This window comes from Bos indicus, chromosome 3, assembly GCF_029378745.1.
Source record: "Bos indicus isolate NIAB-ARS_2022 breed Sahiwal x Tharparkar chromosome 3, NIAB-ARS_B.indTharparkar_mat_pri_1.0, whole genome shotgun sequence".
Lineage (NCBI taxonomy): Eukaryota > Metazoa > Chordata > Mammalia > Artiodactyla > Bovidae > Bos > Bos indicus.
This window is the reverse complement of record NC_091762.1, coordinates 22,840,247-22,912,335: the sequence shown is the minus strand read 5'-3', so window position 1 is coordinate 22,912,335 and position 72,089 is coordinate 22,840,247. Positions and strand designations below refer to the sequence as shown.

At 39.5% G+C, this 72,089-nt stretch overlaps 3 protein-coding genes across 6 annotated transcripts in view; all 3 read right to left on the bottom strand.

Annotated features, from left to right (window-relative positions):
• The window catches only part of PRKAB2 (protein kinase AMP-activated non-catalytic subunit beta 2), a 16,193-nt gene extending 7,874 nt beyond the window's left edge, over window positions 1–8,319 (bottom strand). Inside the window, exons 1-5 of the mRNA XM_019956692.2 lie at window positions 8,174–8,319; window positions 7,728–7,910; window positions 3,713–3,879; window positions 2,788–2,881; window positions 2,452–2,572 (exon numbers count right to left, since the gene is read on the bottom strand). Of these exons, the coding sequence (XP_019812251.2) occupies window positions 2,452–2,572; window positions 2,788–2,881; window positions 3,713–3,879; window positions 7,728–7,883 (538 nt within the window). The 5' untranslated portion in view covers window positions 7,884–7,910; window positions 8,174–8,319. The remainder of the gene's footprint in view (window positions 1–2,451; window positions 2,573–2,787; window positions 2,882–3,712; window positions 3,880–7,727; window positions 7,911–8,173) is intronic.
• Window positions 8,320–27,974: 19,655 nt separating this feature from the next.
• On the bottom strand, window positions 27,975–71,186 carry FMO5 (flavin containing dimethylaniline monoxygenase 5). 4 transcript variants are annotated; one of them, XM_070785801.1, is made up of 9 exons: window positions 71,094–71,186; window positions 70,443–70,617; window positions 53,700–53,888; window positions 50,797–50,959; window positions 48,697–48,839; window positions 43,681–43,880; window positions 40,002–40,354; window positions 33,696–33,768; window positions 27,975–30,210 (listed from the first exon to the last, which is right to left on the bottom strand). In XM_070785801.1, exons 2-9 carry the CDS (start codon window positions 70,575–70,577, stop codon window positions 29,865–29,867), a joined length of 1,602 nt encoding a protein of 533 aa, XP_070641902.1. In that variant the 5' UTR covers window positions 70,578–70,617; window positions 71,094–71,186; the 3' UTR covers window positions 27,975–29,864. The 4 variants fall into 4 exon arrangements, with proteins under 4 accessions (XP_070641902.1, XP_019812246.2, XP_070641903.1 ...); XM_019956687.2 differs by lacking the exon at window positions 71,094–71,186 and adding an exon at window positions 70,720–71,086; XM_070785802.1 differs by lacking the exon at window positions 71,094–71,186 and adding an exon at window positions 70,720–71,086 and having other exon boundaries at window positions 70,443–70,613.
• On the bottom strand, window positions 57,125–58,479 carry LOC109560108 (histone H2A type 2-A-like). The gene has a single exon (XM_019962107.2). The coding sequence runs from the start codon at window positions 58,210–58,212 to the stop codon at window positions 57,820–57,822; it is 393 nt and encodes a 130-aa protein (XP_019817666.1). The 5' UTR covers window positions 58,213–58,479; the 3' UTR covers window positions 57,125–57,819.
• Window positions 71,187–72,089: the final 903 nt, after the last annotated feature.

Sequence of the window (72,089 nt, the reverse complement as noted above, 5' to 3'; positions counted from 1 at the left end):
CACATCACACTCATTAATGTGGCTATAATAAAAAAAGACAGACAATAATAATTATTGGCGATGATGTGGAGAAACGAGAACCTTTGTACTATTCCCATTGCTGGCTGGAATGCAAAATGGTGCAGCCACTCTGGAAAACAGTCCATCAGTTCCTCCAGAAGTTAAGCACAAAGTTACCGTAGGACCCGCAATTATACTCCTGGGCACATACATACCCAAGAGAAATGAAAACAGATGTCCACAAAAGAACTTGAACATAAATGTTTATAACATCATCATTTGTAACATACAAAAAGTGGAAACAGTCCAAGTGTCATCAGCTAAATGAATGGATCAACAAAATGGTATACCCATACAATGGAATTTAATTCAGTTGTAAGGAATGAAGTACTTAACATATTAAAACATGGATGAGCCCTCAAAACATTATGCCAAGTTAAAGAAGCCACACGAAAAAGACCACAAAGTTTATAATCCCATTTATATGAAATGTCCAAAATAGGAAAATCCATAGAGACACAAAATAATTTAGGGATGCCAGAGGTGGAGAGAAGCAAGGAATGGGAAGTAACTGCTAATGGGAATGGAGTTTCTTTTGGGGGTGATTAAAATGGTCTGGAATTAGATAGTGATAATGGTCGCACAACTCAGTGAATACACTAAAAATTATCTAATTATACTCCTTAAAAGAGTGAATTTTATGGCATGTGAAATTAAATCTTTAAAAAATGGGAAAAGTATATACAGATAAGAACAGAAACACAAAAATGAGGAGAACTATAAGTTTTTGCTTAATATTTTTTACAGTTCCTAGTAAGAAGGATTTTTAAACCAATTCAACATAAGGACTCAGAATTCAATTATATGTGGGGCAAAAGAAGAGTAGCAAAAATACTGTTATATTAAACAATATCTTAAAAACATATAGAACTTGACACTTTTCAAAGTACTCTGTTATTTTGTCATGTGAACTACAAAATTACTCTTGGCAAGTACACAGAACAGTATTTTTTCCCTTTTCATTAAAAAAAAAAAAAAAGGTAAAGTTATTTAGCTAAAGTCACATACATAGCAAGATGGTCACTGAGTGCAGATTAAAACTCAAGATTCCTAATAAAATGTATTCTAAACCTTACCTCAGACGATCAGGAAATTGGGTGAAAGAAGGAAAGGAAGAATATCAAAAGTATGCTAGTCTTCTCTCTATATAATTATGATTATATGTCTATTATTCACTGGTTGCTTTGTTAGAATCATATAATGCAAAAATTTAGCCATAGTGGCCTTGACATTTAATTTGGTATTTTTTAATCTCTCTTTAATCTCTATCCCACCAGTTAAGAACAATGTCCAGCCTTACTTTCTGACCTTATATAATGAAAACAATATCTGTAATTTTTCTAAGCAGACAATATTATACTATTGATTATTCTCTTAGAAATTATTCTGCATAAGCTACCCTTGTGTCCTGAGATTCTAATATGTCTCACTTAGGCACTGTGTCTCCTCAGCTAAGAATCACTGAGAGCTTAAACCTTTGATTTTACTGATAAGAAACTTTGAAAACTAAAAATGCTGAAGGACTTACGCATAATGGGAAAGCTAGTTAGTAGCAGAGGCAGGTTTTGAACTCAAAAGGGAGAAGTCTGTTTACTGGGAACACAGTTCTTTAGACACTCACAGTCTTTACTGTAAAGTAACAAAACTGGTAACTGTGAATGTGGACGGCAAATCACTTTTCTGGTGTTATAGCCAATGTAAGTAGAGATGAAGGCCTTGGAAAAAGTACTGGGAGAAACAAAAGGATATAGGTCTATTCCTCTATCGAGGATTTTTTCTTTAACCCAAAACTTAAAAATTTCAGTTAACATACACACAAAAGAAATTTGAGGTTTTTATAACTCTTTTTTCCCCAAAGACTGCCATATGTGTAGGGCCTATTAAATATACAACTGCCAACTAAGCTATCAATCTGGCACGATTAAGTTGAGGCAGCTAAACAAGACAAAGGAGACATAAGTAGCTCCTGCTAGTTGATACTATCAAAAGTCAATGAAAAAACTGAAAAATTATTAGAAATAGCTTTTTAAACTATAGATCACAGCACATTCGTTGTTTCTAAAAAGAAGAATAAAGCAGAAAATAAAGTGCTTTACATGTAATAAAGGCAAACATTATACTGCAAGACATGTTACTGGTTTGTGTGATGTGTGTTGGGTTACAATGTAAATTTAATGTAGATCAAATATATTTACTTTCACTTACTGTGAAATCAAATACATTACACAGATTTCATTCTCAGAGAATATGACCTAAATGTTTATAGGAGAAACATACATACAATTAGGAAGATACCTAAATCGAAAATGAAAAAAACAAAAACCACTCTTGGGAAGAAACATGCATTATAAGAAAGGAAAGATCAAGAAAGAGCAAATACTACAAAATTACCTCGACAAGATGTCTCTGAGCTTTCCATTGAATCTAGCTTTAAAGCATCAAACACCTCAAAATCAGATTTCTTGACATGGATCAAATTGTTAATTGTGCCAAGCTGACTGGTAACCACAGGCTGAAACAGTGAATGGAAAAAAAAAAAATTCATGAATCCCCATTTCAAATACATCTCATCCATTCAACTCTCCTCTTTTTAGAAGGGATTATACTTGGCACCACCATCTTTTATCAACAGGGAAATCCAACAGCAATGATATTTGACACCCAGTGGAATAATAGCTAAAAGGAGACTATGAAGCCAGTGGTTACCCTCAGAGGTCAAGGTCTTACCTCTGATGGATCATGAACCCACTGTCCATCCACAAAAAACTTGTACTGGTGCTCTCCCTCAGGGAGGTCCAGGATGGCAACAAAGTCATTATGGCTACAGAAGAAAACAGAAAGTTAAACAGGCTAAATTCTTATTAGAAGACAGAAGATAAATGTAAAAGCCATGAGGCAATCACAGTATCATACCAGTGATCTCCCATATTCCTAAGTGATTGCACCCCCTGGAGTAAAAATTAATAATTTATAAACCCATTCTCCTTTTCTATATCCCCTTGAGCATGTATTTGCTATCCCTCCTAATAACTTTAATTTTTAACTAATATCTGGAAAAGAACAATAAAGATATTAATCCCCCAGAATGTTTCACCTTAGTACAACTATTTTGCTTCAGCAGAACAGATCCCTCAGGAGTGTAAAAAAGATAGTGAGTAGGTTCAGGATAAGAAGTGCCTCAAGGTACTCTTTCCACATTTTGGTGAGCATTTTCTAGAAAATTACCTACATACAAAGGGCCATAGTCAGTTACATAACTCACTGTTGCTCTGCAAGCAACAAATAACATTACTACCTAGAACTTTACAACGTGTTTTGTTTTAGTGCAGAAGTCAGGGCAGCTGGACTCAGGCAGTTACGGGAGACTTCCCACAAGCATAGAAAGGACTTCTATTAACACAATGCTAAAGAACATACCTACAAAACTGTTGTAAGTCCCTCTAAGGCAATGACATTGTAAGTGGTAAAACATCTCTGACTCACTATAAGGTTAAAAAAAAAGTCACAGATACAGTTACTGGTCACAAAAAATGTTCTAGAGAAAGTCCCTAGCAGGTGGAGAGGAGTAGTCCAGCCAAGTCTCTCTCCTGAGAAAGGAAATTGGGTCTCTACTCCTGGACCCAGCAGACTCAACCAAGACACTTGTCTTCACCTCTTAATCAGTGGAATCTTGGTGCTCCAATTGTTGAAGGACCCAGAGATGAAGACCTCCTTGCCTCCTTCAGACCAGCGGATAACAGTGGGCCGGGCCTGCTGTGTGGGCTTTACGGAGTCCTCCAAATCCTGCTGCCATGATACAAACTCTTTGTCCCCAGGGAGCTGTAAGAAGGATTAGGTCATCCCTAAATTGTGACCCTGGAATTCTGAAAAGGTCACTCTCCTCCTTAGGGCAGAGAGGGGTGCTACATTTCTGATAAGGATTAATAAGTCTTGAAATTAGCAACTACATCAAACTTTGAACAAAACTATAGAAAAGAAACTCATCTAGGACCCAAATGGTCAAATGGCTTATGCTCAAAGTCTGCCCAAATCATAGCTTAATTTCTGAGTCTGCATGAATCACTCATCCTTTCAGAGCCTTAGGATTTCCCTTAAAATACAAACGAACAAAAAATCTTACTTCCTGTTACCAGATTAACTCATAGGCAGACAATCATGATATGCTTATCTCTTAGGAGAAAAAATATGATAATAAAGCACGGTTCTACAAAAAATAATTAAGTTAGTCATCTATTTTTTTTCTTTTGCTGTGCCATGCAGCATGCAGGATCTTAGTTCCCCAACCAAGGATTCAAACCCTCACCCCTGCAGCAGAAGCACAGAGTTTTAATCACTGGACCACCAAGGAAGTCCTAAGCCATGTATTTTTCATATGTAAATATAAGCATCTCAATTATCAATTATCAGTTGTAATAGAAATTAGAGATACTAAAATTCTTAAATAATTCATAATTTCCTCTTTAGTTAACAGGTTATAAAAGGACATTAAATATATAAAAATCAGATCACTGGTTTCCTAAATTTTGAGAAATAGTTATGAAATCTTACTTATTCATCTATGCCAGGCTTATACTAGTAATTTTCAGGAGTAGGGATGAAAATTGTGGAGCTACAAGAAGCATCAGATCAAAAACACAGTTTCCTTTAAAAAAGTGGTTCCAATATCAAATGAGGTATGTAGGGTTGCAGAAAAAAACTGACTCCTTAAGTCAAGTTTCTTTTCATTACTATCTTTTAGAACAGAAACTGGCAAACTATGGCCAGTGAGCCAGATGCTTTTACAAATAACGTTTTACTGGAAAATAGCCACACTCATTCACTTACTCATTTTCTATAGCTGCTTTCATGCTGCAATGGCAGAACTGAATATCAGTGACAGAGACTGTATGGTCTGCCACAAAGTCTAAAATATTTACTATATGGCCCTTTACAGAAAAAGTTTGTTGATCCACACTTTAGAGTGGCTTAAATGACTTTGGTAATAAGTCTTCATGGTAACAAGCCAAAATATTATTAATACCAAATAAAATAATGTGGGATTAAAAAAAAGACTAGTTTATTCACTTGCGCTTTACTTTCAAAATGGCTGAGGCAGTCTACCTTCCATACTGTCTCTGAATATTCCTCAAAACTACAGTATGAGACGTTAGTGGCAACATAATCCTTAGTAAACAAAGAGAACTGAAGGAACTTTCACATTATATAAGAAAATGACTTAAGAGAAAAACTTGATCTCCATTTTCTCAAAGCAATGAACTCATTTGACAGTCTGGATTAGAATTACAGAAATTTTTACATTCCTAACAATTACATATGCCTCAGATTCTGATTCAGATATAGGACCTGGGAATCTATTTTTAAGCTTCCCAGACAATAATACTAAAATTTAATGTTGAAAATAAATAAAGAAATCTCATCATTAGAGATACATCCTAAAATACTTATAGATAAAGTAATATTTGATATGATGGGCTGGGATTTGCTTAAAAATAATTGGTGGGGGTAGAGTGGATTGGGGTATAGACAATATGAATTCATTCATGATTTGATCATTGTTTAAACTGGATGACAGTTATATAGGATTCATTACACTGCTCTCCTGACTTTGAAACATGGAAAATGTTTCAGATTTTCCATGAAATGTTTAAATAAATCCCAGGTAAGTCTAATGTGCAAATAGGACTGAAAACCATTGAACTAGTTCACTGAAGAACGGTGGCATTTGAAGCAATATAGGCCCTTCTGCCACTGTTTCTATCATTTACTTGTATGCTTTATTATTTTAGAATTTGAAAGCTATAAACTATTAATATGCCTAGCTTTGGAAGAAAGCCCTTCCACATATGATATGATATTTCTGTGGTAGGCATCAGTGCAGCTGACAAGCAGGAAGATTGTTTACTCCAAGTTAAATAGTCAGCAAAATCATCAGGAAAAGAGGCAAAACAACTAGAATTACAATTGAAAACTGTTTAAGTGAAACGCTGAGGAAAGAAACAGAATAGACTGAGCAACTGTAAAATCTTAGATTTGGAAATGACCTTGGGAATTATTTGAACCAATCTTATTTCACAAATGGCAAGACTGAGGTAAGGGAAAAAATGATCCAAAATAGGCTCCATTTCAGACAGAGCAACCTGGCTTTTATTCAGGACACCGATTACTGCAGTCACAGTTTGAAAAGTACACAGTACTTAAATCCTGAGTCATCAGTGTAGGAAATGGATAAAAATACAATCACCTTGAGAAAGCTTTGAAGAAGTAAATTCAGATGGCTGGGGAGACAGCCCGAGTGTTGAGGAAGAAGTCCTGAAGTGGAAGAAGCAAGAAAGGAACAGAGAAGAAACCCCAAGAAATCACCTTCACTTCTCTTTGTGATTATGTTTTCAATTGGGATCCAAGAAAATAAACAGAATCCACATTTCATGTATTACCAACCCAGCAAAATTACTCTCTATTTACCCTGGTGGCTCAGACGGTAAAGCATCTGCCTGCAATTCAGGAGACCCAGGTTCAATCCCTCAATAGGGAAGATCCCCTGGAAAGGGAATGGCAACCCACTTCAGTATTCTTGCCTGGAGAATCCCATGGACATGGGGTTGCAAAGAGTCGGAGACGACTGAATGACTAACACACACACACATTTACAAGAGTAAATAAAATAAAACCTCAGATGTGTGGCAAGGGATGAGTGATAACATCAAACACACCCCAGTCTCCTCAATCCCTCCATTTTTCTACTTCATCCCAGTCAGACTACCAGGTGGAATTACTGTATTTAATGCAGACAGTTCTAAAAGTGATTCGAAACATTCGGATGTAATTTTATTGCTGTCAGCTCCATCTATCCTTTCTGTAGAGTGAACACAAGTTGCCACTTTCCTGAAAGTCCTAGACTGACAGCCAGGTCTTCAGGGAAACTGCGGGTTGTCCCTTTTCAGCTTGGTAATATCAAGTACTACCGGGAAGTGAAGAAATCCTAAACTTATTTGCTCTCCCACTTAAGAAGTAGCTGGATATGAAAAAAAGCACCTCAGCTACAACTATGAAGTTTGAGATGAAAACTAAGCAGTCAACCAAATAATGTCCTTTACTGATCTCCAAGACTAGGAAAAAGTATTCATATAAGCAAGGGGTTGTTGCTCACAGTCATGCCAAAGGGAAAGAGGATCTGAAGTGCTGATCTCTTAGAAGGGCAAAAATGAGACTAATACAAAGAAGTAGAAGTGTTCAGGGAAAAGTAAGTCACTTATCTACCTTAGGGCAAATGTGAGAAACTGCCGCCTATGGTCAGCAACTCAGGTAACCTACAGTCTGAAGTTTTTCACAACCTACAAATTCATCAATACTCTAGAAGAGGCACCCTTGCCGGTCAGGAGAATCAAGGGTGGAGGTTGGGGGCGGGGGAGGGGGGGGGGCGGTTGGCCTCATCCTAAAAATGTGGCAAACAGAGGAGTCCAGTAACAAGAACTCCGCCTCTATCCTATTTTGAGGCAGCACCGCAAAAAGAATTACCACTCAGTATCTCCGTCCCCAGAAAAAAACCTTTAATTCTAAAAGCCTTAATTCGGGTCAGCGTGGTAAGAAAAAAACAAAAGAGGAAGGAGGAGGCCTGACACCCAGCCTGCTGCAGGACCACCACCAACTGGGGGCGTGGGGACGCTCACCTTGGAGTCCGGCAGGCTGAAGACGCTGGGGTCGTCGGTGCTCCCCACCATGATCTTATGTTCCTTACCCGGAGCATGGCCGCCGGCGCCCTCGGCGCGCGCAGCCTTGGCGCCGTGGCGCTCCCCGGCCACTCGATCGCTGGTGGTGTTTCCCATGGCTGTGCAGCTCGAGTCGGGGGCCACCTGCCGTAAGGAACAGCATGGGGCAAGGGACACCCCGGCAGTCTTGTCAGGGGAGCCCCCGGCCCCGCCCCTGCGTCTGGGGACCCGGGCTAGGGAATCCCCGCCCCAGGGAAGCCGTGCCTGGGGGACCTCTTCCTCTCTGGCCTCCAAGAACACCCGGAACCCCCAAACCCTCCAGAGGCCGGCTGCTCAAGAAACCCCCTTTCGGGAACTCCCCCGCATCCCCCGCGCTCACGGTCCAGGGGCACCCCCAACCCAATCACCTCCCGCGATGCTCTCCCTCCTCCCGGGACCAATGGTGCGATGGCTGTTCTGCGGATAAAGCCACCAATAAAGTTATCGAAATTGAAACCTCGCCCGGGGCTAGCGAGCCTGGTTTCCTCCTAAAATGGCTACAAGATCAGTGGCGTGGGGCCCGCCCCGCGCGCGTTCCCTGCGGCCGTGCCGCTACGGCGCCCGGGGCCAGCCGGCCTCTCTAGCCGCCGCCGGCTCGGTGGTGGGCCGCCACGCGCTGCCTCCAGCGCCAGGCGGGGGCGCCCGTGCCACAGTCAGCGAAGTGCGGGGCCAGGACCGCTTCCCTGGCAAGCCAGCGCCCGAATCTTAGGTTTAGTTCAGTTCAGTTCAGTCGCTCGGTCGTGTCCGACTCTTTGCGACCCCATGGACTTCAGCACGCCAGGCCTCCCTGTCCATCACCAACTCCCGGAGTTTACTCAAACTCATGTCCATTGAGCCGGTGATGCCATCCAACCGTCTCATCCTCTGTCGTCCCCTTCTCCTCTCGCCTTCAATCTTTCCCAGCATCAGGGTCTTTTCAAATGAGTCAGCTCTTCCCTTCCCATCAGGTGGCCAAAGTATTGAAGTTTCAGCTTCAACATCAGTCCTTCCAATGAACACCCAGGACTGATCTCCTTTAGAATGAACTGGTTGGATCTCCTTGCAGTCCAAGGGACTCTCAAAAGTCTTCTCCAACGCCACAGTTCAAAAGCATCAATTCTTCTTCTCTTTATAGTCCAACTCTCACATCCATATATGACTACTGGAAAAACCATAGCCTTGACTAGACGGACCTTTGTTGGCAAAGTAATGTCTCTGCTTTGTAATGTGCTGTCTAGGTTGGTCATAACTTTTCTTCCAAGGAGTAAGCGTCTTTTAATTTCATGGCTGTAGTCAACATGCAGTGATTTTGGCACCCCCCCAAAATAAAGTCTGCCACTGTTTCCACTGTTTCTCCATCTATTTGCCATGAACTGATAGGACCAGATGCCATGATCTTTGTTTTCTGAATGTTGAGCTTTAAGCCAACTTTTTCACTCTCCTCTTTCACTTTCATCAAGAGGTTGGTTGAGCCCAAAGACCTGCCATGCGGAAGGGATGGTTCCCAAAATATACCTGGGGTCCCTTCCTGGGCTCTGGTGCACCGTACCGGGAGGAGCTGCGTTGATTTCTTCTCGGCCTCCTCACCTGGCCTCAGGTTTGCCAAATGTTTTCATTTTGTAGCATCTTTTCGTCAAGCTTGCCAGAGAGGTGAGTTCCTGTAAGGAATAAGAACACGGACTTGCAATTGAAAGCTAAGGAAATAATGGTAATTGCTGGGGGTTAAAACTAGATGTTATGGGGAGTACTTAGCAGTCAGAGTGGGGCCCCAGGGAAGAGGGAATATTTAGACAAATCTTGACAGATTGTAAAAATTAGAAGGAGAAAGCTATTCTAGGCTAAGAAAGAGTATTTGCCGTGAGCAACCTCAAAAGAAAGAAAATACAAGTAAGAAAGCAACAGAAACATCAGAAGGAACACTTAAGGCACAAAAGGGCAATGACAGCCCTTAGGTTGGGATAAATTCAGCTTTCTACTGATAATTAATGGGATATCTGTGCTATTTACTAATTCTTACTCTGTATTATGATTATATGCATGTCTAATGACCTACTAGAAACCCTTGTCGCTCAGCGTGTGTTACAGTGACCAGCAGCATTGCCATCATCTGGGAGCTTGTTAGAAATGCTGAATCAGAGGCCCCATCTGTTCTCTCTCTGTGTATGGATGTTTAGCCCTGTCCAACTCTTTGCAACCCCATGGACTGTAGTCCACCAGGCTCCTCTGTCCATGGGATTTTCCAGGCAAGAATACTGGAATGGGTGGCCATTTCCTTCTCCAGGGGATCTTCCTGACCCAGGAATCGAACCCACCTCTGCCGTCTCAAAAGCAGATTCTGCATTTTAACAAGATCCCCCAAGGGAATGTGAATACACCTAAAGGATAAGAACCACTGCACTGACAATAGGCAGAGAGAAAAACTAGGTTTGATTCTTTTTCATATTCTTGCATGCACCTGTACAGAGTAAACTTTTAATAAAAATTTGCAGAATGAAGGGTACATGAATTCTGCTTACTACATTTATAACAGGATAATTCCACCTGGTGGCTCAGTGGTAAAGAATCCACCTGCCAGTGCAGGAAAAGCAGGAGACTCAGGTTGGACCCCTGGGCTGGGAAGATCCCCCTGGAGGAGGAAATGGCAACCTACTCCAATATTCTTGTCTGGAAAATCTCATGGACAGAGGAGCCTGGTGGGCTATAGTTCATAGGGTTGCAAAGAGTCAGATATAACTCAGCAACCATGCAGAAATTCCACTTAGTCTTAAATACAGACAGTCATGGGGGACCCCAAGTCACACAAGGCCACCCTTTCTGAATGAGCAGAAATGTTGAAAAGTTCAACCTTTTAATTGAAAAGTTCCTTTTTATATTAAGTTGAATACCCATCCACTTAAGTCCAACAAATCCACTGCTTCCACTTATGTTTTTACTCTGCCCCTAAGAAATTCAGTTATTCTGTGGCTCCTCACCAAAGACAGTTTGCAGGAAGAAAAAGTTACATATTTTACTTCAACCTTTTGCTTACCCCTTCAAAATCTTTACAGTCTAGTTACCTGCTACTTGGATAACCTTATACCACCCCCACTTCCCCCTCCCCACCTCCCTTTTATTCTGAGTTTCTTTTAATCTTTCTATAGGACTCTGAAGTAAGGGCCTTGAAGGACAAATATATTAAATCTTAATTTATTTACTATTCAGATTTCTAACCCAGGGTGGTTTCTGCACGCCAAATAATTTGTCCCTTGTCTGTATTTCTTTATAAGCATCAGATCACCATAGGTGAGACAAATCTGGTTTGGAGGAGTATCCATGCCACCGTTCTGCTCTAATAGCATTTATGAATCAGTAGTTAATAATAAAAGTCAACTTTGCATATTGCATATTTTAGGCATAGGGCAAAAGTAATGTCACACTGTACGAAGGATTAACTTCTTATCCCCAGTCTCATGTCTATTTGTTTTTTCCTTCTACTCAGGAATGACTAGGTAAAGAAACATGACCTCTCAACTAATACTAGTATAATTTTATCTCTTTAGACTTAATACTGTTGCCCCAGTGTCCTATCTTTCCTTCTAGAGGGAAGGAAAAGAAGGTGGTAATAGGCAAAATAATTAATGGAGGTTCTCTTGATATTGCTGTATCTCAGATGTCATTGCCACTGTTCTCCTCAGATAAGCCATTCTGCCTAATAAACTAAGGAGAATAAAGGAGAGCTTGGGAGACTTCATAGCACAGTATGCTTTTATGTGTGCTGCTAAAGGTATCCTGCTTCCTCTGAGAAGTGAGGATGGGGAGAAAATCTGTTGATCTTATGGAACTGGATGACAGGTTAGATTCTGCATCTGGAGCTTTACTGTCTCCACTCCCCAGGTTGCATCCCCATTTATGATCAGGAATGAGTATGACATCTCATCTTGGTCATTTCCATTTCCAAAACAATTTGATCTTTTTCTATAAAGTTAAACATACACCTAACATGCAATTTAGTAATACCACTCCTAGGTATTTATTCAAATGAAATAAAGACAGGTTCACACAAAACCCTGTATATAAATATTTATTTGTACAATATGTGGCTTTATTCACACTCACCCCAAAATGGAAACAACGCAAGTGTCTTTCACTTGGTAAATCCATAAGCAAAATGTGGTATAGCCATAAATGGAATGTGCTCAGTCATGTCTGACTCTTTGCAACTCCATGGACTGTAGCCCATCAGGCTCCTCTGTCCATGGAATTTTCCAGGCAAGAATACTGGAGTGGGTTGCCATTTTCTTCTCCAGGGGATCTTCCTGACCTAGGGATCAAACTCGGTAGTGAAAGAGATTAAATTCTTGATACACACATCATGGATAAACTTCAAATGCATTATGGGAAGTGAAAGAAGCCAGAGTCTATTTACATGACAGTCTGGAAAAAGCAAGACTTAGGGTTGGAAAACAGATCAGTACTTTCTAGGAGCTGAAGGTGGGAAGAGGGGTTTACAAATGTGACTGAGGAACTTTGAGTTATAGAATAAGTTTATATTATAGAATACTACTGTATCTTGAATGTAATGTATCTGCCGAAATTTACAGAACTATACTATAAAGGGTGATTTATTATATGAATATTATGCCACAATAAAAATAAAAACAATTTAAGTCTATTTAAAATCAGCTTTAGGAAGAGAAAAGATACAAATTTATACATAAAAGAGACTACTCAACCACTGTGGAAACTATTTTTAGAAATAAATAACATCAATATTAATGTTTTGCAATTTTATTGAGGTATAACTATATTATATATATATAAGTATGCAGTGTAATGATTTGATCTATGTATGCACTGTGAAATGATTCTCACAATAAAGGTAATTCATACCTATCACTTCACACTTTTGTGTGTTTGTGTGGGAAAATGCTTAAGATTTACTCTCAACAAATTTCAAGTATACAACACAGTATTATTAACTTTAGTCATCATGCTGTTCTTATTCATCTTATAACTGAAAGCTTATACCTTTTGACCAACATCTTCCCATTTCCTCTACCTCCCAACCCCTGGCAACCATCATTCTGCCCTCTATTTCTCTGAGTTTAACTTTTTTTTTAGATTCCAGGTATAAGTGAGTCAATACAGTATTTTGGTTCTCTGACTGATTTATTTCACTTCGTATAATGCCCTCAAGTTCTGTCTATGATGTTGGACATGGCAGGATTTTCTTCTTTCTCATAGCTAAGTAGTATTCCATTGTGTGTATGTATGCTACATCTTCTTTAGCCATTCATCTTTAGACAGACACTTAGGTTGTCTCCATGCCTTGGCTATTGGGAATAATACTGCAGTGAACATGGGAGTGCAAATATATTTTCAAGATCCTGATTTCATTTCCTTTGGATATATACATGTAAGAAGGATTACTGGATCATATGGTAGTTCTGTTTTTAAATTTTTGAGGAATCGTCATACTGTTTTCCATAGCGGCTGTCTCAATTTACATTCCCACCAACAGCATACAAGTATTCCCTTTCCTGTGTCCTTGCCAACACTTAGTCTTTTTTTGATAATAGCCATTCTAACAGATGAGCTGATGATATTTCATTGTAGTTTTGATTTACATTTCCCTGATGATTATCAGTGTTGAGTGCCTTTTCATGTTATCTGTTGGCCTTTTGTATACTTTCTTTGGAGAAATGCCTATTCAGGTCTATTCAGGTGATGTCATGATTTATAATAGGAAACATGTATTTGATCTTTGTCTCTATTTCTGGCATAACTCTCAAAATCCTTGGCATTTTCTAAGTGATGAGAACATTAAAGGTGTCTCTTGTTAGGTTAATGATGTGACTTTTGGACTGAACCTAAGGATGGGGCTGGTTGCCAGGAAAACCAAACACTATTTAGAGGGTTGAACTTTAAGTCCCATACCCCTGACCTCTGGGGAAGGGGGAGGAGCTGGAGGTTGAGACAGTGGCCAGTGGCCAGTGCTTTAGTCAGTCATAATTATGTACTGAGGCTTTCATAAAAACCTCAAAAGGACAGGGATGTGGAGAGCTTCCAGACTGGTGAATACATGGACATTCACAGAGAGTGGCTTACTTGGAGAGGGCCTGGAAACAGTCCTTTCACCATACCTTGCCTTATGCATCTCTTCCTTCTGGTTCCTGAGTAATATACTTTTATAATAAACCAATAATCTAGACAGTAAATGGGTTTCCAGAGTTCTCTGAGGTACTCTAGAAAATTAATAAAACCTGAGGAGGAAGTCTGGGAACCTGATCCATAGCCCATCTCTCAGGAGCTCAGATGACAGGCTGGACTTGTGGTTGGTGTCCGAAGTGCATGTTTTTATAGTGGGGTAGGATAGTCTTGTAGGACTGAGCCCTTAACTTGTGAGATCTGACACCATCTTCAGATAGATAAGATAGGTATTCGGTTTCATTCTTTTGCACGTGGATATTCAGTTTTCCCAATCTCTTACTAAAGAGACTCTCCCCATTTTGCATTCTTGGTGCCTTCCTCAAAGATTTCTTGACTGTATAGATGTGTGTTTATTTCTGTGCTATCTATCCTCTTCCATTAGTCTATGTGTCTTTTTTTTATGCCAGTACCATACCGTTTTGGCTATTATTATTTAAAATCAGAAAGTGTAATACCTCCAGTTTGTTCCTCTTTCTCAAGATTCCTTTGGCTATTGAGTCTTTGTGGCTTCTTATTTTTGTTTTATTCATTTTGGCCACACTGCACAGTTTGCTGGATCTTAGTTCCCTGACCAACGACTTAACCTGGGCCCATGGCAGTGAGAGCACTGAGTCTAACCACTGGACCACCAGGGGATTCATCCCTTTATTTTATTTGTAATAATTTTATACGGGCTGAGAAGCAGTTCATATATTCTGTCTACCAGCAGGAAGAAGGACCAAATTCAAGGGTCCAGAATTTTCCCCACATATTATCATAATTCTTTCAGGCTTCAAAGGATTTCCATATGAATTCTGTCGTGTGATCCTCGAAACCACTTGTGAGGGTAGGTGGAACATCTAGATGATCATTGTACAAAAGAGGTTCAGGTTAACTACTTGGCCAGTTATTTCCTGAAATGATACTTATAGTCTGTTATTTTAACAAACCTTTATAAGGGGCTTAGTACTTGCTGGTATTAGCTAAAGGCCCTTGCTCTGGACCTACTCACAATCTTGAAATCTCCATAGAAACCACTATGACCCCAAATAGATATGATTCCTAATCTGACCCTTATAAACCCATAAATGTCTCTAATGACACATATGACTTAAATGTTCACTGAAAATGTCCTCCAAATATAATATAGACTTATATTATTGGAAGAATTAGTATCTTAATTAGCATCTTAATTAAAATGCATTGATTTAGCACCTAGCATTTACACAGCATCCGAAGAAGACAATGGCACCCTACTCCAGTACTCTTGCCTGGAAAATCCCATGCATGGAGGAGCCTGGTAGGCTGCAGTCCATGGGGTCATGAAGAGTCAGACACGACTGAGTGACTTCACTTTCACTTTTCACTTTCATGCATTGGAGAAGGAAATGGCAATCCACTCCAGTGTTCTTGCCTGGAGAATGCCAGGGACGGGGGAACCCAGTGGGCTGTCGTCTATGGGGTCACACAGAGTTGGACATGACTGAAGTGACTTAGCAGCAGCAGCATATACACAGCATCACCACATAAGTATTGATTTGGTGCAAGTAGACTGCTAACTGTAATTTGTTTGACTAGGGGAAGTATCTTTATCTTTCTAGTTATAAATTTTCTCCTACATAAAGTAAGAGGATTAGGCATGGGATCACTAAATCCTAGATTAGACTTGAAGACATTAGTGATAGCTTAGGTGGTTGGAGAAGGAAATGGCAACCCAATCCAGTACTCTTACCTGGAAAATCCCATGGACAGAGGAGCGTGGTAGGCTATAGTCTATGGGGTCGCAAAGAGTCAGACACGACTGAGTGACTCCACTTTCACTTATGGTGGTTGGTGTCGGGTTTGTGGCCTCTGAAGGAGAAGATTTCACTCTGGGACCAAAGACACAGTCTCAGCTTTGTGCAGCAGAGATTTTGTTAAAGTGAAAGGATAGGGAAAGCTTCCAGCATAAGGAACTGGAAGGAAGGTAGAAGAGTATCCACTTTGCTAGTATGAGCTGAGCATTATATACTTTTCAATTGGCTGCTGAGAATAGATAAAAAGAATACTTCAAGTCTGTAAAAGTTTTACCAGACCCTTCTCCCACAACATACTTCTTGACACAACATCAGCAAAAGATTAGCCAGGAGTAACATGTTCCAAGCAACATGTCTCTGGGCTTCAGTAGTGCCAGTCTTGAGAAAGAACAAAATCCCAGTCAAGATATATTGTTATAATTACAGTTATAATTATATTATAATTATGTTATAATTAACTCAAAGCCTGAGAAAAGCATTCCCATGAGTAAGATATATCATTGTAATATGCAAAGAAATAGAGGAAAACAACAAAATGGAAAAGACTAGAGATCTCTTCAAGAAAATTAGAGATACCAAGGGAACATTTCATGCAAAGATGGGCTCAGTAAAGAACAGAAATGGTATGGACCTAACAGAAGCAGAAGATATTAAGAAGAGGTGGCAAGAATACACAGAAGAACTGTACAAAAAAAGATCTTCACGACCAAGATAATCACGATGGTGTGATCACTCACCTAGAGCCAGACATCCTGGAATGTGAAGTCAAGTGGGCCTTAGAAAAGAGCACTACGAACAAAGCTAGTGGAGGTGATGGAATTCCAGTGGAGCTATTTCAAATCCTGAAAGATGATGCTGTGAAAGTGCTGCACTCAATATGCCAGCACATTTGGAAAACTCAGCAGTGGCCACAGGACTGGAAAAGGTCAGTTTTCATTCCAGTCCCAAAGAAAGGCAATGCCAAAGAATGCTCAAACTACCGCACAATTGCACTCATCTCACATGCTAGTAAAGTAATGCTCAAAATTCTCCAAGCCAGGCTTCAGCAATATGTGAACCGTGAACTTCCTGATGTTCAAGCTGGTTTTAGAAAAGGCAGAGGAACCAAAGATCAAATTGTCAAAATCCGCTGGATCATGGAAAAAGCAAGAGAGTTCCAGAAAAACATCTATTTCTGCTTTATTAACTATGCCAAAGCCTTTGACTGTGTGGATCACAATAAACTGTGGAAAATTCTGAAAGAGATGGGAATACCAGACCACCTGACCTGCCTCTTGAGAAACCTGTATGCAGGGCAGGAAGCAACAGTTAGAACTGGACATGGAACAACAGACTGGTTCCAAATAGGAAAAGGAGTACGTCAAGGCTGTATATTGTCACCCTGCTTATTTAACTTATATGCAGAGTACATTATGAGAAATGCGGGGCTGGAAGAAGCACAAGCTGGAATCAAGATTGCTGGGAGAAATATAAATAACCTCAGATATGCAGATGACACCACCCTTATGGCAGAAAGTGAAGAGGAACTAAAAAGCCTCTTGTGAAAGTGAAAATGGAGAGTGAAAAAGTTGGCTTAAAGCTCAACATTCAGAAAACGAAGATCATGGCATCCGATCCCATCACTTCATGGGAAATAGATGGGGAAACAGTGGAAACTGTGTCAGACTTTATTTTGGGGGCTCCAAAATCACTGCAGATGGTGACTGCAGTCATGAAATTAAAAGACGCTTACTCCTTTGAAGGAAAGTTATGACCAACCTACATAGTATATTCAAAAGCAGAGACATTACTTTCCCAACAAAGGTCCGTCTAGTCAAGGCTATGGTTTTTCCAGTAGTCATGTATGGATGTGAGAGTTGGACTGTGAAGAAAGCTGAACACCGAAGAATTGATGCTTTTGAACTGTGGTGTTGGAGAAGACTCTTGAGAGTCCCTTGGACTGCAAGGAGATCCAACCAGTCCATTCTAAAGGAGATCAGCCCTGGGATTTCTTTGGAAGGAATGATGCTAAAGCTGAAACTCCAATACTTTGGCTACCTCATGCAAAGAGTTGACACATTGGAAAAGACTCTGATGCTGGGAGGGATTGTGGGCAGGAGGAGAAGGGGATGACAGAGGATGAGATGGCTGGATGGCATCACTGACTCAATGGACGTGAGTTTGAGTGAACTCCAGGAGATGGTGATGGACAGGGAGGCCTGGCGTGCTGCGATTCATGGGGTTGCAAAGAGTCAGACACGACTGAGCGACTGAACTGAAGTGAACTGAACTAAGGGAAACATGTCCTACGAGACTAAGGCAAAAGAATATCTGAAAGAATGCTTGCCTCCTCCTCAAGGGGCCTTGGACTCCCTATCAATCTGCATAAGCTTTACCTCTCTCATTAGTATGAAGTCATATTTAGCTTAGTGTAGAAATAGATGGATAAGTACAGAAATAATTGTGTATTCATGAGTTAGTATACACATATTTCCAAGCTCTGTCCTCTGAAGGGCCTGGAAGCCATGATACCCCAGTAGCAATGAGCACACTTAGCACCAAGTTTTTATTTCTAATACCATTCTCTAGTGAGAGTAACCAGGACTCCGAGCAAAACGGCTGCTCCTAAAACTGGGACAGGGAATGTACAAGATGAGTTTGGAGCATCTTGTAGTGCCAGAAAGTGAAGAAGTGCTTTAAAAAAACTAATGACGGTATGTCAGAGGCACCAGTGCAACAGCTCCAAATGGCTTAAAGCTGGAATACTTTGAGCAATGGAATAAATAATGTAGAATTGGATTATAACCCATGTTATGAAATAAATACCCATGAATCCATACTGATATAAATAATTGAATAAACAAATACATGGGAGAGGATTCTTCCCATATAGCAGAATTATAAAAAATTTATGTAGATACTTTGCCCTCAAGGACATGGATCATAACTCTTCAACCCTTAAGTATGGGCAGAGCCTAGTAACTTCCTTCCAAAGAATACAATTTGGAAAAAAAGAAAAAAGAATAACTTTACAGTGGAGAAACTTAACAAACACAAGCTCAGCAAGTTAACATCATTAGTGGTAAGTGATTAGTAGTACCCCTGGTATGATGTGATGAGAATAGCACTTCACCTCTGTAGTTTTCCTCCTGACAATGCAAAACCCTAGCCTAATCATGAGGGGAAAATATCAGACAATCACTAATTAAGGGATAGTCTACAAAATACTTAACTAGTACTCCTCAAAACTGTCAAGTCATCAAAAACAAGGAAAGTGTAAGAGACTGTCACAGTCTAAAGCAGACTAATAATAAAGGGCATGTGATCCCACTTAGAAAGTGGGATCCTGCAATAGAAAAACAACATTAGGTATAAAGTAAATAAATCAGAAATAAAATATGGAACTTAGGTCTTTCAAATTGTCAAGGTCCTGAAAGACAACAAAACATTGAAGAATTGACAAAGATTAGAGGAGATTAAGGATACATAACTACTAAATGTAATATAGGATCCTGGAACAAAAAAGGGAAATTAGTGGGAAAAGTGGTGACCGTTGAATAAGTGGTTTAGTTAACAATGTTATATGAATGTTAATTTTCTTGTTCCTTTGTTGGTATGTAAAGTCTTGCCTTTAGGGAATTTGGGCAAAAGTTATGTAAGAAATCTTTGTTTTAGTTTTTCAACTTTTATGAAACAATGAAATCCGCCCCCCCCAAAAAACATAAAAAATTACTAAAGCAATCCAAATAGTAAAACACAGGCATCCAGTACCATGATCTTTCGTAAGAAGACTCTTCAAATGAGAGAATTTGCCCCCAAGGAAATCGAGAAAAAGAATGCTCTGAAGAAAGCTTTAAAATAAGTTTATTTATAATCCACAAGGAAGGGAAGATGCTAGTTTGAATATACCCTGACTCCACACCACTCCCATCCTAACCTACTTTCATCTATTGGTTCTGGCAGATAGTGGAGACCTCAGGATCAGTTTGAAGCCCGACAGAAAGAGCAGGTACAGGTCTTCCTCATTATCTGGCTAAACCAGTGGTTCTTCAACTTTACCATTCATCAGGAGGACTTACTAAAATTTCTGATTCAGTAAGTCTGGGGTGGGATTTGAGAATTTCTGTCACATTCCAGATGATGCTGATATTTCTGGCTCAAGAGCCAAATTTTGAGAAACACTGGGCCAGGCAAGAGTCTGGAGACCAGTATTGGAGGCTCCTAATAAAAAGCAATGTGCAGGAAAGGGTTAGCTGACTCTTGTAACCATGATAGTGCTTCCCATATCCCCCAAAATAAAGAATTAAAACCAACCAGAATATGGGGAACAAATCTTCTGTACAGAAAAATTCCAAATAACTTATGTATGTATTGCCCTCTCAAGGAGGGCATGACTCCAGGCCTGAGACTGTTTATCCTCAGGAAGGCCAGCTTGCATCCTTAACCCATGTCTGGTGCCTGAGAATTTGGATTTGGGGAGGGTTCTTACCACCCTGATAAGAGTAGCTCCCCGAGACTAAACTGTATAACCATGTGGTTTATTTTTTTTTTAATTATGCTTGTAAAGGAATTTATCCATTTCCTGTAAATTATGGAATCTATTATCTTATATTTATTTAATTTTATTTTTGACTGTGCTGGGTCTTCACTGCTGTGTCCAGGCTTTCTTTAGTTATGGTGGGCAGGGACTACTCTCAAGTTGCAGGGCACGGGCTTCTCATTATGGTGGCTTCTCTTGTTGCAGAGCATGGGCTCTTAAGTGCAGGCTCAGTAGTCATGGTGCATGGGTTTAGTTGCCCCGTGGCATGTGGAATCCTCCCAGACCAGGAATTGAACCTATGTCCCCTTCATTATCAAGTGGATTCTTAACCACTGAAGTCTAACCATGTGTTTTATATTGAACATCTGCTTTCCTCTTGGGAGCCTGGAATTTTGATATATGCTAGGCAGAGGGTGCCTATATAACTAGCCCTCATTACAAACCTCAGGCACTGAGTGGAAAGATGTGAAAATCTTCTGATTGCGTCTATCTTAGAGAAAAAAGAAGCAAGGTTTAGTAGTCATGAATTTAAGATGTCAGGTAGTATTTTTCTCTCGCCATATTTGAGTGTTTTAGTGAAGACACATAACAAAGGTAATACCCAAGCAAGTATGGGGGAAAGGGCAAAGGAATTGAGAGTGCATGGTAGGGTATGGATATAATGTTGGACCATGGGTTTTAGACCAGGTGGGTTAAGAAGTGAAGACAGAGCAGGTTGATGGAGCTTCCCTGGTGGTCCAGTGGTTAAGAATCTGCCTGCTAATGCAGGGGACATGGGTTCAGCCCCTGGTATGGGAATATCCCACATGCTGCAGAGCAGCTGAGCCCATGTGCCACACCTGCTGAAGCCTGCATGCCTAGAGCCTGTGCTCTGCAACAAAAGAAGCCATTGCAGTGAGAGGCTTGCACACTGAAACCAAGAGTAGCCCACCCCCTGCCCTGAAGCAACTAGAGACAAAAAACCCCCACACAAAGCAACAAAGACCCAGCACAACCCCCCCCCCCCCAAAAAAAAAAGAGGAGGTTGATGGAGGGCACACAGGGGAGTCAAAAAACTGTTGGAGTCAGAGTACTGGAGTGAGTGTGCTGGAAAGATAAGAGATGTTTTCGGAGAGTAAGATGCTTTAAATCAAGGTTTTGATGATAATGACATAGGTAGATTATAAGATCATTGGAGTGAGAAGGTCACTGAACTGAGAGGCCAGGTGGTAAAGATCTACCTCAACACTTATACTCATTCTCCCTTCCTCCTTAATATCAGAATCTTGATTTTTACCTGGGCACATTGCCTCTCTGTATAAGGACACATTTCCTAGCCTCTCTGGTAGCTAGATATATGTGACTAAATGAGATCCAAGTGGCAATGTTCTGTGGAAGGCAATGTTCTCCTAGGAAGTTGCCTTAAGAGAAATGGAAACTATGCTTTCCTTTTGTGTAGAATGTCCATATAATGGCTGGAGCTCCAGTAGCCATCTTGGACCGTAAGACAGAGCCATATGCTGAGAGCGGAGCAGAAAGATGCTATGGAGCTGCCATACCACTTCAGGACTATCTTCCTCCAGACTTTTTAATATGAGAAGGAAATAAACTTGAACCTTGTTTAACCCACTGTTACTTTGGGTTACTGTTACTAATCCTAACTAATACATTGGATGGGTGAAAGTGTTACATAATTGTGGAAATCAACTACAGAATAAGGTTACACATCCATGTTCATAGCAGCATTATTTATAATAGCCAAAACATGGAAACAACCAAACTGTCCATTCATGGAGAAATAAAGAATATGTGGTATATATACACAATGGTATATTATTTAGCAATAAAAATAAAGGAAATCCTACCTCTGCGACAACATGGATGGACCTTGAAGGCGTTAGGCTAAATGAAATAAGTAAGACAAAGAGAGAAATAGCATATGATCTCAGTTATATGTGGAATCTAGAAAATAAAACACTTAAACTCACAGATGCACAGAGAAGATTGGTGGTTGGCAGAGGCAGGACATGGGCACAATTGGTGAAGGAGGTCTAAAGGTAAGTGTGCCATGCTTAGTGGCTCAGTCATGTCTGACTCTTTGCAACCTCATGGACTGTATAGCCCGCCAGGCTCCTCTGTCCATGGGGATTCTCCAGGCATGGGAATCATGGTGGATTCTTTACCGCCTGAACCATCAGGGAAGCCCCTAAAGGTAAATACTTACAGTTGTAAAGTAAGTCCTGGGGATATAATGTACACCATGGTGACTATAATTAACAATATTCTGTTGTACATTTGAAAGTTGCTAACAGAGTAGATCTTTAAAGTTCTCATTGAGAGGGTAACAGGCAGGAAGGCCAGGGGTCTCCAAATAGAGGAAATAGCCTGCAAGTGTCAGACATTTTTATCTCTCTTAAGCGGCAGGAGGAAACAAACTAGCAATATTTTTTCCTTCTCTATACAAATTTAAAGGGAGATTTCTCTTAAAATATTGTGTTGCCATAATGACACCCGGTTTCGCCTGAAGTTAGCTATTCTCGAGTCTAGAGATAACCAATGCCTTTTTCTTATGGAAATGTTTGTCTTAAGCTATGCTAATGTACTATGCCTTTACCCCAAACTCTGTCTCCGAGTCGGTTCCGCCTCTTGGCCCAGAACCTACTTGACAAACCAGTATGGATATTGTTCCCCTAATCTATGTAAATGAAACTATTTGTATGGTGGTCTGCCCTTCTTCAAGATTCAAGTTAATCATTTTATGGCCCAGGATAAACCATTTATCCCAAAATGCATCTTATGGGTGAGGGGCCTGGTGCCATTCTGAATTTTAAGATATTCCTTTCTTTAATTAACAGACTGCTAGTGACTATACAACATCCAGCTAAAGACTAGCAGGGGGGTACTCTTTCTGCCCCCTTCTGATGCCTATGTCAGAAGCTTTCTCTATCTCCTTTATACTTCAATAAAACTTTATTACACAAAAGCTCTGAGCGATCAAGCCTCGTCTCTGGCCCCGGATTGAATTCTTCTCCTCCGGGGGCCAAGAATCCCGGTGTATTCGCGTGATTCAACAACAACCTTTCATCATCAGTAATTAATAGTTAATAAAAAAATTTATTAACTATTTGTGGTGATAGATCTTAACCATATTTACCATGGTGATCACTTAATAATATATGCATAAATCATTATATTGTACATTTGAAACTAACAATGCATGTCAGTTATATATCAATAAAAAATTGAGGTTAAAAAAAACTGCTGAAAAAATCAACTACAGGAGTAATTATCTATAGAGAAAGGTGGAAAGCTTGGTGCTCAAATCTTCCCTGAATGAAGAGTAAACAGGAGGTCTCTAAAGAACTTCAAACAGAAGTGATAGTGGATACTTTAAAGAAGCTGGGGAATGTGACAAAACATGAAGAAACAGTAGTGAGGACCAGGACAGCAAGCAGGATCGAGGAAGACATGTCCCCCATCTTCTTTCCTGTGCTGAGATTGACTTTTTAAACCCTGCGTTTGATCAAGGAAATACGTTATAGATAGGACATATCACTTGTGTTTCAAACCAAACAGAATATTAGAGATGACCTACTGACTCAGATCAAAGATTTATCCAAGAATATTTTCTGGAAGAACGTGCTTGGCCCACAAACATTTCAAAGTGTTAAGAACCCCTTAATCTCCTGATCACTTTTTAATAGAATGGTAACATATTATTCACTATTTTATTTACTTTTTAAAAAACTCATTCATACTGTTATCTCCCATGTTGAATTTATTTAATTAACTAATCACTAATTTACTTAGGTCTTACCATGTTTCAGACACTATATTGGGCACTGCTAAGCTATGTCACTTCAGTCGTGTCCGACTCTATGCGACCCCATAGACGGCAGCCCACCAGGCTCCCCCATCCCTGGGATTCTCCAGGCAAGAACACTGGAGTGGGTTGCCATTTCCTTCTCCAAAGCATGAAAGTGAAAAGAGAAAGTGAAGTTGCTCAGTCATGTCCAACTCTTCACGACCCCATGGACTGTAGCCCACCAGGCCCCTCCGTCCATGGGATTTTCCAGGCAAGAGTACTGGAGTGGGTTGCCATAGGAACATACAAATTAATTATAAAGTATCTTCCTCAAAGGAATTTACTAGTTCAAGGAAGAACTAGGTGAGAGAAACAACTGATATTATGTAGTGTGACTGTGATATTCATCGTGTATAATTGAGCAATATACCAAGTGTAGTGCGGTCACCTGTTTCATCCTGGAAATCTAGAGATTTCTGGAAGAGATAACAGATAAAGTGAATCTGGAAGGTGAAATATGAAATAGGCTGGAACATGTAATAAGAGGAGGGTACAGCATGCGAATGTATATAGAAGCATGGTAAAAACACAACACTTTGGTAAATTCCAATAGGCAGTCTGGAGGATATTTATATAGTATTGAGAGGGTAACAGGCAGGAAGGCCAGGGGTCTCCAAATGGAGGAAATAGGCTGCAAGTGTCAGACATTTTTATCTCTCTTAAGCAGCTGGAGGAAACAAACTAGCAATATTTTTTCCTTCTCTATACAAATTTAAAAAGAGGTTTCTCTTAAAATACCGTGTTGCCATAATGACCCCTGGTTTCACCTGAAGTTAAGCACTGCCTTTTTCTTATGGAAATGTTTGTCTTAAGCTATGCTAATGTACTATGCATTTACCCCCAAACTCTCTTCAAGTCAGTTCCTCCTCTTGGCTCAGAACCTACTTGACAAACCAGTATGTTATACTCAGATATTGTTCCCCTAATTTTTGTAAATGAAACTATTTGTATGGTGATCTGCCCTTCTTCAAGATTCAAGTTAATCATTTTATGGCCCAGGATGAACCATTTGGTGCTAATATTATCCCAAAATGCATCTTATGGGTGAGGGGCCTGGTGCCATTCTAAGACATTCCTTTCTTTCAGTAACAGACTGCTAGTGACTATGTAACATCCAGCTGAAGACTAGCAGGGGGGTACTCTTTCTGCCCCCTTCTGATGCCTATGTCTAGAAGCTTTCTCTATCTCCTTTATACTTTAATAAAACTTTATTACACAAAAGCTCTGAGCGATCAAGCCTCGCCTCTGGCCCCGGATTGAATTCCCGGAGTCTTTGCGTGATTCAACAACAACCTTTCAGTAATACTTCAGTATATATTTTAATAAAACTTTATTACACAAAAGCTCTGAGTGATCAAGCCTCGTCTCTGGCCCCGGATTGAATTCCCGGCATCTTTGCATGATTCAGCAACAACCTTTCAGTATGTTTTATATTACTATTGATAAAATTAACAATGCAGAGATCCAATATTGAGTAAAACTATCTCATTCATGAATGTACTTGTCATTAATATATCATACAATTTGCTAGTGGAGATGACTGTCTTAATATACTCAGCTACAAGAAAAAAATTAACTGAGTATTTTAAGAAAATGTGTCTTTTGACCTTATATTACCATTTTTTCCTCTACAACTGTAGCCTATACTTACTCAGCAAAGGAAAATAATTGCTATAGTAAGTTATAGTGTACCTTATTAAAACAGCTTAATTTGTAGACTAATCAAGGGAAAAGAAAGTAATTTAAATGAATGGTACGGTCCAATATAACTTCTCCTCTGAGAAAATTCCACTAGATTATGGCTCTGGGTCAAATCCTGAACCAAAGGAATATGTTTCTTTTTTATTTAATAATTTAAAAATTTTAGAATAGTTTTAAGAAAAGCTTGGGAAGATAGTATAGGGTCCCTGAATATCCCACATCCAATTTATTTTATTGTTAACATTTTACATTACTGTGGTACATTTGTCACAACCAATAAACCAATCAGTACACTGTTATTAACCAAAATCCATAGTTTATTAACAGTAATTTCATTTTCTTTTACTTGTTGTCCTTTTTATTTTCCAAGACCCATCCAAGATACATTACATTTAGACATCAGGTCTCCTTAGGCTCCTCTATACTACAGCAGTTTCAGACCTTCCTTTTTCTTTGATGAGCTTGACAGTTTTGAGATGGTCAGGTATTTTGTAAGATATTCTTGAACTTGGGTTTGTCTGATGTTTTTCTCATGGGTTGACTGGGTTATGGTTTTAGGGAGAAAGACCATAGATGTAAAGTACCTTTCTCATCACATCATATCAAGAGTACATACTGTCAGCATGACTTCACTGTTGATGTTAATCTTGATCACCCAGTTGAAGTAGTGTTTGTCTGATTTCTCCACTGCAAAGTTAATTCTCCCCCTTTTCATATTGTTCTCTTTGGAAGGAAGTCACTCTCTGCAGCCTATACTTAAGGAGTGGGGAATTGTGATTCAACTCCTTGAGGGTAGTGTAGTTATGTAAAGGTTCAAAATTCTTCCTATGGGTGTTTTGTCTGTTCTGCCCTATTTATTACTCAATCACTTATTTATATCAGTATGTACTCATGGGCATTTTTTTTATACTTTATATTATAATCCAGTACTAGTGAGGCAGGAGGTAGATTACCACACCCACCCCACCCAGTGAAGTGATTGGAGATTTATTCCCTGTGAACTGAAACTCCAAAACAAGAATATCTTGTCAAGGGAGGAGGCTGAGCCCTGCCCAGGCCATGTATTTCTCATTCTTGAAGTCAGGAGACCTCCCTGACCACACATTCACAGAAAGTCCCCTTGAAGGGGAGTGCTAAGGGATGCTTTACCCATAGGCCTTTTCCATAGAATCCACCTTGGCACATACGGGAGGATCCTGAGATATACCAAATATGAACACCGAACCAGGTACAACAAAATGATCAGCCAAAAGAAACTGGAAGAAATGCCCCATAAAAATGATTCAAATTGCCACGAAGGGAGTGTGTCCATGTATTTATCCACACATATGATACCCTTTTTCTTCCTAATAAATACTTTACTGGTTTCACTACTTTCTCTCTTAGTGGGAATTCTTTTCTGCAAAGCTGAAGAGCCAGGGCCTTGTCACTGACGACTGGCCTAGTGGCTAGGATTTGGTGCTTTCACCATCATGATCCAGCTTCAATCTCTGGCTGAGAACCAAAACCCCGCTTCAAGCTGCTGCAGGCCTAAGCCACTCGAGATCGCTAGATTATTTGTACTGTTATTCAGCTTTGGCCACTGGGGCCATTTTCAGTTGGTTCCTGTGTCCCTATGACATACTCCCACCAGTTTGCTTTTTGAGCACTTCCTTACTTTCTGGTACTACAAAAAAGCTTTCTCTCTCTCTCTCTTTTTTTTTTTTTTTTGTATAATATAATTAGGAAAATGATATTACTTTTTAATATAATTACAAAAGAAAGATGTGGTAAATTGATGAGTATTAATCAGTAACTGGGGCTTCCCAGATGACTCAGCAGTAAAGAATTCACCTGCAATCCAGGAGACACTGGAGATGTGGATTTGATCCTGGTTGGGAAGATTCCCCTGGAGAGGGAAATGGCAACCCACTCCAGTATTCTTGCCTGGGAAATCCCATGGACAGAGAAGCCTGGTGGGTTACAGTCCATCAGGTCAAAAGAGTCAGACATGACTTAGCGACTAAACAACAACGACGACAAAATCAGTAACTAGGGCTTTGTATCTTGAGTTTGTTTTGAGTTCATTTTCCTATTCACATCTGAATTTTACCTTGGTTTATGATGATGGTTTTTTTTTGGTAAACTTTCATATTATACATAAAGTGAGAGAGTCAATGAGCTTAGAATTACATGCTTTTTATTTAAAGAGAAAAGTGAAGTATTTATTACTGATCACTAGGAATTATGTTGTCAAAGGACTATTAATTCAACAAACTTACATGCTAAAAGAGGAAAATGTATATGTTAAAAGAAGGAAATGAAAAAGAAGTGGTTTTTCATTTACTCTTGCACTAGAATAGTCTGCAGATTAAAAAACGCTAGGTCCATTTTAGAGAAGTTACTGTATAGCAAAAGGAATTCTATTCAGTGCTCTGTGGTGAGGAAATGGGGAAGAAAATCCAAAAACAGAGGGGATATATGTATACATATAGCTGATTCACTTTGCCGTATAGTAGAAACTAACAAAACATTGTAAAGCAAGTACTCCAATTAAAAAAAAAAGATACTAGGTCCATTTTAATAGAGGATAAATCCCAAGTATCACAAGAATTATGGAAGGCAAAAGACCTTCTCATTCTCAAAAAGTTTTTCCACAGGCAAAATAGCAGGGAATTGTACAAATATTAATAGTTATATGATTAAGAAGAAGTTGTAGTTCTCACATTTCTGGTTCTCTTATTTATATTGGGAAAGAAAATAATTTCTAGTGTTGTTTCTTCAGTTGTTCAAACTTATTCTTTTGTTAAGTAATAGACAGCAATCCCAAAATATATTATACAATAGCATCTTTATGAACACACATCTGATTGGTACATCCAGTACCTTTCTTCATGAAATTCAGTGTGCCCAACAATTAACACTTAGCTAACTTCTCTAAGGCACAAAAACAGGGCAACACTTCTACAGATGAGAAAACAGAATCAACAGCAGCTCTTGGACATAAACTGGAGTCCCTGGTTTTCATTTCATTTGCTTTGTTTTTCACAACTTGCAATTTCTGACATAACTGTTAAAAGTAGAATACCCCCTATATTTAGTTATCATCAATTTTAATTTATTACATAACTGACCTCTTTGAATTACCTTGACTTTCTGTGTGTGGGAGGGTATGGAGGGGAGACAGTGGGAGTTGGGGGTGGGAGAGGAAATCCAGTCACATTTGTGTGTCATACTATAGCAGTTGATGGCTACTTATCACAGTTCCTAAGATAAAGTCTTGTATCCTAACATGACAGCTGAGAGATCAAAAAGGACTGGACCGCTAATTTAAAATCCCAGTTTTTCCAGTCAGGTTGAGCCTGTTGGCAGCTGCTAGATTGTTAGAATGATCCATGAACCTAGATAGTTGAAGGTAGTTCTCATTGAAAAAATAGAGATGTGTTACTTAGCGGAAAAGAATAAAAATGACCAGGTATCAGATATACTAGTGAATACATAGTGAAACAAAATGTTTAAGTATCTATATATCTTATCTTAGGTGTGTACAACAGTTATAAGACAACTTTTTTCTCTTATCTCTCAGGAAAAATACATTTAGTTATATATTAAAAACAACAAAAGATTCAGCTTCTAGTAGAAAATACTGTCAGAAGCACAGTTACATGGAGTCACCCATTTCTTATGTAGATATTGGCTTATGTTCCCCACCATAATATTTGATAAATGACGGCACACATTTATTAAGCACCTGCCACATGCCAGGAATTCTGCTAAGGAGAAACAAAGATGACTAAAAGAGTATCTAAGCTCATGGTCCAGGAATTACTGGAAGGAAAAAGTAATGAGTCATAAGAGTAAGGGAAGTAAGTCAATAGAAATGAAATGCTGAGATTTCACTGTAGGGAAAAGAGGAAAAAGAATGAATGCTTTGGAAAGAGAAAGAAAAGTAGATTTCTGGGCAATATGAAATATCTCTTTTTGGGCAATGAAAGTTGTTCAATCTTGTCAGGCTCCAAAGGCATCTGTAGATTCAGCTTTCAAAGAAAACTGGGACCATGACAATGGAACAGCTACAGATAGGTCATAACCATGGCAAAGAAAACAACAGCCAACACAAACTTGGCCATTGTTATTGTCGAAGTGTTAGAATTATCGGTTTCAAGTATTCTTGTCGTTAGTGGCTTCTTGATACGATCTTGTGTGGTAAGGATCACTTTTCGAGCTCCATCCCACTTTCCAGGACCCTGTAGACGATACTGGACTGGAGTACAGGGTCCCCCAAATAACTGGAATGCCAGTTTGGGGTCAGTGAAGGCCAGGGACAGAAGATTGGGCTTGACGCCCACCAGATCAGCAAGCTCATCCATGGTACCTATATAGTCTCCCTGAATGGTATGGCGTTGGCTTTCCACAAACCTGAAGCAGAGAAGACAGAAACCATGGCCTATTAACAATTCAATCAATCAGTGCTTTCTGAGTACCTGCTATTGGCTCAATATTGGGATAGGAACTACAGAAAACAGAGAAGAAAGAAAAGACACTGTCTCTATCCTTAAGGACCTTTATAATCTACTGGAGAAGATAGGTACACATGAAACAGAGAAGAATTCAAGACTTTGTTAAATCATGTGGTTTTAGGCTGATAAATATAGAAATGTAGAGGAGGGTAGTTGAAACAGAGCTATGTTAAGTTCTTGAAGGATGTGGAAGAAATAGATAAAGTGAGAACAAAGAGCAGAGCATTACAAGTCAAGGGAATGGCACAGTGAAGGAAGAAGGCAACAATGAGTATAGAATGTAAGCACAGAGTATTCGTGGGCACTACCTACAGTAGAGGAAGAATGCTGTAGAAAATAAGGGTGGATATATGGAAGCAAACATAGCAGATCGAGATACAGAGGACTCTGATGTTGTCAGAAAGAACCCACCACAAAAATTCTCAAGTTTGGGACCCTCAATTGTTTCATGAGGGAGGTGGAGTCCAAAGGGCAGGACTTCTCAGGACCAACATTAATTTGGAATCCTGAAAGGAGGGGGAGGATGACTTATCCTACAAGGTTCCTCCAAATGGAACCAGATGGAATGATTACACCAAGTACAGATTTGAAGAGCAAAATGGGCTTTTGGGAGAGAAAATGTGGTAACAGTACAATACATATGTGAAAAGTGCATGCTAAGTCGCTTCAGTCATGTCCGACTCTTTGCGACCCTAGGGACTGTAGCTCACCAGGCTCCTCTGTCCATGGGGTTCTCCAGGCAAGAATACTGGAGTGGGTTGTCATGCCCTCCTCCAGGGGATCTTCTCAACCCAAGGAATGAACCCACGTCTCTTATATCTCCTGCATTGGCAGGTGGGCTCTTTATCACTAGTGGGATCGGGGAAGCCAGTGGGATTTAAAGAGTTAACTGATGACTTTCTCTTTTTACTTTCTATTAAAAAAAAAGAAAGAACAGTGGGACAGAAAAGAAATATGAGAAAAGTCAAGTCAGGTTAACTGAGATTAGATGGGCTTACTAGAAATCCAAAAAGGACAGGAAAAGGGACTTCCCTGGCAGCCCAGTGGTTAAAACTCTGCACTTCCAATTCAGGAGGAGGAGGGATGGGTGAAGGAGAGTATGGGTTCAATTCCTGGTCAGGGAACTAAGATCCCAATTCCTGGTCAGGGAACTAAGATCCCACATGCTGTACAGCCAACAAATTTAAAAAAAAAATAAAAATAGAAACACCAAAAGAAACTATAAAAAACAAGGCAGAAAAAATGATAGAAAATAAATTTAAAATAGAACTGGTAAGATAGAATTCCTGAGGAACTGATAGATAGGCAAAGGAATCTATGAAATGGGACTAAAGTTTAGAAGAGAAGAAGGTAAGACAGGAAAGAATTTGAGAGCTTTCCCTTATGGGTATTATGTTAGCTCATGGGTTTACAGGCATGTAGTGGGTCAACAGCTGTGGTATTCAGGAAGATGTCACAGAGATACACTAGTACCTGCTTTGTAGGATTGTTTCAAGAATTAAATAAACTCATACATGTAAAACATTTAGTATTTGCACAAAGTTGACCCTCAATAAAAGTTAAATATTATCCTTAGGAACTGCTCACAGTCAGAAGGTAAGTCAAAGGAAAGAAAGGAGGAAAATTGAAATGGGGTAATAATACATATATTTAAATAATATAATAAATATAACACATGATATAAATATAATAATTGATAATAAATACATACTAAATAATAAATATAATAAATTATTTAAATAATATAATATTGTGACCCCATGGACTGTAGCCCACCAGGCTCCTCTGTCCATGGAATTCTCCAGGCAAAAATACTGGAGTGGGTGGCCATTCCCTTCTCCAGGGGATCTTTCCAACCCAGGGATGGAACTCAAGTCTCCTGCACTGCAGGCAGATTCTTCACCATCTGAGCCATCTAGGAAGCCCAATAATAAATATAATTAATAATAAAAATAATAAATAGTGCCAGGGAAAGAAAGCACTCCAAGAAGGAAGAGGTGTTAAAAAGCACCAAACTCAGTAGTGAAAGAAAAATTAAGTTGTTCATGGATGACTCTTAAGAGAGCAATTTCAGGAATAAGGATGGAAGTTACAATGGAGAAAAGGGTGCCAATTTAGAACATGTAATACAGAATGTTTATATTGTTGAAGTTTGGTAGTGAAAGGAAGGAGGAAAACAGGAGGGCATCTAGAAAGGGTATCAGGGTTAAATAAAAACTTTCTCTTCCTCCCAGAAGGGAGAGTTACACTGGTATAATCATATAACTGAAGAAAACCACATCTTTGGGCATGGGGTGATTGTGCCTCTGACTTTTAGGACTTGATCAACATCAACTTCGTTCAAATAAAAATCCCCCAGTGAATAAGTTTAAGTTCTGAAATTCAGATTGCTAAATAAGCACTAAGCAGCTAGCTGATGGTACCACCTTCCCAGATCATATAGACTGTTCATACCAAGAGCTACTGGGGCCTGAGTATGCTGTCACAGGCCAGCCAGCAAATGTCCTCTGCAGATCTGCAAGTCTACCTACAGATTTGTAATTTGACCATATCCACCCCTCATTAATTCATTGCTGCCCCTCCTTTCTCTGGCAGCTCCACCCCTCATTAATTCATTGCTGCCCCTCCTTTCTCTGGCAGCTCCACCCCTCATTAATTCATTGCTGCCCCTCCTTTCTCTGGCAGCTCCACCCCTCATTAATTCATTGCTGCCCCTCCTTTCTCTGGCAGCTCCACCCCTCATTAATTCATTGCTGCCCCTCCTTTCTCTGGCAGCTCCACCCCTCATTAATTCATTGCTGCCTCTCCTTTCTCTGGCAGCTCCACCCCTCATTAATTCATTGCTGCCCCTCCTTTCTCTGGCAGCTCCACCCCTCATTAATTCATTGCTGCCCCTCCTTTCTCTGGCAGCTCCACCCCTCATTAATTCATTGCTGCCCCTCCTTTCTCTGGCAGCTCCACCCCTCATTAATTCATTGCTGCCCCTCCTTTCTCTGGCAGCTCCACCCCTCATTAATTCATTGCTGCCCCTCCTTTCTCTGGCAGCTCCACCCCTCATTAATTCATTGCTGCCTCTCCTTTCTCTGGCAGCTCTAACAGCCCTTCAAGTAATTCTTGCCGAAATAACATACCTGGTTTTCCCTCCGTGTACTTTTTCCTACTTGACTTTTCTTTTAGGCCTTACACATAGGATTTTCTTAAGCTCTTATCTCCTTTCCCATCCATACTCAAATCACTTGGTGGTATTTCTCTATTCTGTTGTGACAAACTATTATTTCCTTTCCTTCAAAATATCTAAATCCTTAAATGAACACAAGGAAAATAAATATAGTACAACATTGCTCTTATTAAGAATTGAGTGGGAAAAATTGGGAGAATTCTTACTGTTTTGCCATATCCTCTTGAACTTTAGCTATTTCTGTCATCATTTCACTTTGTGGGGGCAATGTCTTTAACCCTAAAGAGAAAAAAAAAATCAAAAATTTATGTGTAAAATTACCTCAGTCTGAATAATAATCCTATTAACAATGACCATGCTATGGAGAATTCAAAGGAATACAGGCTAGTTTTCTGTACCAAGGAAGTTACACATTCAGTTGATCACCTTACCCTTCCACCACCAGAATATAACCATATTAACTTTGGTAGCTTACTCTTTCCCACTTTGTCTTTGGAAGAAATTTCTCCTAATCTGCTTTCCAACCAATATCCGCCTCCTCCCTAAAATAGTCTTTCAACTGGGAAATGAGATATGGACATGAGAAAATGATAAAAATTATATGAAAAGTTAGGTTCAAAGTAAAAGGGTGGGAGGATGATGGGAAACACATCTGTTCTTGTACTCAATCACAAAGGGGCTTTATACCACAGAGAGAAGGAAGTAAAAATAAACTGTCAATCTGTTTTATGCCTTAAGTCCCTTGGGGAATAAACCTTACCTTACAAGCTTTTTTATTTGGTGACAGTGAGGGGTAAGGTTAAAGGCAACTCAATACCCAGTCTTAACAAATAAATTTATGCACCAATGCACAAAGAGTTCCAGTAGCAGGAATTTAACACCAACATCAAGGACATGGCTAAACAAAGGTAGGATAGTACTTAACAATTTGCCAGGAATTTATAGGCACTATGCCATAGAGAAAATTTGAGCCAACTCTAAAGGTACTCATACCTTATGCCTTTGCTTCTGCTGTTTTCTCTGTCTTGTATGCCTTCCCCTTTACTCCTTATTTGTGTAGAAAAAGCCTGTTCATTTCCTCCGTTGGTTGTATCCAACTCTAAACCCAACTCTAAAGTGGAGCCCAGCATGCTACAGTCCATGGGGTTGCAAAGAGTCAGACATGACTTAGGGACTGAACAACTGTAGAGTTTAGAAAACCACCAAAGCTGGACTTGCATTCATTGACTAGAGATTTATTAGCTGCCTCCCATGTGCTAGGCATTGGTCTAGTCTTGGAAGACAAAGGCAAATAAACTTGACTCTTGTATTTAAAGAACTTTCAGGGACTTCCCTGGTGGTCTAGTGGTTCAGAATCTGTCTTCCAATGCAGGGGAGTGGGTTCAATCCCTGGTTAGGGAACTCAGAACCCACATGCAGCAGAGCAGCTAAGCCCTCGCACTACAACTAGAGAAGCCTGTGCCCTGCAAGGTGGACCCAGTTTGCAGCCAGAAAAACAAAGAGCTTTCAACATATTACCTGCTGTGTTGCTGCTTAGTGGGTAAGTCAGCTAGAAGATTTAGAAGATGATAGGATCTAGAAAATGATAGGATATATGGTAAAAGAAGTGAAAGATAGGCCTGAAAAAGCAGCCTTTATCCAATTTGTGAAGGAACTCGAATGCCATGCTATGACATAATGCCTCCTTGTGATCCAGAGAATTGTATCATTTCATATGGTTTGCAAGGGAAGAAAGTTACTAAATGAAAGTGGGATCCTTGCAAGGGCTCTTGAGAGGTTACAAAAGAGACAAAGATTAAAGAAAACTAGATTTTGGTCAAGGCAAGCAAGTAGACTTAGTGTTCTACAAAAGGGTGTAATATTTCCTTAACAAGAGAATAGTAATTCTAGAGAACAAAGGAAGAAGAGAATTGGGACTTGGTAGGAAAGAACACATCAGGCAAGAAGACAGGCTGAGCTGGGCATGTGTGAAATTAGCTGATTCTAAAGGCTTAAAATCAGCACAGTGAGGGTAGAATTCAGGGATGAGAAAGGCAAGAAATTTGGTAGGTAGAATGTAGGGGTATGAGTATTAGAAGAAACTCAGGGTTCCTTTTGGAAGTTTGATAAATTTATAGGGATTCTCTGATGATTCTTTCCGAGTGTTAAAAGAAAGCTGGAGGAATTAGCACTAAGCTCTGCTAGCATAGAAAACTGGGCTTTTTATACAATTCCCCTAAAATCCCCTAATCCCACAGCCGTAATGCAGAATCTTCCAAATGTTTTTTCCCTAATCCTCTCAATAGTTCACTTGTTCTGGAAGAGTCTCAGTTGTTTGTTCAAAATATATTAAGGTACTGTGGCCTATTTTAATGCAACTTTTTCCTCTTACTTAATTGACCACTTAAAAGATCCACTTAATATGACTGGAATTAGCCAACTTAATGGGTTACTTGCATTGGATTGCTGGTCCAGCGCTCAAGGAGTACACAATCTACTGGATAGAATTAAAGAATTAAGAAATGAAAGAACTCTGGGACATCCCTGGTAGTCCCTGTGGTTAGGACTCCATGCTTCCAATGCAGGGGACACGGGTTTGATCCCTGGTTGGAGAACTATGATCCTATGTGCCCTGTGGTGTGGCCAAAAAATTAAAAGAAAAAGAAAAGAAATGAAAGAACTTTGGGGAAATCTGGGAAAGCTCTTTTTTTTTTTTGCTAATCTTTTTTAAAAAAATTTATTTATTTTAATTGGAGGCTAATTACTTCACAATATTGTGGTGGTTTTTGCCATATATTGTCATGAATCAGCCATGGGTGTACATGTGTCCCACCATCCTGAACCCCTCTCCCACCTCCCTCCCACCCATTCCTCTGGGTTGTCCAGAGCACCAGCTTTGAGTGCCCTGCTTCATGCATCGAACTTGCACTGGTCATCTATTTTACATATGGTAATATACATTTTCAATGCTATTCTCTCATATCGTCCCAACCTTTCCTTCTCCCACGTAGTCCAAAAGTCTGATCTTTACATCTATGTCTCATTGACTGTCTTGGATATAGGGTCATCTTTACTGTCTTTCTAAATTCTATATATATGCATTAATATACTGTATTGGTGTTTCTCTTTCTGGCTTACTTCACTCTGTATAATAGGCTCTGGTTTCATCCACCTCGTCAGGACTGACTCAAATGCATTCTTTTTTATAGCTGAGTAATATTTCATTGTGTATATGTACCAAAACTTCCTTATCCATTCTTCTACCAATGGACATCTAGGTTGCTTCCATGTCCTAGCTATTGTAAACAGTGCTGCAATGAGCATTGGGGTACGTGTGTCTCTTTCAATTCTGGCTTCCTCAGTGTGTATGCCCAGCAGTGGGATTGCTAGGCTGTATGGCAGTTCTATTTCTGGTTCTTTAAGGAATCTCTACACTGTTCTCCATAGTGGTTGTACTAGTTTTCACTCCCATCTATCACCATAGTTTCTTTTTCTCTACTACCATGAAGTATTCACTAGGGAAGAAGCTGTAATTTTTATAAGAACTCTGAATCCGTTCAGTTGAGTCACTCAGTCATGTCCGATCTTTGTGACCCCATGAACTGCAGCATGCCAGGCTCCCCTGTCCATCACCAACTCCCAGAGCTTACTCAGACTCATGTCCACTGAGTCAGTGATGCCATCCAACCATCTCATCCTCTGTTATCCCCTTCTCCTCCTGTCTTCAATCTTACCCAGTATCAAGCTCTTTTCCAGTGAGTCACTTCTTCACATCAGGTGGCCAAAGTATTGGAACTTCAGCTTCAGCATCAGTCCTTCCAACGAATATACAGGACTAATTTCCCCTAGGATGGATTGGTTGGATCTCCTTGCAGGCCAGGGCACTCTCAACAGTCTTCTCCAACACCACAGTTAAAAAGTAACAATTCTTCGGCACTCAGCCTTCTTTATGGTCTCTCACAGCCATACATGACTACTGGAAAAACAATATCTTTGACTAGATGGACCTTTGTCAGCAAAGTAATGTCTCTGCTTTTTAATATGCTGTCTAGGTTTGTCATAGCTTTTCTCCCATGGAGCAAGCGTCTTTTCATTTCATCACTGCAGTCACCATCTGCAGTGATTTTGGAGCCCAAGAAAATAAAGTTTATCACTGTTTCCATTGTTTCCCCATCTATTTGCCATGAAGTGATGGGACCGGATGCCATGATCTTAGCTTTTTGAATGTTTTTCACTCTCCTCTTTCACTTTCATCAAGAGGCTCTTTAGTTCTTCACTTTCTGCCATTGGGGCAGTGTCATCTGCATATGTGAGGTTACTAATATTTCTCCCAGCAATCTTGATTCCAACTTGTGCTTCATCCAGCCCAGCATTTTGCATGATGTACTCTGCATATAAGTTAAATAAGCAGGATGACAATATACAGCCTTGAAATACTCCTTTCCCGATCTGGAACCAGTCTGTTGTTCCATGTCTGGTTCTCACAGTTGCTTCTTGACCTGCCTACAGATTTCTCAGGAGGTAGGTGAGGTGGTCTGGTATTCCCATCTCTTTAAGAATTTTTCACAGACAGTTGTGATCCACACAGTCAAAGGGGCTTCCCCGGTGGCTCAGCTGGTAAAGAATTCGCCTGCAATGAGGGAGAGCTGGCTTTGATCCCTGGGTTAGGAAGATCCCCTGGAGAAGGAAAAGGCTACCCACTCCAGTATTCTGGCCTGGTGAATTTCATAGGGTTACAAACAGTTGGACACAACTGAGCAACTTTCACTTTTCACACAGTCAAAGGCTTTTGCATAGTCAATAAAGCAAAAGTATATGTTTTTCTGGAATTCTTTTGCTCTTTCTGTGATCCAACAGATGTTGGCAATTTGATCTCTGGTTTCTCTGCCTTTGCTAAATCCAGCTCGTACATCTGGAATTTCTTGGTTCACACGCTGTTGAAGCCTAGCTTGAAGGATTTTGAGCATTACCTAGCTAGCATGTGAAATGAGTACAATTGTGTGGTAGTTTGAACATTCTTTGGCATTTCTCTTCTTTGGAATTGGAATGAAAACTGAACTTTTCCAGTCCTGTGGCCACTGTTGAGTGTTCCAAATTTGCTGGCATTTTGACTGCAGCACTTTCACAGCACCATCTTTTAGGATTTAAAATAGCTCAGCTGGAATTCCATCACCTCCACTACCCTTATTTGTAGTGATGCTTCTTAAGGCCCACTTGACTTCACACTCCAGGTGAGTGATAACACCATCATAGTTGTCTAGGTCATTAAGATCTTTTTTGTATAGTTTTCCTGTGTATTCTTGCCACCTCTTCTTAATATCTTCTGCTTCTGTTAGGTCCATAGTGTTTCTGTCCTTTATTATGCCCATCTTTGCATGAAATGTGCTTTTGGTATCTCTAATCTTCTTGAAGTGATCTCTAGTCTTTCCCATTCTATTATTTTCCTTTATTTCTTTGCATTGTTCACTTAGGATGGTTTTCTTATCTCTCCTTGCTATTCTTTGGAACTCTGCATACAGATGGGTATATCTTTCCTTTTCTCCTTTGCCTTTCACTTCTCTTTTTTTCTCAGCTATTTTTAGGGCCTCCTGAGACAACCATTTTGCCTTTTTGCATTTCTTTTTCTTAGGGATGGTTTTGATCACTGCCTCCTATACAATGTTATGAACCTTCATCCATAGTTCTTCAGGTACTCTGTCTATCAGATCTGATCCCTGAATCTATATGTCAGCTCCTTTTTAGTACTTCAAATGGCACATTTTCAAATCCCTTAACCATTCTTATCTCTCTCCTTTTAATGTACTCCAGTTTCACTTTTAAAATATCTTTAGGTGTGGTCTGACCACAGTGTGGTCTGACTTAGAGAAGAATTTTGTAAATTCCAGGATATTATAGTTTTTTAATGATGTCAGGTATAATTAAGTCTTTTAGAAGCCACATTATTCTGCTAATTCATGCTGAACCTACTATCCCAAACCCTACAGTTTTTTCTCATGTTCTCATAGCCAAAACTGTCTGAAAAAGGGACTATAAAGGGGGAAATTGAGAATTTGAGTGGCTGAATCTTCTATATTCTGGACTAGTCTTTACCAGGTCTTAATTTTTTGCTGAAATCAAGTCACAGCACTTCTATATTTGACTTTCTCTAACTATAATAAAAGAAGACTGCTTCACAAATATGTATCCATTTTCTAAAATCTAGAAGAGTGGATTTTAATCTGGAGTGCACATTTTAATCACCTGGGGAACATTTTCTCAATGATTTTATATCAGCTCCATCTCGGACTTATTAACTAAATACCACCAGCAAAACATGCCTATTTTGGGAAAATTTCCCAGGAGATTTTGCTATAGGTCCATGGTTATAAATTACTACTTTATATTCCCTCAACAATTAATTTTTGAGCACTAACTTTGTGCCAGGCACTGTTTTAATCATACATACTATCTATCTGGCTATTTATAAGCAAGAACATAAATATAATTAAACATACTGCTAAGTAATCAGGTAATCATCTTACATGGTCACTTACCTTTAAATACTTGAGTGGCCCAGCGTCCTTGGAGCTCTGAAATGGGCATAATGGCACCCAAGGGCTGGATCAAGCCTATGATTGCAAGAGTTGGCTTTTCAAGGTTAGGAGGGAAGACCTTTTTATACAGGGATACCTTGTTTTTGACTACTTTGACAGAATCTTCAAGAAAAGGAAATGCAAAGCTATAGCCTGTAGCAAAGATAACAGCATCAATGTCATCTTCCCTGGAGCCGTCCTCAAATATGGCTGCTGTCTCTGTGAACTCCTTCACATTTGTTTTTACCTTCACAAAGCCAGAAATTATACGGTTTGGCAGGTCATCATTTATTGTTGGATGCTGACTGAGAGCTCTGTGAATGATGATAAAGGAGAAATGAGAGAGATCATGAGAGAGAGAGAGAGAAATCATTACCATGTAAGTAAAATTCTGCTTCAATTGAGGTGGTTAATCAATATGCCAATAGTCTCCCTTTATTCATGAAATTTGGAAACAGTCTAATATATACCAGCTTGATAAAGATAAGGACGATCTCAGAGTAGATGTTGGACTGTGGAAGGCATTGAAAGGGGAGATGTTGGAGAAGTAAGGGAAGAATGGTCTTATTTGAAAAGTACATGTATGGTTTCTCAAGGAATAATAATGCTCTTGGTGACATAATAAGGCCACAGTCTAGTGGTTTCTATCCATATGTCAGAAAGTCTGCAGAACTGTATTATCAGCATCCTACTGAGCCTCATTTTAGTTTCAAAGGCCCAGGAGGTAGACTTGAACCATCGTTTTCCAAACTGTATAATGAACTACATGTGTATAGTAATTTACTTTTATAAATTGATTTTACATACATTAACATAAACCTAATGAAGGAGGCAGGACAGTTACCATTATCCAGGTTTTATAGATGAGGAAACTGAGGACTAAAGAAGTTAAGTGACTACTTGCCTAAGGTCCTGCAGCCTAGGACTTTAGGATTTATATCAAAATGGTTTTTTATGAACTCCCTTGAGATCCTCTGGGCATGGTAAGTGGTATTTCCTAGAAATAGTATAGGATAAGGTGACAAAAAAATGACAGGTTTGCAGAATTTGGACCTTTCTAAAAACAGTCTGAATCCTTGGATATTGTGTTAACAGGCTCTGATAATCCTCAGCCTGTCATGTTCGGACAGAGCTGGCCTCTTCTCAGGAACTGGTCTGTTTAAACAGTATTACTGGCTTGTTGCATTTAGTAATTCTTTGACTCAAACCTTTAGGTTTGTGATTCTGTTCTCATTCTAACCTCATTTCATCTTTCTCTCCAAACTTACTCCTTTTCACTAACAGTACCACAATTCCACACTGTTGCCCAAATCACAGAACTGTGAGTCTTATATCTGGTTACCAAGGCCACCCTTTCTCCTTTAAACATCTTCAGAATTGTTTTACTCATTCTCTGTTTCACCTGGACTGTTATAGTTGTCTTCAGGGTCTTCTGCTCCATCCCCCTTCAATCTATGTTCTACATTTTTTTGGGAGTGATTGTTCAAAAATGTATTTATTATTATTATGTCACTCGGTTAAAACCTTTTGATGATGGCTCTGGACTGTCTTCGTTCTAAACTTTTTATTTTATTTATTTCCAGTGAACCTGGAGATGTACTCAGGCACTCTTCTATCTCTGCCTAGTAGTCCAGCCCAACAAAACTATATGCAGGTCTTACAGCATAATGTATTTTTTGCTATTCTAAGACCTTGTATTTATAATTAGAACGCTACTTCCTTACCCATTTTGTTTGACTATCTCCTATTATTTCATAAAGACTCAGTTTATTTTGTGATTCCCAAAGTTTTGGATGCTACAGTTTCCATAATTGGGTCAAATAAATGGCTGAAAGTTTGTTGGGAAACACACTCTCCAAGTATCATCCCACTGATTAATTTCAAAGGAAAAAAATATCTTTACAGAAGAGAAACCTGGTAGCTACTACCAAATCCATGTGATCAAATTTAACATCATTAATATGCAATAAACTGTTGTCATTTGGTTTCTCATGTGATCCACCAAGAAGGCACAACACAACCTATGAGTATTGGCACCAGAACCATTTAATCTAAATATAATAGAGGAAGAATAACTATGAAAGTCCAAATTTAGAGACTTCCTGCAAAACAAATGGCTTCAATTCTTAAAAAAAACAAAAATCCGTGTAAAAAATAGAGAATTATTTCAGATTAAGAGAGACAAAAGAGAGATGACAACTGAATGCCATGGTATAATACCTGACAGGATCCTAGATTTTAAAAATAAAAAAGCTACAAAGAATTCCCTGGTGATCCAGTGGTTAGGACTCTGCACTTTAAGCCACACAGTGTGGCTCCAAAATAAAAAGCTACAAATATTATTGAAACAATTTGGGAAATTTGAATATGCAATATATTATCAATAGATAATGGTAGTTTATCAATGTTCAGTTTGCTAAGTCTGGTAATTATATTATGTTTATGTAGAAGAATGCCCTTTTTCTTAGGCAATGTATGCTAAAGAATGTAGGGTAAAGTGTCTTATTGACTACAAGTAGTTGCTCAGAGTCAGACACAGCTGAGCAACTTCACTTTCACTTTTCACTTTCATGCATTGGAGAAGGAAATGGCAACCCACTCCAGTGTTCTTGCCTGGAGAATCCCAGGGACCAGGAAGCCTGGTGGGCTGCCGTCTATGGGGTCGCACAGAGTCGGACATGACTGAAGCGACTTAGCAGCAGCAGCAGCAGCAGTTACTCTCAAATAGTTCAGGGAAAAAATGTATGAATGCATGCATGGATATATAGATACTATATATGTATGGATCTATATACCTCCAGAAAGAGAGAGAAAGGAAATATAGTGAAATGGTAATAATAGGTCAACCTAAATGAAGGGTATATGGGTGTTCATTGTACTTACTATTTTATAGCAAGTAAATCTAAACATTAAAAAAAATTAAAAGTTGGAGGGAGTAAAAAGCATTTAAAATCACCCTCTGGAAATGCTATCACAGTCCACTTCTGTGTGAAGACTTCTGTCCTTCATAATCTCCATGCATTTCTCTTATAACATCATATTCTACCATCTGTCTTCTTGTTAGAGTATTTAAAGAACTAGCCATTTCTCATTTATTGCTTACGTGATCTCGGGCAAGTTAGTTTCTCTAATTGTCAATTTTTATATTTGCAAAATGGAGATCAAAATAGTACCAACCTATAGGGCTACTGTGAGGACTAAATGAGATCATGCATGTAACACATTTAGCACCATGTTTGTCTTATATTAAGTCTTCAGAAAGGTAAGATGTTAGTATTACTATTAGGTCTTGAGTCTCAGTATTCTCAAGCCAGTTTACTGCTTGGCTCAGATGCTCAGTTGTTAGATGAGTGAAGGATGCACTGCCCTCTACTACCATTTTATTGTTGCTGTTGGGCATCATGTAAAAAGAACTCGTACCTTGGAGAATGATAAAATGATTAATGCCAAGGAGAATTCTAGACTGAAAATTACAGACCAGTAGATCTTGGACTTCCGTGGGGGCAAGGTAGAAATCTGATTTCTGATTCTGTGCATCTGTTTCATGTACAGGTAGAGATAAGCTCTACTGTTAGTCTGTGGGCACAGCCTTTATACTTTGCTTTGGCCATCCCTGCCAACTCCAAGCCTTGGAACATACCTGTGTTTAGGCTTCAGGCCAAACATTTCATGATTAAACCTTTGGTTAATCTTTTTTTCCAAATATCTATTTGTTGCTGATTCACCAATAATCTTCTTCAGCAAATGATTAAATCGAGATGACAAAATTGTATCAAAAGGATATCCATAGTCTCCTACACGATTGAGGACCCAAGCCCCTCTTCTGGTGCTGAGGAAAACCTGAGAATGGGGAAAAAATAATTTTTGCTTTTGCCATTCTCTGAAGAAATGGGAACCCATTTTTTTCAAGATGAAGTTCAAACTCATTAATCTGGCTTTTTATTCCCTGCCTATCTCTTTATTTATTTAAATTTCCTGCCATTTTCTTCTCAAACACTAAGCTTACAATTAAATTGGTATATTCACTGAACAAGAATATATCTTGCTGTAAGCTACCACTGCATTTCTGTTTAATGTCATTATGCCTCCCTGAAAGGCCCCCTATTCCCTAAATTCTCCAAAGCTTATTCCTTTTTAAGATCCAGAATCAAGTCTCCCTCCTCCATAAGATACCACTGATCATTCTGGCTGATAATTTTCTCTCCATTTTCTGAACTTCTCTAGCACTTATCACCTGTCCAATTCATCTAAAATCAGGGGACAATAAAGCTGACAGCAAGTGGACATCATTTAATCTAAAACCTTTAATCTTTTCTTTGACATTGTTTGCATTATTACAAAAAAACATCAATTATACTGATATTTAACATTGTATATTCTGATTTTTGTCTTTCCGAATGTATTTTCTCCAAGGTGGAAGGTATAGCACATACATCTTCTAGTTCCCAACATACCATCATCACCATTTCCATTTATTGAGAATTATAACCCGTAAGTCATTGTACTAGGTCCTTTATCTGTATTTTTATTTGATCAATAAATAAATACCTCTTGAGGTAGGTAATGTTATGTCCATTTGATGGATGAGAAACATGGAGAAGATGAATAATTTGCCTGAACTCATATAGATCTACTAAGTGGTAGAGCTGAATTTCTAACCTAAGTCTTACCTATGCCAAAGCTTGTGCTTAAGAAATGTTTGTTATTTAAGGGAAAAACTGAATATTGCGAGTAGAACAACATGGGAGCTGGTCACTCTTTCTGTGTCATCTGCTGGCTCAAGTCCACATTCAGAGCTAATAAAAGTTTGGTATTCAGCTACTTGGCAAAAGCATCACTTTGTCTACGTTATAACACTCTCTAGAGATACTTTCCAGGGTTGTAAGCTATTTAAGCGGAGAAGGCAATAGCACCCCACTCCAGTACTCTTGCCTGGAAAATCCCATGAATGGAGGAGGCTGGTGGGCTGCAGTCCATGGGGTCGTGAAGAGTCGGACACGACTGAGCGACTTCATTTTCACTTTTCACTTTCCTGCATTGGAGAAGGAAATGGCAACCCACTCCAGTGTTCTTGCCTGGAGAATCCCAGGGACGGGGGAGCCTGGTGGGCTGCCGTCTATGGGGTTGCACAGAGTCGGACATGACTGAAGTGACTTAGCAGCAGCAGCAAGCTATTTAAGTACAATGTTTTGTGGGGGTTTTTTTTGTTTTTTGTTTTTTTTGGTCCATGCCATGCAGCAAGTGGGATCTTAGTTCCCCAACCAGGGATTGAACACGCACCCTCTGCAGTGGAGTCTTAACCACTGTACTGACAGGGAAGTCCTTGTTTCATGGTTTTTTGTTTAAGTCCTCCTGTTAAAAGGTGACCTGTCTACAGCGGGATGATCATATACTTCATACATGTATTCTCACCAATGGTGCCCTTAAGCACTATCATAATTAAGCACTTTTATGTGTCACAGTTGAAAGAGCATGCATGGTCTTAGGAATCAAATGATTTTGTGTGCAGTCTATGTAACTTTTAAAATATAGGTTATAAGTAATGTAAATGCTCAGAGCTTCAGTTAAAAAGTTCTCAACCAATACATTATAAAGCAATTATCCTCTATTTAAAAAATAGTAAAAACTTCTCTATGTATAAAATAGTGACAATAATACATATGTCACAAACCTTTATCAGAAACATATCCACCTTACCTTAACCCACTCTTGCTGCCTTGTTCTTTGGCAATTTATGGTTCCTCAGTGCTTGTAAAGAAATAGAGGAAAACAACAGAATGGGAAAGACTAGAGATTTCTTCAAGAAAATTAGAGATACCAAGGGAACATTTCATGCAAAGATGGGCTCAGTAAAGAACAGAAATGGTATGGACCTAACAGAAGCAGAAGTTATTAAGAAGAGGTGGCAAGAATACACAGAAGAACTGTACAAAAAAAGATCTTCATGACCAAGATAATCACAACGGTGTGATCACTGACCTAGAGCCAGACATCCTGGAATGTGAAGTCAAGTGGGCCTTAGAAAGCATCACTACGAACAAAGCTAGTAGAGGTGATGGAATTCCAGTGGAGCTATTTCAAATCCTGAAAGATGATGCTGTGAAAGTGCTGCACTCAATATGCCAGCACATTTGGAAAACTCAGCAGTGGCCACAGGACTGGAAAAGGTCAGTTTTCATTCCAGTCCCAAAGAAAGGCAATGCCAAAGAATGCTCAAACTACCGCACAATTGCACTCATCTCACATGCTAGTAAAGTAATGCTCAAAATTCTCCAAGCCAGGCTTCAGCAATACATGAACCGTGAACTTCCAGATGTTCAAGCTGGTTTTAGAAAAGGCAGAGGAACCAGAGATCAAATTGTCAACATCTGCTGGATCATGGAAAAAGCAAGAGAGTTCCAGAAAAACATCTATTTCTGCTTTATTGACTATGCCAAAGCCTTTGACTGTATGGATCACAATAAACTGTGGAAAATTCTGAAAGAGATGGGAATACCAGACCACCTGACCTGCCTCTTGAGAAACCTGTATGCAGGTCAGGAAGCAACAGTTAGAACTGGACATGGAACAACAGACTGTTTCCAAATAGGAAAAAGAGTACGTTAAGGCTGTATATTGTCACCCTGCTTATTTAACTTATATGCAGAGTACATTAGGAGAAACGCTGACCTGGAAGAAGCACAAGCTGGAATCAAGATTGGCCAGAGAAATATAAATAACCTCAGATATGCAGACGACACCACCCTTATGGCAGAAAGTGAAGAGGAACTAAAAAGCCTCTTGATGAAGGTGAAAGAGGAGAGTAAAAAAGTTGGCTTAAAACTCAACATTCAGAAAACGAAGATCATGGCATCTGGTCCCATCACTTCATGGAAATAGATGGGGAAACAGTGGAAACCGTGTCAGACTTTATTTTTGGGGCTCCAAAATCACTGCAGATGGTGACTGCAGTCATGAAATTAAAAGACACTTACTCCTTTGAAGGAAAGTTATGACCAACCTACATAGTATATTCAAAAGCAGAGACATTACTTTCCCAACAAAGGTCCATCTAGTCAAGGCTATGGTTTTTCCAGTAGTCATGTATGGATATGAGAGTTGGACTGTGAAGAAAGCTGAGCACCGAAGAATTGATGCTTTTGATCTGTGGTGTTGGAGAAGACTCTTGAGAGTCCCTTGGACTGCAAGGAGATCCAACCAGTCCATTCTAAAGGAGATCAGTCTTGGATGTTCATTGGAAGAACTGATGCTAAAGCTGAAACTCCAATACTTTGGCCACCTCATGCAAAGAGTTGGCTCAGTGGAAAAGACTCTGATGCTGGGAGGGACTGGGGGCAGGAGGAGAAGGGGACAACAGAGGATGGGATGGCTGGATGGCATCACTGACTCGATGGACGTGAGTCTGAGTGAACTCCGGGAGTTGGTGACAGATACGGAGGCCTGGCGTGCTGTGATTCATAGGGTTGCAAAGAGTCAGACAGAACTGAGTGACTGAACTGAACTGAGTGCTTGTAAGGCCAAGCTTCTGTATAGCTGACAATTTAACAAGCCAATGGTATTAAAGAAAGTTCATGACTTGGGTTCCTACCACATACTTTGAAAATTCTTTTATCACATCACCCCCGTACATTTTTACCCTTTATTATTTACATAACTGTTTCCTAATAAATGCTTATTGAATTAATTCATGGAGTAACATATAAAATCAGTTCTGTGGCAATAGATGGGGATAAACCTGAGAAGAACTGTTATTGAATGGAATTTCTGGGTAAAGGTTATTTAACAAAGTTGTGGCATTAAACTTCTATTTTTAAAAGTAATTTTTTTAAAAAGTAATTTAAAATGTATGTTTAATTAAAGTTACTGAAGAACAACCAGGCATTTAACTATGCCAAAAAAGTTATGATTCCATAAAGACATGAATCTTTATGATTCCAGAAAGACAATGATGTCTTTTTCTAGGAATTTATAATGAAGATACTTTCTTCCCAGTTCAAAATCTATGATACACAAAAAATAAAAAACAATCAAAAAACCCTCAAGGACATAGAAATGGCTTTACTGTGGATGTAATTCTATGTTAACTAATTGTACACGGAAGCTGGGGAGAGCTGCTTGCATGTGCTACAATGTGGATGCTTTTCATACTGATGTCTGTTGTCTTTAGAGGATTAGACTGCTTTTTTTTTTTTTTTTTTCATTTGGGGAGTGAAGAAGAGTGAAGGGGAAAATTCCCCTACCAGCCTATGAGTGAAAAGCCTTCAATGACCCAGTACACTTTCCTTCAAAATAAGAGCATAGCACTTCTGCTGGCCACCAGGTGGTCCCCACTGGATGCTGCATTCTAACAAGCTCTCCCAGCAATCACTTGGTCTTCTTCAAAGCCAGAAGCACCCTCCGAAGAGACAGCTGAGAGCGATTATGGGCACAGTCCTTGGTCATAACTGAATTCCTTAGAGTGACCAGATAAATGATGGAAATCTTAACTTGTAACCTGGCTCAGTCACATCATCAATCATGATGTTGCCAATTGAGGCTACAAAACCAATCCCTACATTTGCCATTGGCACTGATGGGCTGTGTGCAGGTATATACACTCCGTTGGGTCCTGCGGCTTCCTTGGTGAAGCAAAGTAAATAATTTTACTAATTCAAACCTGTTTGGCCCTGTGGCTAATTTCCACTGCCAGGTCCCCTCCAGAATTCCCAATGCCGATTATAATGACTCTCTTTCCAGTGAAACTGTCTGGATTCTTATAATCTCGACTATGGAAGTATTGTCCTTTGAACTTCTCAATTCCTACAACAGAAGGAAAAATAATTAATGGGTAATGGTCATTCAATTTTTTTGCAGTCTGTAGAGTTTATGCATACATTCTCCATGTGTTCTCCTTTTATTCAAGCACACTGTCACCTTTTTAAATATTTTTGCCTGTTTTCTTTTCCCATAGCCCCAGAGTCAAACCTTGTGATTTCCTTACCATAAGTAGTCTGCTTACCTCAGGATCTGTTTGTATTTTGGACTTGTGGACTCACAAATCCAAACTACTTCAGAAAACATTCTCTTGTCTTTTCATCTTCTTCTTCTTCTTTTTTTTTTTTTTGTAGTTGACTTGTATCAGTTCCAGATGTATAACATAGTAACTTGATATTTTATAGATTATGCAACATTCAAACTTATTACAATATTATAGTGGTTTAGATGCTAAGTTGTGTCAGACTCCTTGTGACCCTCCGGACTGCAGCCTACCAGGCTCCTCTGTCCATTGGATTCTCTGGGCAACAACCCTGGAGTGGGTTACCATTTTCTTCTCTAACAATATTATAGTATTTTGACTACATTCTTTGTGCTGTATATTATATTACTTGTGACTTATTTTATAATTAGTAGTTTGTATTTCTTAATCCCCTTTACCTATTTTGCCCACCCCACCCTCTCATCTTCTGTAAATACCTACTTCCATTTCAATTGTAGTATATATGTTTTTATATACTCTAGAGTATACATAGAATCCATGTGCAATGCAGGAAGACATGGGTTCAATCCCTAGGTTGAGAATATCCCCTGGAGGAGGAAATGGCAACCCACTCCAGTGGTAACACAAAGAGTTGAAAACTGAGCAACTGAGCACATATATAGTATTTTTTTCCCCTCAAAATGAAAATCCAGGCCAAAGACTGTAATTTAACTCTTTCTTTAAGCTTTATTTTCTTGCTTAGAAACTCAATATTTCTGTTTGTTTCCTCCATTGCTTAAAAAAAAAAAAAAAAAAAAAAGCCTTCATTCAGGATAAAGAGATGTGGTACATTTATACAATGAGATATTACTCAGTCATGAAAAAGAACAAAATAATGTCATTTGCAGCAACAGGGATGCCCCTAAAGGTTGTCAAACTGAGTGAAATAAGTCAGAGAAAGACAAATATCATATGGTATCTCTTATATGTGGAGTCTAAAAAAATTGCACAGATGAACTTATTTACAAAACAGAAAGAGTTATAGAAAACAAACTTCTATAGGGAGGAAAAGTGGGGGAGGGATAAACTGGGACATGGGGATTGGCATATACACACCACTGTAAATAGACAGCTAATAAGGGGTCTCTGGTGGCTCAGTGGTAAAGAATTCACCTGCCAATGCAGGAAACATGGGTTCAATTCCTTGGTTGAGAAGATGCCCTGGAGAAGGAAATGGCAACTGACTTGAGTATTCTTGCCTGGGAAATCCCATGGATAAAGGATCCTGGTGGGCCACAGTCTATTGGGTCGCAAAAGAGTCTGGCATAACTTGACAACTGAACAGCAATAGTAAGGACCTGTTGTATAGCACAGGGAACTCTTTTCAATACTCTGTAATGACCTGTGTGGCAAAAGAACCTTAAAAAGAGTGGATATATGATTCACTTTGCTATATAGCAGAAACTTTTCAAAACACAATATTTAAATCATCTATACTCCAATAAAATTTTTTTAAAGCCCTCGTTCAGTCTAATGCAGATCAACTCTTTTTATCCTTAGAAAAACTATAATCATTGTGAAACTAAATATAAAGCCTTCTAATTTTCCTCTAGACCCCCATGTTACTGTTATTTCTACCTCCCAAATATTATTAATACAAGTTACCACAACATTTTTCAGGAGAATATGCAGAATTAGGATAAGCCTTATTTCATCCCAAGGTAGGAATCACTCAGACCATTCTTTAGGGACCAGGTCACAGGCATGGTTCAAGGGTCTTCCTGCTTAGTAGGTACTTACCAGGGAAGCTTTCCAAGGGTAAGTGAGCATAGGTGTGATGGCCAGTGCAAACCATAACTCCATCGAAGACATACACCTCCTTTTTCCCTTCAGATTCCGTGACCACCTCCCATTGGCCCGAAGTGGGGAAATCAGGTTGCTTCTTCACACTGCAAACAGTGGTCTAAGAAGAAAAGGGATCACCACGGGGGACTGTAGCCACAGATATGCAGTGGTCATCTTCCCTGACAGGTATGTCTTTGCACGGGGTTACACGAAAGGGCTGATACCACATAAGAGGGCTAAGGCAGGGATATTTGATATTCATACTCTACAAATAAGAACTATTTTTGTTTCGGGCTATGGTCAGAGTGAGAAAACTTTCACGAGGCAAGCTAAATAAAACAGAGTCGGCAGACTAACGGTGCACTATCTTCTCCTTCTAGAAAAGTACAAATGACTACTTTTCTTGGGCCATGCCTCAGTTGGTAAAGATTCTGCCTGCAATGCAGGAGACCAGAGTTTGATCCCTGGGTTGGAAAGAATCCCCTGGAAAAGGAAATGGCAACCAACTCCAGTATTCTTTCCTGGGAAAATCCCATGGACAAAGGAGTCTGGCAGGCTATAGTCCATGGGATCACAAGAGTAGGACACAACTTAGCAACTAAACCATCACAACCACCACCGCCTTGGTCAGAGTGAGAAAACTTTCATGAGGCGACCTAATTCAAATGAGTTGGCAAATTAACATTGCACTGTCCTCTCCTGCTGCTGCTAAGTCACTTCAGTCATGTCCGACTCTGTGTGACCCATAGATGGCAGCCCACCAGGCTCTCCCGTCCCTGGGATTCTCCAGGCAAGAATACTGGAGTGGGTTGCCATTTCCTTCTCCAATGCATGAAAGTGAAAAGTGAAAGTGAAGTCGCTCAGTTGTGTCGGACTCTTAGCGACCCAATGGACTGCAGCCTACCAGGCTCCTGCATCCTTGGGATTTTCCAGGCAAGAGTACTGGAGTGGGGTGCCATTGTCTTCTCTGAGAAAAGTGCAAATTACTAGTTTTATTAGGCCATGCATGTGTGTATGCTCAGTCACTCAATCATGTCTGACTCTTTGCGATCCCCTGGACTGTAGCCCACCAGGCTCCTCTGTCCACGGGATTTTCCAGGTAAGAATACTGGAGTGGGTTGCCATTTCCTCCTCCAGGGGATATTCCTGACACAGGGATCGAAGTCTGCTGTGTCTCCTGCATTGGCAGGTGGATTCTTCACCACTGCGCCACCTGGGAAGCCCTTCTTGGACCATATGCCCTGGACCATACCCTAAGGCAATATGATACTTAAATAAAATTTGGGCTTCTCTTGTGTTTCTAAGACACTTGATGTACTAAATGCCTATTCCTCCCCATACTCCCAGACATCCTGAGATCTTCTGATGCTTTCTTATCTCAAGTTCTGTTCTCACTGTCTAGTCTTAAATGTGTGACTGAGCTAATAAGGCTCCCTTTCCTAATAGAGTAGAAAAACATCTCAGTGGCTCATGTTTTGTGTAAATGAACTTCTTTGACTCCCATAAATGCCCATTTTACAAATAACTAGAAAGAAAGAAGATACAAGATGGGATAGTCAGTGGTATAGTTTTTAGCTTTAAAAACAAATACGGGTTACTTTACCTAGTCTAAGGAAACATTAAGAGTATGTCCTATGTGCTTCTAGGATTTATGACCATAATGTCTTGGTGGACTGATAGAGATACCACTCTTATATACCCAAGTGATCCTATATTATTTATAGTTCCTCTCTAGCATGTTCTTACTTTTACACAGGCCGGTGCTTCTGCCTGGACCATCCTTTTATGCTTTCTTCATTTGGAGATACTCACCCTTCAGCATTTAGTTTGGTATTATCTCCTCTAAGAAAACGTCCTTGGTACCTGATAATTCAAGCTCTGATGGGTTAAGTGTCCCACCTCTGAGCTGCAATGTATAGATCTCAGGGCATTTATCACCCTGTAACTCTGTATTTAAGACTGTTAAATCACTGTTTTTTTGTTTGTTTTGTTTTTTTGGTATTTGTTTCTTCACTGCTTAGTGTGATAACAAACCTAAGTGTTTTTAACAAGTGAAGAGAAGCACCACTAGGCTGTAAACGACTGACTTTAGAAGTCGTTACTGGATATTGCCATTTTAATTTTGTTGTTAAATAGAAAAAGGCATGATTTAGTAGAATGATCAGAAAGTAGAAGATTTGGACTTTTTGCCAGCTGTCAGAAATACTGGTTCTTTTATGGTCATGGCTTAAAATGATAGAAATATCATGGAAGATTTTACAGCAGGAAGGAACCAAGGAGGTGATATACTACAATCATCTTGTTTTAAAAATAAAACTAAGACACATCAAAGTTGAGGAACTTACTTGCCTGAAGTCACAAGTAGATTAGCAGCAGAATAAAACTTAAGATTTTTTCCTCAATTCAGTGTTCTTTCCTCTACACCAGAGTTGACTTATTTGCTTTCTCATAACTGTTCAATAACTAATTCATGGGGTTGTTGTCGTCACATAAAAAATGCTTTGGAAAGCACTTCAGAAAGCATAAAGGGCTAAGTGGCAAGTTGTAGAACAAACTGTGGCACCAGAAGGTTTCAAAGTGTCCATACCTGTCAGTTCTCATTTGTTTATTGTAATCAAATGATACAGAATGAAGGCAATGAAATGAAGGTTGCTTCCTGGATCTGTAGCCAAAATACATAGAAGAGAGACTTTCCCACTGATACTTTTCAGTCAGAGAGAAGACACAGTGTGGAGTCTATTGGATAGATACATGAGCATATCAAACCAAGCTACACATAAGCACTGCTAAATGAAACCACATTATTCATTTACTTTGCAAACAACTTCAAACACAGAGATACCCACAAAATTCCCTACCTTAAATTGAATGTACTTTAGAAGGTCAAATTCTTTGGCATACATCCTGAAATACTCCAGGACCTGGGAGTTGTGCATGAAGTTAGGATAATGATCTGGGATGGGATAGTCACTGAAGCACATCATCTCCTTAGAAGTGTTGATGATCACTGACTTGTAAATACTTGCCCTTCCTTCTTCAGGTTCTTCCTGCAGTAAATAAAAAGCATTCATAGCAGCTTGAGAATTTAAGTCATGGTTTATAAACAGCCAATTAACATTTGAAAAGTTATCTGCAACGCCAATTAAAAAAAAAAAAAGTTATACACACACATCCCTTTATATCTCCCAGGATTTGTACCCTCGAGCTGTCTCTTCCCCTTGAATCTGAGTTGTCTTTATGACTTGCTTTTGACCAACAGCATGCAGTTGGAATGATACTGAATGGCTTCCAAGACTAAGTGCTAAGTAGTCTTGCCACTTCCACCTGGGTTCCTTAGAAAGCTTCCTCTAGTAGAAGTCAGCAGCTGTGTAACAAGTCCAGCTACCCTGAGACCATCATCCTGTGAGGAAGCCCAAGCTATCCACATGAAGAGCATGTTTGTGATAGAGAGATGTGTAACCAGCCCCCAGAAGTCCTAGTTATCCCAGCTGATGTTCTAAACATGGAAGCAAAGAGGTCATAGTATGTGTCCAGTCTTAGTTGTCACCTGATTAAAATGACAAGAGACTCCCATCTGAGTACTACTTTCAAGGTTTTTCATGTACTTGCAACACTGTTCTCCAGGAAACACTGTACTAATTTATAATTCTGTCCACTATGTGTTCCTGTTTTACCTTATTTTCACTAATTTAAAAGACAATTATTCAGTGTTAGCAAAAATGAAATCTCAGTACAATGTTTTCTGGAGAGTAATGCGGCAAGAATATGAAAACCCTTGACACTTAGCCATTTAAAAAAAGATTCAGTATTCAGACAAAAATTTATGTTAATGTATGTTGATCACATTATTTGTAACATAAAAATGAAATAAATGTCTGTGATATTGTGATTTATAAGAAATATATATTTGGTCATCCAGATGGTCAAAATATATTTCTCATATATATTTGGTATTTCTACCACAGTTCCTAGCTCAGAGCTCCCAAAACTCTTGTAATTTCCCAAATGTTGAAAGTAATTAAAGTCTTTTGTTGTGTTAGTATGGTGACTCTTACAAAGCAAATAATGGTGGGCCTGGTTACCAATGGAGCAAACCCTGTGGGTTGTAACTTTCAGTTGCCCTCTTCTGACTTCTGGGGAGGGGAGAGGGACTGGAAGTTGAATCAGTAGCCAATGCCCAGTGATTTAATTAATCATTCCCATGTCATGAAGCCACCATAAAAACCCAAAAGAGTAGGATTTAGGGAGCTTCCAGGTTGGTGAACCTGAAAAGATCAGGAGAGCAGCGTGCCTAGAGAGGGCATGGAAGCTCAGTGTCCTTTCCCTGTGCATCTCTCCCTTTGGCTGTTCCCAAGCTACATACCTTTATAAGAAACTGGTAATCTAGTGAGTAAATGGGTTTTCTGTGTTCTGTGAGCTGCTCTAGCAAATTAAGCAAACCCAAGGAAAGGGTCATGGGAATTTCTGATTTCTAGCCAGTTGGTCAGAAGTATAGGTAACAACCTGGTAACGACTGGCATTTGAAGTCCAAAGTCCAAGGAGGGGTCATTGGAATCTCCAAACTGCAGCCAGTTCGTCAGAAGCACTGGTAATAACCTGAGTTTATGACTTGGTGTCTACAGTAGGGCTGAGGGGGCAGTCTTGTAGGACTGAGCTCTCAATTTGTGGAATCTGAAACTATCTCTGGGTAAATAGAATAGAGTTTAATTCTTGGACATCTTGCTAGTATCTGAACATTGTCTGTTGGTGTCTGGGGACCATCCCCCACCCATGCACATACACACCCACACACACTGGCATTGGTCTCAGAACCATTTAACGCCCAACAAATACACTGTATTTGAGAATCACTACTCTAGATCCTTGCTACCTGAAGTATGATCTGTGAACTAGCAGGCAGAGATATCTCTTGGGAGATTGTTAGAAATGCAGAATCTCAGGCCCCACCCCGACCTACTGAATTGGAACCTGCCTTTTTAGCAAAATCCTCAAGATTTTCCCAGGTAGCTCAGGGATAAAGAATCTGCCTGCCAATGCAGGAGACGCAAGAGACACAGGTTCAACCCCTGGGTTGGGAAGATGCCCTGGAGGAGGGCGTGGCAACCCACACCTGTATTCTTGCCTGGATAATCCCATGGACAGAGGAGCATGGTGGGCTACAGTCCATAGGGTTGCAAAGAGTTGAACATGATTGAAGTGACTTAGCACACACAAACAGGGGTGTTGTACTGACCACAAAAAATAGCACAGTATCTATCCAGACAGCTATATTAGCCTTCACTGAAACATCACAAATGATGATTTTTCAACTCTTTTAAAAATTGTTTTGATTATGGTCAATTACCTTAACCAACTTAGACCCCCTTTTCCCTTTCTGGGCTTTGCAGGTGGCCCAGTGGTAAGAATCTGCCTGCCAGTGCAAGAGATGTGGGTTCGATCCCTGGGTGGGAAAGCTCTCTTGGAGTAGGAGATGGCAACCCACTCCAGCATTCTTGCCTGGAAAATCCCACGGACAGAGGATCCTGGTGGGCTAAAGTCCATGGAATCACAAAGATTCCAACACGACTGAGCACACACCCATGCACTTCCTTTTTAGGGCTTTTCTGGTGGCTCAGTGGTAAAGAATCTGCCTACCAATGCAGAAAACACAGGTTCAAATCCTGGGTTGGAAGATCCCCTGGAGAAGGAAATGGCAATCTGCCCTAGCAGTCTTGCCTGGGAAATCACATGGACAGAGGAGCCTGCCAGTTCATGGGATTGCAAAAGAGTCCACATGACTTAAGAGACTAAACAACAAAAGGTTGTTTATCATGCAGAGAGAGTCCTCACTTTTTTCCATAAACAAACAGATATTTGGATGTTGGGTGTTCCTGAGCATTCAATGGCCATAAAGGAGAGTGTTCATTGGCTTTGCCCACATTAAAGATGATTTTCCCCTGGTTTTTAGAGAAGAATTTTTGAATTTCAGAATCCCGAATTGATCATTCCCATTTCTTTCCCCTGTACTTCAGATCTCATTCTTGTTGGCTGCTAATAATGTTTTCACAAGTCTCTTTTCAAGTATCTTCTAACCTATCCTACAAATTTCAACCAAAGTGTTCTACTAGGGTATGGTTGTATCTCTTCTCTAATTAAACTTTTGGATGCTGCTCCATTTTCTATAGTTTGTTTTTCAATTTAGGATTCAGAGACCTCCATAATGTCTTATAGTTTATACATTCTTTATCTCCCCAATTCGATTGTAAACCCCTTGACTTATATTTATGATCTTTCCCACAGTATATAAAATTATAAATAGCACTTAGTAGCTATTTAATAGATGTATGCTGAATTACATTGAGAAAGGTACATATAGAAAAAAGAAGTAAATTTCACATAATGCTTAACAAACTAATGAAATACATCAAATTCATTCCAAAAAGAGTTGAATAAGATATTTTTATCTTATAAAAATTTGTTGTAAGGAAAATTGCAAAATAATATAAAATCAAATGCATGAAGATATTCAATTTATAGTTTAAAATAGCTATTAATTAGAAATCACCTAAAATGGCCCCTCTCCCAATAGGCAAATGGTTTAATAAATTATGATCTCAGTATGATGTAGAAATTATCTTCCACACCACTTCTTAAGTATCCTGCTAAATTCAAAGCAGATCCTATCAGCCCACTGCTTACTGGCTTCCACTGATTCCATGTGGGAAACCAGATTTCTTATTCTAAAACTCAGCATGTTGCACAATCCTAATCTACTTTATTATCTGCATTTATTATTCCCTCAATTAACTTCAAGGTTCTGAGTCATTAAATTGTTTTTGAAACATTCTAGACTCTTTCACAACTTTAAACTTTTGTAATACTACTGCTTCTTCATTTGGAAAATTCTTTTTTTTTTTTTTTTTGGCTCTGAAAAGAGCCTTTTGATTTTACAGATGCCCCTTCTACAGGAGAGCTGGGTAGGACTTGCGGAGACCGGCCTCACTTGCCCTTTGCCTTGTGGTGGCTCTCAGTCTTCTTCGGGAGCAACACGGCCTGGATATTGGGCAAAACGCCGCCCTGGGCGATGGTGACCTTGCCCAACAGCTTGTTCAGCTCCTCGTCGTTGCGGATGGCCAGCTGCAGGTGACGAGGGATGATGCGCGTCTTCTTGTTGTCTCGCGCCGCATTGCCCGCCAGCTCCAGGATTTCGGCGGTCAGGTACTCCAAGACCACCGCCATGTAGACGGGCGCGCCGGCCCCCACCCGCTCAGCGTAGTTGCCTTTGCGCAGCAGGCGGTGCACCCGCCCCACCGGGAACTGCAAGCCTGAGCGAGACGAGCGCGACTTGGCCTTGGCGCGGGCCTTGCCGCCTTGCTTGCCACGACCAGACATGACAGCGACACCCACTAACAGTTGCTCCCGCCAAACGTCCGACAAACTCCTGGAAAATTCTTATCAGTCATTCAAGAGTCCCATCAAATATGACTTCTTTAGAGAAGTATTTCTTGTTCTCTCCACTGAGTTAAATGCCTCCATTCAACCTTCAAACTGCCAAAACTCTCTGCTCATATTGCCATCAAGGCGACTTAGAATACACAGTAGTCTACATTTGTTACTATGACTGTGAGGTACCCAAAAGTAGAGTTTGTGTCTTATTTTTGGATTTCTGATGTGTGTGTGTGTGTGTGTGTGTGTGCGCGCACACTCAGTCGTGTCTGACTCTTTGCAACCCCATGGACTGTAGCTCGCCAGGCCCCTCTGACAATGGAATTTTCCAGAATACTGAAGTAGGTTGCCCTTTCCTACTCCAGAAAGTATATATCTTCCCAACCTGATATATAGTGGATGCTTAATAAATGATTTGAAATGAATTAATGAGTGAATTATAGAGATTGAATTTAGAGACACTTAAAAATGTGATTTTGAAATCTGTAAAGGAACACTGAAAATAGCCTATGCTATAACTTTAAGTGGAAAAAGCAATATACAAAATTAAATTTACATTGTAATCACCAAATATAATATTATGTATGCCTGGGGCAACTGTATGCCTGTGTCTACCCAAGTTTACATAATTACACATTGTATAATCTCTCCCCTGTTATATGAGTATATTTTATTTATTATGAATCAATAAAACTTGAAGGTAGGAAAAACAAATTGACTTATTAAGGAGGTAGGATTTTTCTTTTATTTTTGTAGAAATATTTATACCACATCTTCATGATAAAAACCTTCAGCCAACTAGGAATAGGGGGAAACACCTTCAATTTGATAAAGAACATCTACAAAATACTTACAGGTAACATGATACTTTGAAGAAGGGAATGGCAACCCACTCCAGTATTCTTGCCTGGAGAATCCCATGAACTGAGGAGCCTGGTGGGCTACCATCCATGGGGTTGCAAAGAGTTGGACACGACTGAGCAACTAATACAACAACATTATACTTAATACTGAGAAAATGAACAATTTACCCATAAAATTGAGAACAAGGCAAGGACAGCCTCTCTTAACACTTCTATTAAACACTGTATTAGAAATCCTAACTAATGTAATAAGGTAAGAAATGGCAATAAATGAAATATTGGGAAGGAATAAGTAAAATGATTTTTATTTGAAGATGATATGACTGCCTATCTATGTAGAAAATTCCAAAGAATTTTTTTAAATTCCTGGAAACCATAAGCAATTATAGCAGGACTGCAGGCTACAGAGGTAATATACAAAAGCCAACTGCTTTCCTATATACCAGAATTGAAAAATTGGACTTTGAAATTAAAAACCATACCATTTATAATAATACTCCCTGAATTAAATGCTTAGGTAAAAATCTAACAAAATATGTATAAGACTTATATCCAGGTAATATAAGACACAGAAGAAGAAAATCAAAGATATAAATAAATGAAAACTTTTCTCTAGACAGGAAACACAAAAATGGTGTATAAATTCGAACCCAAAACAATAAAGTAAATGGCAACGGGATCATACTTATCAGTAATCACCTTAAACGTAAATGGGTTGAATGCCCCAACCAAAAGACAAAGACTGGCTGAATGGATACAAAAACAAGACCCCTACATATGTTGTCTACAGGAGACCCACCTCAAAACAGGGGATACATACAGACTGAAAGTGAAGGGCTGGAAAAAGATTTTCCATGCAAATAGGAACCAAAAGAAAGCAGGAGTAGCAATACTCATATCAGATAAAATAGACTTTAAAACAAAGGCTGTGAAAAGAGACAAAGAAGGTCACTACATAATGATCAAAGGATCAATCCAAGAAGAAGATATAACAATTATAAATATATATGCACCCAACACAGGAGCACCGCAGTATGTAAGACAAATGCTAACAAGTATGAAAGGAGAAATTAACAATAACACAATAATAGTGGGAGACTTTAATACCCCACTCACACCTATGGATAGATCAACTAAACAGAAAATTAACAAGGAAACACAAACTTTAAACGATACAATAGACCAGTTAGATCTAATTGATATCTATAGGACATTTCATCCCAAAACAATGAATTTCACCTTTTTCTCAAGCGCACATGGAACCTTCTCCAGGATAGATCACATCCTGGGCCATAAAGCTAGCCTTGGTAAATTCAAAAAAATAGAAATCATTCCAAGCATCTTTTCTGACCATAATGCAGTAAGATTAGATCTTAATTACAGGAGAAAAACTATTAAAAATTCCAACATATGGAGGCTGAACAACACGCTGCTGAATAACCAACAAATCACAGAAGAAATCAAAAAAGAAATCAAAATTTGCATAGAAACGAATGAAAATGAAAACACAACAACCCAAAACCTGTGGGACACCGTAAAAGCAGTCCTAAGGGGAAAGTTCATAGCAATACAGGCACACCTCAAGAAACAAGAAAAAAGTCAAATAAATAACCTAACTCTACACCTAAAGCAACTAGAAAAGGAAGAAATGAAGAACCCCAGGGTTAGTAGAAGGAAAGAAATCTTAAAAATTAGAGCAGAAATAAATGCAAAAGAAACAAAAGAGACCATAGCAAAAATCAACAAAGCCAAAAGCTGGTTCTTTGAAAGGATAAATAAAATTGACAAACCATTAGCCAGACTCATCAAGAAACAAAGGGAGAAAAATCAAATCAATAAAATTAGAAACGAAAATGGAGAGATCACAACAGACAACACAGAAATACAAAGGATCATAAGAGACTATTATCAACAATTATATGCCAATAAAATGGACAACGAGGAAGAAATGGACAAATTCTTAGAAAAGTACAACTTTCCAAAACTCGACCAGGAAGAAATAGAAAACCTTAACAGACCCATCACAAGCATGGAAATTGAAACTGTAATAAAAAATCTTCCAGCAAACAAAAGCCCAGGTCCAGACAGCTTCACAGCTGAATTCTACCAAAAATTTAGAGAAGAGCTAACACCTATCCTGCTCAAACTCTTCCAGAAAATTGCAGAGGAAGGTAAACTTCCAAACTCATTCTATGAGGCCACCATCACCCTAATACCAAAACCTGACAAAGATCCCACAAAAAAAGAAAACTACAGGCCAATATCACTGATGAACATAGATGCAAAAATCCTAAACAAAATTCTAGCAATCAGAATCCAACAACACATTAAAAAGATCATACACCATGACCAAGTGGGCATTATCCCAGGGATGCAAGGATTCTTCAATATCCGCAAATCAATCAATGTAATACACCACATTAACAAATTGAAAAATAAAAACCATATGATTATCTCAATAGATGCAGAGAAAGCCTTTGACAAAATTCAACACCCATTTATGATAAAAACTCTCCAGAAAGCAGGAAGAGAAGGAACATACCTCAACATAATAAAAGCTATATATGACAAACCCACAGCAAACATTATCCTCAATGGTGAAAAATTGAAAGCATTTCCTCTAAAGTCAGGAACAAGACAAGGGTGCCCACTTTCACCATTACTATTCAACATAGTTTTGGAAGTTTTGGCCACAGCAATCAGAGCAGAAAAAGAAATAAAAGGAATCCAAATTGGAAAAGAAGAAGTAAAACTCTCACTATTTGCAGATGACATGATCCTCTACATAGAAAACCCTAAAGACTCCACCAGAAAATTACTAGAACTAATCAATGATTATAGTAAAGTTGCAGGATATAAAATCAACACACAGAAATCCCTTGCATTCCTATACACTAATAATGAGAAAACAGAAAGAGAAATTAAGGAAACAATTCCATTCACCATTGCAACAAAAAGAATAAAATACTTAGGAATATATCTACCTAAAGAAACTAAAGACCTATATATAGAAAACTATAAAACACTGGTGAAAGAAATCAAAGGACACTAATAGATGGAGAAATATACCATGTTCATGGATTGGAAGAATCAATATAGTGAAAATGAGTATACTACCCAAAGCAATTTATAGATTCAATGCAATCCCTATCAAGCTACCGACAGTATTCTTCACAGAGCTAGAACAAATAATTTCACAATTTGTATGGAAATACAAAAAACCTCGAATAACCAAAGCGATCTTGAGAAAGAAAAATGGAACTGGAGGAATCAACCTACCTGACTTCAGGCTCTACTACAAAGCCACAGTTATCAAGACAGTATGGTACTGGCACAAAGACAGAAATATAGATCAATGGAACAAAATAGAAAGCCCAGAGATAAATCCACGCACATATGGACACCTTATCTTTGACAAAGGAGGCAAGAATATACAATGGATTAAAGACAATCTCTTTAACAAGTGGTGCTGGGAAATCTGGTCAACCACTTGTAAAAGAATGAAACTAGAACACTTTCTAACACCATATACAAAAATAAACTCAAAATGGATTAAAGATCTCAACGTAAGACCAGAAACTATAAAACTCCTAGAGGAGAACATAGGCAAAACACTCTCTGACATACATCACAGCAGGATCCTCTATGACCCACCTCCCAGAATATTGGAAATAAAAGCAAAAATAAACAAATGGGACCTAATTAAACTTAAAAGCTTCTGCACATCAAAGGAAACTATTAGCAAGGTGAAAAGACAGCCTTCAGAATGGGAGAAAATAATAGCAAATGAAGCAACCAACAAACAACTAATCTCAAAAATATACAAGCAACTCCTACAGCTCAACTCCAGAAAAATAAATGACCCAATCAAAAAATGGGCCAAAGATCTAAATAGACATTTCTCCAAAGAAGACATACAGATGGCTAACAAACACATGAAAAGATGCTCAACATCACTCATTATCAGAGAAATGCAAATCAAAACCACTATGAGGTACCATTTCACACCAGTCAGAATGGCTGCGATCCAAAAGTCTACAAATAATAAATGCTGGAGAGGGTGTGGAGAAAAGGGAACCCTCTTACACTGTTGGTGGGAATGCAAACTAGTACAGCCACTATGGAGAACAGTGTGGAGATTCCTTAAAAAACTGGAAATAGAACTGCCTTATGATCCAGCAATCCCACTGCTGGGCATACACACTGAGGAAACCAGAAGGGTTCATCGCAGCACTGTTTATAATAGCCAGGACATGGAAGCAACCTAGATGTCCATCAGCAGATGAATGGATAAGAAAGCTATGGTACATATACACAATGGAGTATTACTCAGCCATTAAAAAGAATACATTTGAATCAGTTCTAATGAGGTGGATGAAACTGGAGCCTATTATACAGAGTGAAGTAAGCCAGAAGGAAAAACACCAATACAGTATACTAATGCATATATATGGAATTTAGAAAGATGGTAACGATAACCCTGTATACGAGACAGCAAAAGAGACACTGACGTATAGAACAGTCTTATGGACTCTGTGGGAGAGGGAGAGGGTGGGAAGATTTGGGAGAATGGCATTGAAACATGTAAAATATCATGTATGAAACGAGATGCCAGTCCAGGTTCAATGCACGATACTGGATGCTTGGGGCTGGTGCACTGGGACGACCCAGAGGGATGGTATGGGGAGGGAGAAGGGAGGAGGGTTCAGGATGGGGAACACATGTATACCTGTGGTGGATTCATTTTGATATTAAAAATTTAAAAAAAAAAAAAAAGAAAACTTATTCTCTACTCATAGATTGGAAGACTCAATATTGTTTTAAGATGTCAGTTTTCCCAACTTGATCTACAGATTCAATGCAGTCCCAGTCAATCTCCCAGCTAGCTATTTTGTAGATGTTGACAAACTGATTCTAAAATTTATGTGGAAGGACAAAAAGCCTAGAATAGCCAACTTTGCCCTTAAATGTGGACTGTGCATAGTGACTTTCTTCCAAAGAGTACAGTATGACATGGGAGAAAAAAAGAAACTTCACAGTGACAAACTCTGATAAACACCATTTCCAGCCAGGTCATCAAGATTAACATCAATCAGTGTGACAAGTGTGATAGAGTGTAACACTGATATGGTGTGATGAGAATGGCACTCTACCTCTAAAGTCTTCCTCCCCAAAATCCATAACCCCAGTCTAACCATGATGAAAACATCAGACAAATCCCAGCTGAGGGATTTTCTATAAAATATCTAGCCAGTGATTCTCAAAACTGTCAAGGTTATCAAAAACAAGGAAAGGCTAAGAAACTGACACAGCCATGAGGAGCCTAAGGAGACAGGACAACTGGAACAGGAAAAGGTCATTAGGAAAAATAAACCTAAATAAATCTGAATAAAGCATGGACTTCAGTTAATAATAATGTATCAATATTGGTTCATTAATTATGACAAATATTATCACACTAATGTAAGATGTTAACAATATCTGGGCATGAGGTATATGGGAACTCTGTACTATTTTCCTAATAATTCTGTAAACTTAACACAGTTCTAAAATTAAAGTTTATTTAAACATATTGTTTGTAATAGCACATTAAAAAATTAATTAGTGGTTAGGTCCTTTTGAAAACAAGGTGTTTGTGAGGGCAGGGGTAGAAATATTCCTAACTATTAAATTTGACTTCATTCATTCAGCAGATATTTCTAAAGTAATAAAAACACTATATTAAGGACTTCCCTCAGAGAAGGCAATGGCACCCCACTCCAGTACTCCTGCCTGGAAAATCCCATGGATGGAGGAGCCTGGTAGGCTGCAGTCCATGGGGTCGCTAAGAGTCGGACACGACTGAGCAACTTCACTTTCACTTTCATGCATTGGAGAAGGAAATGGCAACCCACTCCAGTGTTCTTGCCTGGAGAATCCCAGGGACGGGGGAGCCTGGTGGGCTGCCATCTATGGGGTTGCACAGAGTCGGACATGACTGAAGCGACTTAGCAGCAGCAGCAGAAGCAGCCGCCGCAGGGACTTCCCTGGTGGTCCAGCGGCTAAAACTCCACACTGTACCAAAGCAGAGGACGTGGGTTCGATCCCTGGTTAGGAAACTAGATCCCACATGCCACATCTAATAGTTCTCATGCTGCAACTAAAGATTCTGCATGCTGCAACCAAGATCCAGAGCTGCCAAAATAAAAAAACAAAACAAAACAAAAAACCTCACAATCTTAATGCTAAAAAATACACGTCTGTCCTTGTTTTCCAAAGGTTCGAAGTTTCCATATAGAAGGAGTAGACCAATGCTTTCCACAGCAGGTCTGTTGGGGGTCACTGAGCTAAATGAATCACAGATCTTACCCATTATATGTGACAATAATCATATATTTGTATTAATTTTCAAATAATTAAGACAATGAAATATTGTATGTCCACAAAAACCTTCAAGCCCTTCTAAACACCCCATTAGATCCTTCGTAGTGCTTATTACTGTCAGCTCACTACTTTATAAGTGAGCGCAGAGCAGTATCAGGTCAGTGAGTAGAAAAAGGAGCTTCTACTCCCGCATTTTAGTATTTTCTACTATCAGTGAATAATCTTCCCTATATAGACATACCTTGATCATATTTCCTGCCTAAGCACATGACTTGCATTGAATAGGAAATTCATGTGAAAAAAAAAATAATGGGGACATAGGGTAGTGTAATTTAAACTGAAGGGATTGGAGGCATTAGTAAGGGCAGAAGAACGGAGAAAAATGACTCACCTTCAGTGGGAGGAATGAGAACAGTGTGGACCTTCTGTTCCTTTGACAGACTCTCAGAATCCCATTGGACCCCAGCTGTCTTAGGACTGTTCTCAATGTTGTCTTCACACAGGGATCACATGGGGAACTCTAAAATACTAATGCCTGGTCCCTTCTCCCAGAGACCCTGTTTTAATTACTGCCTGTCTAATATGTAGATAAGGTTGAAATCTACTGATATGAGATCATGTGCTGGCCCTAGAAGGCTCAGGGAACCAGAGTTTATCCCATCCACCTCAGAAGTCCTTTCTCCTCACATTCTTAGCTAAATTGCAAAATATCTAAGGGCAGAGGCAGGAGGTTATATAATTCTGTTTCCCTATCATCTAATATAGTCTGAGGTCCAGAAATGTTTATTTAATAAACCATTATTGATTTTGTTTTAAAGATGCAATGTCATCCTCATTTATCATGTGGGAAAGCAGGGGTAAAGGCTGAAGGCCAAAGGTTTTCATGTTGGTTGGGCATTAGAAATAACTAGTGGAAAGTTTTATTGGCACTCCAGGCCAATAAAGCCAGAATCTGGATGGGCTGATAGCAGTATTTGCTAAAGTTTATTAAAGTTGCCAGGTGATTGCTCAGTGTGCAGCCAAAGTTAACAGCCACTGCTCTATAGTTAACCTTCTAAGTACTTTTGTATCCATTCAGTTGTCTTTTTCGGAGGGAGATATATTTAAGAATTTAAAAGATCTATCCATCTAAGAGTGGTTATCACTTAATTTTATATTTTAAATCAAAATGTATTAAATATGCCTTACTTTACATTATATTGTATCAATATGGTACCTTTGTATAACATATACACTTTAGAATTTTACTACTCAAAATGTAATAATCAGCAGGATCAACATCACTTGGGGGCTTATTTGAAATATAGCATCTTAGCACCACCCCCAGATTAATGAATCAGAATGTACATTTTAGCAAAATCTCCAGTGATTCATTTTCATTTTCAAGTTTGAGAAGCATTGCTATGGTATACATTGAGATTTTAAAAATTTAACTAAAATTTAACTAAATTTAACTAAAATTTAACTAAAAATTTAACTAAAATTAAACTGCTGCTGCTGCTAAGTCACTTCAGTCGTGTCCGACTCTGTGTGACCCCAGAGACAGCAGCCCACCAGGCTCCCCCATCCCTGGGATTCTCCAGGCAAGAACACTGGAGTGGGTTGCCATTTCCTTCTCCAATGCATGAAAGTGAAAAGTGAAAGTGAAGTCGCTCAGTCGTGTCCGATTCCTAGCGACCCCATGGACTGCAGCCTACCAGGCTCCTCTGTCCATGGGATTTTCCAGGCAAGAGTACTGGAGTGGGGTGCCATTGCCTTCTCCAAAATTAAACTAAATTTAACTAAAATTAAAAATTATTCTACAGCATTGCATACTTATTAAAACCTCAACATTTCCCAAGCGATTTATCATTTTAAGCCACTTTGTTTATAAAGTAATACTGTAGTAATGAACATTAAAGCAATATGTCTCACATCACTACCTATGTTTCAGCCTCAGTCTGATCTAACATTAATGAAGAGGTCAAGAAGAAAGGCATACATACTGAATCCCTGAGACCTATTACAAGAAAGAAAATGGAAGCCCTGAGTCCCCAGTGACTTATTGGACACCTCGTAGCAACAGTGGAATTCCAGTGTGCTTGGGATGATCAGGAGAAGGAAATGGCAACCCACTCCAGTATTCTTGCCTGGAAAATCCCATGGGTGGAGGAGCCTGGTAGGCTGCAGTCCATGGGGTTGCTAAGAGTCGGACACGACTGAGCGACTTCACTTTGGGATGATCTTATATATGAAACCCCCAATGAAATTATAAAAATGTGAAGGGGGGTAGGGTGGGGGAGAAGGCTCCAAACAACAAGCAAGGAGGTAAAAGAAAAGCAGATCTTAAAGGAATATTTGAGGAAACCAGCATCAACATGTGAAACATGCTTAATCTGCAATTAACAAATTTTTATAATGCCTCAGGCTTCACAGTTGTGTAACTGGGATATGTGAGAACGAAGGTCTATTTCCATAAGCAGTCTAAGCAGCCACCCAAGAAATTTTCCATTTCAAGGATTCATTTATAAAATGCAAGTATGTTTGGTGCCTAATACATGCCAGGCATGGCCTTTGGCTCTAGAATTATAGTGGTGTGTATGTGTGTGCATATAATATATGTAAAAATATGTGTTATATATAATAGACCCAGATGTGGTCTGTCTTAACAGAAGTCAGAGCATTACGATGAAATATAGCTTATTTATTTTCAAGTAAGCAGTTTATAAGGTATTGAAATTTTGCCAAGAGTATCATTAGAACAAACTTCAAGTTGAATTTTTAACAGAGAAGAAGTTTAAGCCACTTCGGAGATAAAAGCTAGAAACCTGATAATCGGGTAGGATGGTGAACCTTCAACTGATTTCTTAGGTGATCAGTAGTTGCCTAGGAGGCTTCAGTTCAGTTCAGTCGCTCAGTTGTGTGGGCCCCACATTTGGCCTACTGAATAACAACTGGTGTGTAGCACTTATTGTGCCACTGTTATTAGTGATGACATAATTATTCACTTAACCTCCACAATAACTCTGTGAAGTGGGTATCTCCTTCTTAAAGATGATAACATAGAGGTACAGAGAGGTTTAATGATTTTCTCCAAAGTCACAGTAATGCTAGTAGGTGCAGACACAGGATTTGAACCCAGACTATGCTCTTAAACTCTACACTATGTTGTGGCTGGGTTTCTAAAGTAAAATTTTCTATTGATTACAAAATATTAATTAACAGTCTTTTCAGTCCACGTGCAAGACTGATTATGACCGAGGCATGGGTCGTGTGCTAAGGGGTATTCACCCTAGATCTGAATAAGAACTATTGTCAGAGTTAGTCGCTAAGACAGAGGCAAGAAGCAAAACAGTGGCACTGTTGTTCAACTAAGGAATGCTGTGAAACCACTTGTAAGTAACTGGCAAACACTGTTTGTCTTTATGAAATATGAAACACTGGCTTTAAAAAGTGAGTTTAGAAGTAAACCCAATGGATGTTGCTTTGGAGGAAGTTAAGGAGGTTGATATTCTTTAACATATAATAAGCTTAACTATCATTTAAGTTAGATGATACTTTAATATGTTAGTTGCAGGGCTGGGTGTGCTTATTAAAGCAACAACTTTATCTGTGCAAGGACAAGACAATCTAGTTGCACGTGCTATCTGCCCTCCTCTGAAGATATGACTACTGATTTGATTTCTCAAGCAAAGAAAAAGTTCAAAGAATTTTTTGATTCTTTTAGGCCAGATTTTATATCCTATTCAGGGACTGGAATTATTAGAGAATTGTTTAAAGTTACTAGAATTTTTTAAAAGGAAGGAAGGAAGGAATAAACAAACAAAAAACAGTAAGATTAGAAGAGACTGAAAAGAGGAATTCCTAGGAGCTGTAAACTATATTCTAGATCACTTACTGATTAATGCAGACCAAGAGTAACCACTCTAAATTTTCTAGCCACTTCACATATTGTCGTTTTGTTACACCCTGCCACCATGGAGATTGTTGCCCTCTTCCAGATAGCAGCAAAACTTATTAGACACTCCTCAACTTACTTACCATGATTCAACTTGTGATTTTTTTTTTTACTTTACAATAGTTTAAAAGCAATATTCATTCAATAGACACCATATTTCAAATTTTGAATTTTAATCTTTTCCTGGGTTAGCAATATTTTGTACCATACTCTGGTGCTGCTGGGCAGTGGCAGCTTCTACCCAGTCACAGATCAGGAGGGTAAACAACTGATCAGTTTACAACCGTTCTAGTTTTCATGTTCAGTACAGTATTCAATAAATTATAAAATATTCAACACTTTATTATGAAATAGGCTTTGTGTGAGACGATTTTGCCAGTGTAGGCTAAAGTGAGTGCTTTGAGCACATTTAAGACAGGTTAGGTGCAGCTATGGTGTTAGGGGGTGGTTTAGTCACTAAGTCGTGTCCACCTCTTGCAACCCCATGGACTGTAGCCTACCAGTATCCTCTGTCCATGGGATTTCCCAGGCAAGAGTACTGGAGTGAATTGCCATTTCTTTCTCCAGGGGATCTTCCCAACCCAAGGATCAATCCTGCCTCTCCTGCATTGCAGGTGGGCTCTTGCATTGTAGGCAGTCTCCTGCATAGCAAGCAGGTTCTTTACCAAGTTAGGTGTATTAAATGTATTTTAAGCTTAGGATATTTTCAATTTATGATGGGCTTATCAAGATGTAATTTCATTGTCAATCAAGGAAGATCTGTAAATGAAAAAGATCTCTGTGCCATTTTCATAGTCATCAGTAAAGGAAAAAAAAAAGTGATATCTCTGTCCCATTTTTGCTGCCAGCCTTGGGAAAGAGGAACCTGCATAGAACCTGAGAAGGGATCAGCAAACTGAAGTCTAGCAGGCTGAATCACTATGAAGCCCATCATATTTCCTGACACAAGATAAAATATCTTTTGCACCTAGTTACAGCCAGAGTTCCAAGTATTAAGGAACCAAGAGATTTACCTGGAACCGCCACAGCCCTCCGATGTCATCAGACCTTTCAAAGCAGAGGGGCTCCAAGCCTTCTTCCAGGCAGCACTTGATAGACGTGAGCCCACTCACACCTGCCCCAATCACAGCAATTCTTTTCTTGGCCATGGTCTCCAGAGATCTTCGGGGCTGGGTCAGTGTAACCTGTCTGAAAGAAAGGATGACAAAAGATAGAAAACACACATCAATTAACATCTTTCGGTAAGACTTGGCCGTGGCATCAATAAATAAAGGCTGAAAGAGCAGATACCTTTGAGGAAGCCAGATACCAGTGTCCTCCTAGCCACAGGGAATTATTACACCTTGGATGGGAGAGCCCTGCGGCTGCAAGACCCAGACCTGAGACACAGAGCTGAGAGGTCGGCTGTGGTACCCGAACTCAATGCCTTTGCCTCAACACCAACAGATCCTACAGCTGCGATCTGGAGCACAGTGCAATTTTGGCTCTTTTCGAAGATATATAAAGCAATAAAATACCAACATCATCAATAGCCAATGGGGCGGGGCTGTTCGGCTCCACACCTCTCAGCCAAAACCCCGCCCACTCAGCCGCAACCTTTTCTCCAGCTGAGGGAATAAAAAGTGGGCCAACCCGCTTTAAGCAGAAAGGATTAACCCTACAGCCTCTCGGTTTTTCAGCTGCAGATGCTCGAACTCTCAAATACTCTCAGGGGGAGATCCAAGCAGCCGGAATTTCCGTCACTCGCCTCTCCCATTCACTTTTAACTTCCTGGTGTTTATCTTAAAGTGATAGACGCCTCCTGGCGAAGGGAAACTGTCAACACCACCACCAAGCAAGTCTTGCTCCAAAAGCTTAAGTGGAGAACATTTGTCTCTCGGGAGATCTGATAAACCACTTCGGGGCCCCCTTGTCCACCTTTTGGTCTCAACCCCCCAAATTGGGTCTTTGGTTCTATGCTTGTTATTCAGTCACTCAGTCGTATTTGACTCTTTGCTACCCCGTGGACTGCAGCACCCCAGGTTTCCCTGTCTTTCACTATCTCCCAGAGCTTGCTCAAACTCATGTCCATTGAGTCAGTGACGCCATCCAACCATCTCACCCTCTGTCATCTCCTTCTCCTCTTTCCTTCAATCTTTCCCAGCATCGGGGTCTTTTCTAATGAGTCAGCTCTTTGCATCAGGTGACCAAAGTATTGGAGCTTCAGCATCGGTCCTTCCAAATTAATATTCAGGGTTGATTTCCTTTAGGTCTAACTGGTTTGATCTCCTTGCAGTACAAGGGACTCTCAAGAGTCTTCTTCAGCACCACAGTTCAAAAGCATCAATTCTTCGTGCCCACCCAGGGATGCCCCCTCTGCTATTTGGGCTTCCCTGGTGGCTCAGCAGCTAAAGAATCTGACTGCAATGCAGGAGACCTGGCTTCAGTCCCTAGGTTGGGAAGATCCCCTGGAGAAGGAAATAGCAACCCACTCCAGTATCCTTTTTTTTTTTTTTCCCCCACTCCAGTATTCTTGCCTGGAGAATCTCTTGGGCAGAGGAGCTTGGCGGGCTACAGTCCACCGAGTTGTAAAGAGCCTGACACAACTGAGCAACTTTCACTTCACTTCAAATGGTTCTATGCTACTGATAGAAAATTTCTTTAAAATATCCATGCACTGA

Bases quoted from the DNA above. Each gene is read 5' to 3' on its own strand.
- FMO5 (XM_070785801.1), bottom strand. From the start codon at position 70,577: ATGGCCAAGAAAAGAATTGCTGTGATTGGGGCAGGTGTGAGTGGGCTC. The intron at 48,840-50,796 runs GTAAGTACCTAC...CTTCTGTTGTAG, and splicing joins ACCCTTGGAAAGCTTCCCTG to GAATTGAGAAGTTCAAAGGA. The intron at 43,881-48,696 runs GTTTGAATTAGT...CCCCATTCTCAG, and splicing joins TTAGCCACAGGGCCAAACAG to GTTTTCCTCAGCACCAGAAG.
- LOC109560108 (XM_019962107.2), bottom strand. From the start codon at position 58,212: ATGTCTGGTCGTGGCAAGCAAGGCGGCAAGGCCCGCGCCAAGGCCAAG.